This window comes from Hesperophylax consimilis, chromosome 16 (genome assembly GCF_061612785.1).
Source record: "Hesperophylax consimilis isolate HC1 chromosome 16, BYU_Hcon_1.0, whole genome shotgun sequence".
Lineage (NCBI taxonomy): Eukaryota > Metazoa > Arthropoda > Insecta > Trichoptera > Limnephilidae > Hesperophylax > Hesperophylax consimilis.
In genome coordinates this window covers 20,249,020-20,321,108 of record NC_142851.1, presented here as the reverse complement: position 1 = coordinate 20,321,108, position 72,089 = coordinate 20,249,020, and the positions used below count along the sequence as shown (strand labels likewise).

The 72,089-nt window shown below is 34.9% G+C and overlaps 4 protein-coding genes across 7 annotated transcripts in view; 3 read left to right on the top strand and 1 right to left on the bottom strand.

Moving 5' to 3' along the window:
- The first annotated feature begins 26,123 nt into the window (after positions 1–26,123).
- Positions 26,124–27,036, top strand: LOC149416857 (uncharacterized). Its single transcript, XM_089640660.1, has 2 exons — positions 26,124–26,442; positions 26,811–27,036. Exons 1-2 carry the CDS (start codon positions 26,226–26,228, stop codon positions 26,945–26,947), a joined length of 354 nt encoding a protein of 117 aa, XP_089496786.1. The 5' UTR covers positions 26,124–26,225; the 3' UTR covers positions 26,948–27,036.
- A 2,826-nt stretch (positions 27,037–29,862) lies between these two features.
- On the bottom strand, positions 29,863–53,600 carry sav (scaffold protein salvador). The gene is made up of 9 exons (XM_089641021.1): positions 53,356–53,600; positions 48,408–48,624; positions 47,931–48,012; positions 47,130–47,550; positions 38,070–38,198; positions 36,968–37,142; positions 36,432–36,568; positions 34,326–34,458; positions 29,863–32,609 (listed from the first exon to the last, which is right to left on the bottom strand). The coding sequence occupies exons 1-9, from the start codon at positions 53,438–53,440 to the stop codon at positions 32,540–32,542; spliced, it is 1,449 nt and encodes a 482-aa protein (XP_089497147.1). The 5' UTR covers positions 53,441–53,600; the 3' UTR covers positions 29,863–32,539.
- LOC149416856 (uncharacterized) lies at positions 38,991–43,221 on the top strand. Of its 4 annotated transcripts, none has more exons than XM_089641019.1 (4): positions 38,991–39,814; positions 39,893–40,841; positions 40,993–41,127; positions 41,278–43,221. In XM_089641019.1, exons 2-4 carry the CDS (start codon positions 40,763–40,765, stop codon positions 43,173–43,175), a joined length of 2,112 nt encoding a protein of 703 aa, XP_089497145.1. In that variant the 5' UTR covers positions 38,991–39,814; positions 39,893–40,762; the 3' UTR covers positions 43,176–43,221. The 4 variants fall into 4 exon arrangements, with proteins under 4 accessions (XP_089497145.1, XP_089497144.1, XP_089497143.1 ...); XM_089641018.1 differs by having other exon boundaries at positions 38,991–39,982; positions 40,135–40,841; XM_089641017.1 differs by having other exon boundaries at positions 38,991–40,269; positions 40,421–40,841.
- A 4,467-nt stretch (positions 53,601–58,067) lies between the features above and the next one.
- Positions 58,068–72,089, top strand: part of Stt3B (catalytic subunit 3B of the oligosaccharyltransferase complex) — a 42,382-nt gene continuing 28,360 nt past the window's right edge. The window contains exons 1-2 of the mRNA XM_089641016.1: positions 58,068–58,326; positions 64,590–64,808. Of these exons, the coding sequence (XP_089497142.1) occupies positions 58,127–58,326; positions 64,590–64,808 (419 nt within the window). The 5' untranslated portion in view covers positions 58,068–58,126. The remainder of the gene's footprint in view (positions 58,327–64,589; positions 64,809–72,089) is intronic.

The following is a 72,089-nucleotide window of genomic DNA, read 5'->3' as shown; positions in this document are numbered from 1 at the left end:
TGAGATTATTTCTTGAATGAATTCCGCAGTCGTTTTTTGCCACTCTGGAAATATTAGAGTAAAACACGTCAGGTGTTTAACAAATACTGGTTATTCAGACTTTGCCGAACATTTAATTAATACTAACCATACTTTTGATAAAAATACAGGAGTCAAAATTGTACATAAAAATAAAATAGGAATACGCCTTAATAATATAGAAGCATTAGAAATAGTAGGAGATTGAGATCAAACGAAACCGGTCGACGTGTATAGCAAAATAAAGTGGTTTAAAACAACAACAAAAAATATTTTGAATAACATATTTAATTAAAATGTATCTATCGGGTATACTTTTATAAAATTTACAAATATCTTTATGAAATTCAATTTTTATTTAAAAAAGAAAAAAGTGAAGTAAAGCAAAAAATAGAGTATTATAAATTATCCTCAAGGGACAACTCTGTATTACAAAACATATTCAACTATTTCAAGTTGTTTTTATAATTTTATACTTTATATTATTTTTTAGATTGCGTCCATTTAGACATATTTAATGCATTGATAACTGTAAAAACCGAGTAAGTTTGTTTTGTATTGGCCATTAAATGATGATGATGTTTTTGTTACGTAACTCCACACAGGATGCAGGTAATTCTGCGTGATTATACAAGTAAAAAATAAAATGTTAATTTTTCGAAATTCCAACGCTTTAAGGTCGATTTCAGGTAAGTAAGTTAATAAACTAAAGGATAAATAAATATTTTTCTATTGAAAAATATTGTTCTATAGGAAAAAACACAATGGATTGTTAACCCTAAACGAACTCTATGACAAGTAAAAGTGGTGGGCGTCGCCCATCTACAATTCGAAATGCAGAATGCCGCGTCTTAAGAGGAAGCTACAAGCCAAAAATATGTATATTCTTTGTTTGCCTTATTTCGTGACGAATACACAGGTAATAGGCATTGAAATCGCTTGGAAAATGGATTCAAGAAACACTCGATTTCATGCGCAAAAGTGGTTTTTATTTATTTTGTATGATATTTTATAAGTACGCAAAAAATTAATCAAAGGAAACTGTCACAAATAATCTTACCCATAATATGTTATTTTTTAAAAGTTGATTCATTTGTGCATTCATACATTTTTATTGAATAAATACATTTTTTAGTAGGTTACATTTATATTTTATATGAAGTAAATATTTTTTTCATTTGAATTCTCCTCAAGAGAAAAGATAAGAAAAGCATCAATTTTTATAAAGCATTTTATTTGGTACTCATAATGTAAACAAATTCGTTATAAAGATTAATGGAAAATCACTATTTAGCACTAATTGAGCTTCGCCTTAAGTCTGAGTTCTGTTGATTTTATTTCCGAGTAGAGCCGATTTTCCGTCAGCACATATACGTCGTAATGGGGTAAAATATGGTAGATTGTAGTTCATAATGTTATAATGCAAACATATTAGATAACTATTTAAAATTATTGTACTGTTTAAATGAATAAATATATAATTACAAAAAGTCTTCTGTTTTACAAGTCCTTAGGAGGAACCTAGAGTTCAAACCCTGTTGATATAAAAAAGCTTAAAACAATTAAAAGTATTTTTAAAATATGTAATTATTTACTTATGTATATACTTTTATAAAAGTATATAAATATGTAATTATTTACTTATGTATATAATTTTATAAAAGTATATACATAAGTTACATTTTAATTTTATATAAAAAAGAATATCCTTAGTTTGAGAATTGTAGACGTTTTAAGTCCCGCGCGCGTCCAGTTCTAGTAACTTCGCTAGTATTTGTCCACCGAAATAAAAGTTTATTTATCAAGTACCAAATACCTAACGACCGGCGGACTCCTGTCGACCCTTACTACGTGTTGCCGTTAAATGCACGGCGAATTTGGAGAGTATGTCCAACTTTTGGTAAAATTAATTTTAGTTCTTAATAATATCAACAGATGTAGCAAACGCAAGAAGTGAAATATAATAAATTTCTATCTTAGCGACAATCAAAACCCTATGCGCAGTTGTGAAAACTAAAAAAGGAGGGTGTTACCCAAATCGCAATTCCAAACAGCGTATGCTGAGGCTTAATAATACGCCCAACTTCAGTGAAATAATGACAATGTCAACAACGTTGGCCGCTAGAGGCGCTAGTTTAGCATAAACTTTGACATTCCTTTCAATGGCGGTAAATTGAATGTATTTAGTTCTCGGTGGTGGCGGTGTTTTATGTAGGTATAAGTAGGTGAGTGGTTTATTTATGGTTCTGTGTGTGCAGTTTACGGTTGTAATAATTACAAACAACAAAAACACTCGTAGTTTTTCAGGATTCCAAAAACGTTGACAACATTAGTTGGTGAAATATAATATGAGTTCATTAAATTCTATTAAATAAAACCTTATTGATTACGTTAAATGTGGCTATTAAAATATTATTTCGAAAAATTTAATGTTAATTCAGCAAAGCAGTCTTATTTTCATTCTCTATTCTATGGATGTAGCACTTTGTGTTCATGTTAAAGTTATGTTATTTCATGTTAGTGTCATCGTCAATATTATTAAATACGTTTACACGAAATTCTGTCTTTCGAATTGTAAATGAACTCCTCTTTTAGTTTTTTATAGGGTTCGTATAGGGTTACCATGGTCGTTTTAATATAAACGAATTTAAATTAAGATCTTACGTTTGCTACATCTGTTGAAAATAATATAAAACATTGACAAATATTATTATAGACAACAACCAATAAGTCTCCGTGCATTTGACGGCTACATGTAGTAAGAGTAGACTAGCAGCAGCCGTGGTTAGTTATTTGGCACTTGATAAATAAACCTTTTATCTCGGTGCATGAAAATAATTGCACTGTGATTTTTGGCGTGCGGACCATTATTTAAAATTCCGGTAATTCTTAATCTGTGGGAATTATTTTTGTTTTTTTTTAAATATTATATTAAAATGTAACTAACGTATATAGATATAAAAAAATATAAATATATATATTTGAAAGGAATGTCAAAGTTAAAATGCTAAATTAGCGCCTCTAGCGGCCAACGTTGTTGACATTGTCATTATTTTTGGAAACATTTATGCCTTTATACTTTAATGGACTGATCTGCCTCTACAATATGTAAAAAATGTTACATTTTACATATATTTTACAATAAATAATTTTTGATTTGATTTGATTTGATAGGTATTATGTTGGTGCAATACGCAGTTATGTAACAGTTAATTATTTAAAAAAATATACAAATTGCAGAAAAAACGGATGCAGTCCAATTTTATGGACGTTTTCAGAATGATGGAACGCCTGATGAAATTGGTTTTGAATATCTTTGGTCGGATGTCAAAAAAATTCTCTTCTAAAATAAAATAATATTTATCTACGGCAAAGTTATGATTGAAAAGCAACATGCAAATCAATAAAAAAATAATTGTAAATTTTCGTATTTAATGTTTGATAAATCAAATCAGCAAAAGGAAACAAACCAATTCTACGAAATCCCAATTTTGGGCTTGGGCAATGGGATTTGGACAAATACATTAATCAAAAAAATATATCTAACACGTAATAAGGTTGAAGGTTGGGAAGTGCTTGGCAATTTAACTGATCACTGAAAACTACTGGTAACGCTATTTCAAGCAACTTTTCCATTTTTAATTGTGGTCTTTCACTTGAGCGATCCTCAGAGTATATACCACTCCAAAAAGTAACGATAAATACATATAACTATAAAATAATAAAAACAACTTGAAAAGTTGAATATATTTTTTAATACAGAGTTCTTCTTTAGGGATAATTTATAATACTCATGTTTGTTTGTTGATTTTTTAGTTTTGACTTTTTTATTTAAGTAAAAATTGAATTTCATAAAGATATATGTAAATTTTATTAAAGTATACGTGATAGACACATTTTAATTAAATATATCATTAATATAAAAAATAACTGCAGAAATAATCTCACAGTTTTAGAACAATCAGCTATCCAATTCCTTGTTGCAAAAAAAAACGATAGCCCGTTTTATACGATTTCAGAAATTTGGTTTTAAAGTAAATATTTCTGTAAAAGTTAATTCCTACGATTAAAAAACTGAAAGTGGTATTTAGGAATCGGTATTGCTACAGCGACAGTTAATATTTATCGAAACTTCACAAAAAACTGTTTTTGTTGGAAAAAATATCAATAATGACCTAAAATATGCTAATGCAGGCAATTCCATCTCATTTTAAGAACATGACCACTACTATTACCGTTTTTAAGTCTGTTATAGTAAATGGCACTTGATATTGACACAAATGCGCTATATAAATGCCATATTATTATTATTATTCCATATCATGGTAATGAGAATCGAACACCAAAAGTTTGCAAGTAAAACTTTCGTGTTTTTTTTTTTTAATATTTGAAAAAAAAAATTTTTTACATAGATAAGTATAGAGGATATAAACAAGATATAAAACAATAGAAATTAAAGTAGCCTTTCCTCACCATAAAGAGACAATGCTTTTGTGTTTGGTGAGGGAATTTAGTTCAATTATATATATGTTAGTATTAAGGTAAATAAATTATTAAGAAACAACACAAGATTTAAACAATATTACTTCTAGATGTAAGTAGTGAACGTATTTTGGACTTATAATAGTTTAAGGTAATTTTTTTTAATTTAAGGTGAAATTCCTGAATATTTTCGATATTTTTAAAATTAAATGGAAGGTTATTAAAATAAATTATGCCTAGATAAAGATAGGTATTTTGAATGAGCTTAGTGTTAAATTTTGGGATTTTAATAGTTTTCTGGTATCTTGCTGATGTATTGAATTGCAAGTTATGAGTATTTGACTGTATTTCTTTGTAAATCTGAAGTATTGAATATTTTTATACATTTTGTCTACTGTAGGTACTTTGAAAATTGAAAAAAGAATTTCAGTAGAAAATTTTTACGGATTTTTCAAAATTACTTTGATTACCAAACTACTTTAAGTGGGTTCAAAATTTTATTATATGTTCCTCCCCAACCAATAATACCATATTGTAATATAGATTGAACAATCGCATAGTACACTCTTTTTAGGTTTTCTAGTCTAAGAATATTTCTAAGTCTTATAAATATATAAATACATTTCCTAATGCTTTTGACGAGTTCACAAATATGTGTTTCCCATTTAAAATTTTGATCTATATATACACCAAGATATTTGATTTTGGATGTTGGACTAAGGATAGGACAAGTTTGATTGCAGTTAGTTCTGCCACATTTGCGTTGGTGTATTATAATGTTTTACTCTGGTTCTGATTTAAATTTATTGATTGAAAATGGGAAAAATTTTGTTTTTTCTGTGTTTAAGGAGAGAAGATTTTTATCGAACCAGTTTTTCAGTATATTAATATCAGCATTTGCGAAGTTATTAACGGTATTCCAATCCGTACCTTCGATTATTATGACAGTGTCATCAGCATACGATATTATTTTACCGTTTAGTTTTTGTATGAATATGTCATTAACATAGATGATAACGGACAGTAACGGACCCAGGACTGTACCTTGCGGTATGCCGAATTGACTCGTTTTTGTCAAACTAAACACATTGTTATTTTTTACGACTTGAGGTCGTTTGGAAAGGTAACTTTTTACCCATTCTAGAGCTGTACCATTTAATCCAATGTTTCTTAATTTACTTATAAGTTTGTCATGTGATATGCTATCAAACGCTTTTTTGAGATCTTTGAAAATTCCAAGGCATTTTAATGATTTATCTAAAGAATTATATACTAGGCTACTCAATTTTGCAATTGCATCCTGTGTGCTTCTCCTTTCCATAAAACCGAACTGGTTTTCATTAATTATACTATTGCATTTTATAAATTGGCTCATTTTTTTAAACTATTTTTTCAAAAAAATTTGCTGTATTTGAGATGACTGATATGGGTCGGTAATTGTTTACTTCTTCTGGATTACCTGATTTAAATAATTTTCCAAACTTATTTGGAGTAAAAAACGTATGGTAACATAATATAAGAAAATAATAAATTATATATAATATATTAATATTAATGTAATAATAAATATACGGGGACTAGGCAAAATGGGCGTGTCCGCCCTCAGTAGCAAAAATCTAACGTCCTGATCGCGGTATGTGTGACTTTGGAGATTTAATTTATGTTTGTTATTTATTTCTCATTTTTGAAAAACAGTATTATTTAACCGATAAATGACACGTAAAACAAGTTATTGAAATATTTGCAAATAAATATTATTTACAATAAATCACGTAATTTTAGATTCCGAAAATACTAGCACAGATCCAATAAGCATGACGTCTGGGCGGCGAATGATGATTGTTTGAAATGGATTTATGTAAATCCGATTGTTACAGAGAGCGCGCTAATAATTAAAGAGGAATGAACAGACGTAAGCGACTGCTGTGAAAATATATAATAAAACACGACTCATTTGAAATAGAGCAAACATCTCTCGACAAATTCTTTAGTTGCATTTAAAGATACACTCTGAATTTTTTCATGCCTATAACATATTTTAAAAAAGGTCAAAACGCATTTAATAATTTTCGGAGCTTACTTTGCAATTTTTTCTATCGAGGGAATTTCAAATAATTAACGTTTCGGCAAAACAAATGTAAAGATATTGTATTCAAAAATAACTTTTTTTTTGGAACTTCATGACTTAATGAGTTAGCGAGACACTATAAATAGGTAGAAATTGGGATTGCCGGGGCTTAACCTCTCAGACATAGAATTTTATTTATTATGTGTTCCTTTGAGAACTGTCAGAACGTGATAATTTTTGTGTTATTTACGAGTTTTACAAAAAGCTCCATAACTCACGTTTTGGGAAACGTAGCTTCATTCTAAAAATGCAAATGTGTGGAAACCTTCTTCAAAAGTTGGGCTTAGCTCTGGTTGTTGAGTTTGTTTTTTGTCTAGGATAATATTACTAGCAAGATTAGCGCCGACATTAACAAAATAATCGATAAAGATATCACCAGAAAGTTTTGGGGTTTTTCTGTGTCAGTATTGATTCCTTGATGAGTAACTTCTTTTGGAAATTTTTGTTTTGTGCTTTTGTTGGTTATAGTTTTGATAATTTTCCAGAACTCTTTGCTGTCTTGACCAGCATTTTTAATTTATCACGAAAATACTTTTCTTTAGTCAGTCTAATTAAAAGCGTAAGTTTTTTTCGGTATTTCTTGTAGAAAGTAGCGATTTTTTCGTCGTAAGGGAATTTTTTAGACTGGTGATAGTATTTTTCCTTATTTCTGATTAAAATCACTAATCCATGGGTTATCAATAGCTTTATTAATCTGTGTTTAGATTTTGCTTTAGAGACAAGTATTTGTGTAGAAAGGTTTATCTGATTTAGGAAAACAGTTTCGAAATTCTTCGCACAAGTATTTTGATTTTCTGATTCAATTATTGATGCCCAGGTTTCCATTTTAAGATTTGTTTCTAAAGTTTTCATATTAAAAAAAAAATCTTGTTTTTTTTGCCAGTTTTGTTGAGGTTGGTACTTTTTTGTCTATTTTGTTAACGAATATACAAGCGTAGTGGTCAGTTATGCTGGTTTTCCATAATATCGACATGTTTTTTTCAGTGTTATTTGAGTTGCACCATATGTGATCGATACAGGAAGGGATTTGTCCACTGATATTTCGTGTTGCATTATTTATATATTTGGCGATGAGGTGTGAGGCACAGAAATTAAAGTCGGTCGTGAAGGTCACTATGTTTATTGGTGAGTCAGAGTAGCCGTGATGAGAGTTGATGTAGGACTGGTGTTGTATTCTCCGGTTGCTGGCTGTGATGGCTGGTCAAGCGCGGGTCAGTGAGTCGACGCCGGGCACTGGTGACCGGGACTCGATGACGGTCAGACACTGGCGAAGAACGTGGGTCTTCAGGCACTCCAGTGCTGACGGGAAGGCCGAAGGTGCGGTGGACCTTGTAGGCGGTTGAGCGGAAGCTGCGTAGACCAGTGAGGATGCTGCGTGTCCTCGTGGTGGTCATGGTGCGTGGATGAAGTGATGAAGTCCATGATGTGTACGGGCGAAGCCGGGAGTATTGTCCTTCGCAGGGGCGCGGGGCGCGCCGGTTATCACTCGCGAGATTTGTCAACTGACGGCAGATTGATGACTGACTGACTGCTCGCTGCGTCGGGCTTATTTATACTGTAAGGCTGGCGGCGACAGTAGGTAGGTGATATTGCAACTAAATCGGAGACACTCGCTTAGTCTGGGTCTTTCGGGAACTTTCGGTGGCGTGGCAATTATGCATAGGCGATAGGCTCGAACCTTCTGGTGAGTTGTCGTAATGTGCCAGACTGACTGCGACGTATTGTCGTAGGTAGGCCGCGTTGTTTACGATTTGAACTGTCAGTAGTAACTTACTTAGTTAAGTAGTTACTAAAACCCATTCAGTACGATCACGGACTGACGCCGTCGAAGACCTGATTGCTGCGCAAGGCCTTTGTATCATTAACGAACAGAGTTCGTTCTTTACCTTTTCAAACACACTAGGAGAGAGCAACATTGATCTAACTCTTTGCTCTGGATCAGTTGCGGCCAGGATATCTAAATGGAGGGTCCATGAATGCGCAATAATTTCGGATCATAGATTAATCACATTTACAATAGGTGTTAAGAAAACTGAAACTCCGAGATCCTCCTGGAATTTCAACACCTCAAGGGCGAATTGGGATAACTTTGGGGAGGCGCTACGAGATACATTAAGGGATTTTCATCACGTAGCAGCTAATGATCCGGACAATTTGGGGAACTTTTTCAATTCAGCCGTTGTATCTGCGGCTAATTCTTCTCTGGGCAGATCAAACCCAAAGACGAAAATTAGAACGCCGTGGTGGTCACCTGAGCTGACTTCGCTAAAGGGGGCCTATAAAGGAGCCTATAGGGCCTTGGGACTGTCCAGGAGGGGATGCTGTACGGAGGAGGAGACATCTACCCTCCAGGCCGCTCTCAGGAGATCCAGGGCAACTTTCAAACATGCGGTTCTCCTTGCGAAACAAGCTGCCTGGCATAATTGGGTTAAAGATGTGGGCAACGCCAACCCGTGGGAAATCCACAGCGCAATTGAAAAATCCGTCAAGGGTTCGGATCGGTTTTTGTCTAGTCTAATTGGGAAGATTGATGGGAGGGACGCTGAGACTGTGGACGTGGCCTCTACTCTCAACACACTTTTGGGCAAGTTAGTCCCTGTAGAGTCAGTAATTGGGGAAAGTGACCACCAAAAACAGATTAGAAATCTGGCACGGCTTCCACCCAGAGACCTCGCCCAAGAGGATAGAATCACTCCTGTCACTAGAGCTGAAATTGGTGCTATAATTAAGGGTTTGGGTCCAAAGAAGGCACCAGGGCATGACAGACTTAATGGCGAGATAGTGAAGCATGTCTGGGTCCACGCTAAAGAGGAGCTCTTTCAAGTGATGGAATCGTGCCTGAGAAGAGGAATTTTCCCTTCTGAATGGAAGAGGGGCGTGCTCAGGATTATACCTAAAGGGAACGGCAAACCACTCACCGACGTAAAGGCTTATCGCCCGATAACCTTGCTCCCAATCCTCGGCAAGATCCTGGAAATACTAATTCGGCAGCGACTTCGCAGTACACTTTCACCGTCCAGTGAACTACAATTTGGTTTCGTCCCGGGTAAATCCACCGTGCACGCCATTTCGTTTGCGCTTAACTGGGTGAAGGTCTGCACAAAGAGGTACGTTGTAGCAATCTTCTTAGATATAACTGGTGCCTTCGACTTCGCGTGGTGGGACATGATACGCACAAAGGTTAAAAGTAGGAATTGTCCAAAACGCCTGTTTAAATCGGTTGACAACTACCTATCGGGACGAACTGTCTCGATATCCCATGGTGATTTTACTATAGAACGCGAAGTAAATATGGGTTGTCCCCAGGGCTCCGTTCTGGGACCTGAATTTTGGAATATTGACTTTGACGACTCCTCTAGGTTACCCTTGCCTGAAGGATGTATCATGATCGACTACGCGGATGATAAGATGTATCTTGTCTCGGGGAACAGCAGAAAGGAAATTGAAGAAAAGGCTGGTGATGGTTTGAACACCCTCCTTAAATGGGGGGAGAGGAATAAGATGACCTTCGCTCCCCACAAGACAAAGGGTCTCCTGATGAAGGGCTCTCTCAGTAGAAAAAGAAACCCTACCATCCGGATGGGAGACACCAACATCAAATTTGCAGACACGGTCAAGTATCTAGGTGTAACACTCGATCGATCGTCCTCATTTCTGGCTCATGTTAAAGATGTTTCAAGCAAGGCTCAGGCGCTGTTCCTAAAGCTGAGGAGACTCTCCACCGCTGAATGGGGACTACGCAATCCGGCACTACGTGCTCTGTACAGGGGCGTATACGTTGCGCAAGTTTCGTATGCTGCCTCTGTTTGGGAGCACCGCCTGGATAACTGCCTTATACTCCTCGCTCTTACTAGGGGCCAGCGAACTTCTTTGCTGGCACTATCTGGCGCATACCGTACTGTTGCTTCGGACGCTTTGCCAGTTTTGGCCGGCATTTTGCCAATCGATCTGGAGATTAGGGAAGTCTTAACCAAGCAGAGACTTTCCAGAGGATCCCCGGCAACCCATCTTGGTGTCGTTCTGACACCAGGTGGACCGGGAACTCTCCCTGGACTGCTTCGGACGATGAAGGACCTTTCGCTCAAAGAGTGGCAGGTCCGTTGGGATAGGTCGAGCATGGGAAGATGGACCTTTTCCTTCTTCCCATCAGTTAAACTCAGAATGGAAGGGGCCTTCCTCAAACTGGACCATCACATGACGCAGCTCCTCTCAGGACATGGGGAATTCAGGGGGAGGCTTCACAGCCTTGCCCTGTCTACCCATCCCAATTGCGCTTGTGGCAATACTTACCAGTCGGCCGAGCACATTCTGTGGCACTGTGAGATCTTGAAGGATGCCAGAGACGAAATGATAGACGGTCTGAATGTCCCCATTAGACCGGTGTGGAACACCGATCTTGTTTCTAACAGAGTTAATTTCGAATGTCTGAGGAAGTTTACTAGGATCTGGGTTGAGAGATGGTCTGTGCTTAGAGTCGCTGACTAGTGTGATAACTGAGAACCCCTGGTGTATTGCTCCTGCTCCATGACTAATTCTTTTACAATTCTCCGATTATTGTTTATGCATTCTGTTCTTCTTATTTTTATTATTTTTCTTTCCTTACTGTACCAGCTGCTTCAGATGATTTTCTTTCGTTTACATTTCTTTTAAACAACTTGTATCCTATTTTCTTCTAATTTTCAGTTTTCTTTTCTTATGTTTTGTGTCTAAGGTAGACACACTGTCCTTTTTACAGACATTGCAGACACTCTTTATATATCTTTGCTTAGCTAATTATCTCTTTTACTTTGTCTTTTATCTTATACTTCACATACTGTCCTCTTTACAGACCATGCAAATGTTATTTTTATGCTTTCTACTTTTGTTTTACTTATTCTACCGATGTTCTTAAGTGGCACTTTTGGATTGTTTATTGTTTTTCTTTTTTTCTTTTCTTTTCTCGTCTTTTTTATATGTATTTTTTTTTTGGTTTTCTTTCTTTTTTTCAGTAACGGCAACGAGTTTACAGGCTAGAACTGAACTCCGTTGTTTGTTTTGTATTGTTTACTTTTCCCCAATAGGGGTTGGACAACGGGCCTCGTCCCCGCATGCACTGCTGGAGCTTCTTTTAATTTCTTGTTTTTACCGGGGGACTCCGCCAATCACCTGCGCCACCCCTGAGGAGCGTTGGTGGTCAGAGGGGTGACTGTGAGGATTGGGGTAACCTCCACCCTGCCTCCGACCTCCTGACGCTTCTTTCCCCTAGGTTCTTTAGGGTTTATCCCTCTTTTTCCCATGCTTATCTTCAGGGCACCACCGGGTGGTCGGCTAAGGGGTGTGGAAGTCCTGACCTGCACCAGTCACCCCAACCACCACCAATCTCTCAACAGGACTGCCAGACGTGGCTCGGCGAAACTCCCCCGTCACTCTATTATTTCACTTTGTTCTTTTTGTGCTTACAGGTACTGGAGTGTGGGTTCCCTCCACCAACTATTTGCCTGAAACTTGTTACTTGATTGTTTGATGCTTATTGTTCTGTGTTGTCTTTGGATTAATACCTGTAAGCGCTCGCATACCGCTTTCTAACACCGTATGCGGGGACATTGAAGGTCTAGCTTCATTTATATACTTTGTAGAGCCGTTTATTCAAAAATTAGATTCATGCGAGAGCTCCGAAGGGGTGACCATAAGTCACCTATACCGGGGTGGGACAGGGCGGGTGTAACCTTCAATGTCAGTAGTAACTCGAAAGTAGGTACTCGTAGAAAGGTAGTTTGTGTTATTTACGTTTTGGTTCTCGGTATTAATTTGCAAGTAGGTAGGCAAGTAGGTCGAGCTGCTTATTATTAATGGGACAATTCTGGATGTTCTCTTGTCGCCACGTATATGATTTATAGTTTAGTGAAGTCATTATATTTATAAAATTATCTTTCGTTTTTCTTTGTGCCCAGTGTCCGATATTAATGTTAATGTCACCAACAATAATATTAAAGGTGCTTTTTAGATTCAGTAATAATTTTTCGGTTTCTATAATGAAATTAGTGGGATTCGATCCGTGCGTCCGGTAGATAGCAATAAGTTATATAGATACTAGTTACTGATAGCAAATAGTACATAATTTCGTTCACTTTTACACTCAGTTTTAAACAGTTTGCTAATTGCATTTTAACTTCTGTGACAGTGACATTGTTATATTTATTTCAAATGAATACCGCGATATCACTGGTTTTATTAATATAGGTAGTTGACGAAAAGTACGTGTAATTCGGAATACTGTACAGTGTGTCAGCGTTATTTATATTTAAGTGCGATTCTGTTAAAACAATGAGGTCCGGTAATGTTTCAAGAAGGTTTAGTGTTACTACATACTCATCTAGGTTTTTTTTTAAACTTCTGATGTTTTAGTGCAGAACAATGAAAGCACTTGGGACTTTTTTTAGTAGATCACTATATTGTTGTGAATCTTCGCAAATCTGTTGTGAAAAATCTGTTAATTTGTCAATTTCTTCGCTTAGAAAATCATCCATCACTTTTTCATAATCGATTCTCTGTTGTGCTATGATAAACATTCGTTTTCGGTTCATTTTTCGCTATTAGCACTATGATCAGTATTGTTTTTTGTTCCGAATAAATTTTTGTTTTTGTCGCAGTTGTAGCATTTGACTATATCTATGGATTTTTCGCATTCACTAAATTTGTGGTTTTTTGCACATTGTATGCATCGGGGCTTATTCATTTTGTTCAGGCATTTTAGTGATGTATGTCAGAATCCAAGGCAGTGGTAGCACTACATCAGGAGATTGCAATCTTCGATGTGTGCTCGTACAAAGCTTATATTAACTCTTTGTTTTTCTAGTAACGTATTTCGGATTGAGCCTGTTGTTTCTATTATCACATTACAGAGTTGATGACTTTTTCTGTTTTTCAATATTTTTGTTACTTTTATGGATTCATTTGTTACATCATTTAGTTCACTATTTTGGAGAAAAAGGTCATTTAAAAAAATTTCTTTGTTATACTCCCCTCCGACACCTTTGATAATCATGCATGGTCTCTTCTTTTTTAATTCTTCTGCAGATATTACATTTTTATTTTTATTTATTTCTGTTTTCATATTTTCAGCATCTACTTTATTCGAACAGGTCATAATAATTTTATTGTTCGTTGCCTTTTTTATTCCGTTAATTCCAAGGTTAAGGTTAGGCGCTTTTATTGTTTTTGTGATAATACTCTTTATGTCTTTGGATGTTTATTTGCCTTCAGCGGTGATTAAGACTGCAAATTTGGGTTCTTGGATTTAAACAGTTCTTTCTTTCAAAATCATTGCATAGGATTTTTGTTAATTATTTTTTTCAAGCTTGATGATAACTTTTTGCTGAAGTTCAATAATTTGTTGTTGGAAATTGTTTTTTCTCGTTTCCATGCTTCTTTTAGAAATTGAATCGTTTGTTCAAGGTTATTTCTAATTTTTTGTCCTTTACGGTCGAAATGTTTTTCACTTTTAATGTTTTCTATTAGTGTAAGCACATCCATTTTTTATTAAACTTGAGTTTCCGTGCAGAGGCACGTCACTCCGGGTCGAACTGTGTGACAATAATGAAATAATAAACTAATATTTATCGAAACATGTCCTAAAATATGCAAGGGTGGCACTTGCGAGAAACTTGTTATAAATAGGTAGAAATTGGGATTGCCGGGGCTTTAACATATATTTAACATACTAAGAAATTTAATTTTAAGTATTTTATTATCTTTCTTAACCATCAAAGCAGAGTTAAGAGCCGCTTTAAAAAAATATTTATGAGCAATAAAAGTAGTTGGGTCGTATGTGGGTAATCTATTTTTTACAATTTCTGTAATTTATTAACGTAAAAAAATATATTTCACACAAAATCCATGTTTGAAAGAAAACCAAGGCACATAACTCACGCCTGCTCACGTTTCAATTGCTTTCCGACCTGTAGAAGTTAAGTCAATCATCACTTTATGGTTCATAGTAGTGATGCGCAGGATCGAAACATTTACATGGGGGGGGTCTTTATTATTAAAAACCTTGGGAAGGTTAATATTATTAATAACTCTCCCAACTTAATATAAGTCAGAGTGCCATTATTTACACTCTAAATGTACTGGCGTCGTAAATAGTAACCTAAAAACGAATAAATTTTGCACATACTCATTGCTTCTTCAGTTGTTAGATGATATCGTAACTAAACAGCTAACATCAAAGCTAACCTAACCTTACCTAACCTAACATTCCAACATTTGACAATTAGCTAAAAGTAATTGCGTAATCCCAAATGCATATCAAATCATATTAGGTAGTATGATTTGATATGCGTTTATTTTGAAAATCTTGGGAACTTCTCAATTTTTACGGTGTAGATAAAGTGTAAAATAACCGCAATGATTTTTAAGTTAAATGTATAAAAATAAAATAATTTTAGTGTCGCTGATTCGAGATTAATTCAAGTTTTAATACAAAATTTCAAATATTTTATGTTCATATCTGCCACGTTGTTCAAGAAGTGCACAATAACTCTGCAGCATCGGTAATCGGCCGGAGGAATTGGCCACATGTGTAGTGTGAAAGACAATCGAGCAACCGTGTCAAGTGTCAATGCGTCTAGTGATTTATAATGGGTATTCTTTGAACTATGGTGACTGTAAACAATATCCGATACGACAGGGCAACACTACTACATCTCAAAAGTGAAAGTGTTTTTATGGACCCTAAATTAGCTGCAAAAATATCATTATATGACCTTGGACGCGATAATAATACCACTCATAAAATTAGATTTCGTGGTTGCCGTGCTGGACGCTATCATAAAACACGTACACTGTGCATCAGAAAGGAACAATATGACACAATACTTTGTGATGCAGCACAGGCCGAAAACGCTCCTGCTGTAAGTGATCGGGCTACACTCCTAAGTTTTAAAAGTGATAGTGTGTTGAACCCTTCAGTGACTGCAAAAGCAACCATATACAATCCAGTCCGTGATCCGAATGTGAAATTTAGATACAGAGGGTGTCGCGGTGGACAAAAAACAAAATATTTATGCAGGGAGGAACAATACATTCCAATAATTATTAATAATAACAATAGTAATGAAAATAATAATAAGTCTCCATCAGTACAGGGTGTTCAAGTAGTCGGACCAATCGACAAACAGAATTACCTACCGTCTATAGCCCTCCGCGATTCTGATAAATTCCACAACAACTTAAATGAAATTAGATTAGAACGACATGCCAACTATAGGAGCAGACAGCTTGCGATTGGTTCCTGGAATGCGCGATCCCTTAACAACCAACTAGAGGTGGTGGACGATATTTTCAGAGACCAAAAACTCCATATCCTTACGGTCACAGAAACTTGTCACGAGAACAGTGATTCGTACTCAATTAACAGACTCCGAGCTTTAGGGTTTGTGGTTCTTGAAGAAGCCCGGCCTAGTGGGGACCTACCATCAAACAATATCTCACACGTGAATCACGGGGGTGTCGCGATAATAGCCCGACCAGGATTACGGCTAAACAAAGTAGCTCTCTGTACATTTAACACGTTTGAGTATATTGGATGCAGAGTTTCTTCTTCAGGAACGTCGTTCCGGTTGTGCACCCTTTATAGGCCCGGATCGAAACCAATCTCTGTCGAATTTTATAATGAGTTTTCACAGTTTTTGGAACTTTCAGTCAGACTCTCCGACGCACTCATTATTACAGGTGACATTAGTATTCGTCTTGAGCGCGTGACATCACCAAACACTGTTTAATTCTTAGATCTATTAGCCAGCTTTGGATGCCACCAATGGGTCGACGTCCCAACTCATGATGCTGGTGGTACATTAGATGTACTAATTTCAAAGAACAGTGATCCACCGCTTTCAGCGGATATTCGTGATATAGGACTGTCAGACCATCGGCTCGTTTGCACTGATATTGATTTTAACCCGCCTAAAGTACCATATAGAACAATTGTATCAAGGGAATGGCGTAAATTTTGCTTTAGTGATTTTCTGGAAGAGTTACAGACCTCTCTCTTATGTACACCCAATGTTTGGGAAACAAAGACCCCTACCGAACTTGTTAAGACATATAATAAAACACTTTCATGTCATCAAAAACACGGAAAGTTCGAAAGTCTGACGGCTGGTTTGACGATGAATGTCGAAACCAGAAGAGACTTATGCGGAAATTAGAGAGGACCTATAGGAAAAACTCTTCTGTAACTACAAGAGACGAGTGGATCCTTGCTCAAAAACAGTATACGTGTAAAATTAATTCCAAAAGATCAGACTATTGGAAAGAAAAAAAATTAACTCTGAGCGAACCAACCCGCGACGTCTCTGGAACTCAATAAAGACTGTAATTTCCGAAGTCACTGTTCCAACGAAAATAGATATTACCCTGGAAGCGTTCTCAATTTTTTTCGGGAAAAAATTTAATCCATTCGTGCTTTTGCATCTCACGCCCCTCCGCCAATATTCACTTTAAATTCTAACGGAATTTTGTCTTCCTTCAAACCCACAACGCTGGAAGAAGTAGTAAAAATTATTTCAAGCTCGCCTTATAAACAGTGCAGTCTTGACCCTATACCGACATGGTTATTAAAACAATGTTCTACTGTTTTAGCTCCATTCCTAGTTCACGTTTTTAATATATCACTGAGCACGGGTGACTTTCCTGAACCACTCAAGTCAGCTGTAGTTACACCAATACTGAAAAATTCACAACTAGACGCCGATAACTTATGTAATTATCGATCCGTTTCAAACTTACCATTTATTTCAAAAATCCTGGAGAAAATTGCTGCCGCACAAATAACCAGTCACTTGAATTCAAATAAATTAATCGCAAAACGTCTATCTGCGTACAGAAAGTTCCACTCAACTGAAACCGGACTACTTCGTATGCTCTCAGACATAACTCTTGCCGTAGAGTCAGGTAAGTTATCACTTATCTCACTTCTAGATATGAGTGCAGCGTTTGACACGATTGATCATGAATTCCTCATTAGGAGATTAGAGGAAACATTTGGTTTGAATTCCGACACGAAAAAATTGGCTGGTATCCTATTTATCCAATCGCTTGCAAGCCGTGAGGGTTGGAAATAAATTGTCCAACTTCGCAACACTTTCTTCAGGGGTACCCCAGGGATCCGTTTTGGGTCCACTTCTCTTCATCCTTTTTACAAATGATGTCGCCAAAATAATCGAGTCATTTGATCTCTTGTCTCATTGCTACGCTGACCATCAGCAAGTTTATTTTTACTGCTCTCCAAATGAAATCAATAGTCTCAAGATCCGTATAACTGAATGTCTAGAAGCAATAACTCGTTGGATGTCTTCAAACAAGCTGAAGCTCAATCCATCTAAGACTGAATTTCTCTGGGCAGCCACAAACAAACGTCAACATTTCATAGACGATTCACCTATTACTATTTCCGGCAACGACATCATCCCAAAAACAACAATCAAACTTCTGGGTGTCAATTTAAATTCAGACTTTTCGTTTAAAAGTCAAATAAATAGGACTGTAAGCACCGGTTTTTTTCACCTAAGACAACTCACGTCTGTCCGAAAAAACCTTTCTACAGAAGCAATAAAACTACTTATCAACTCTTACGTAGTCTGACGTCTCGATTACTGCAACGGCATTTATGACAGCCTTCCAAAATATCAAATTGACAAACTTCAATCAGTGTTTAATGCAGCATCACGGCTCATAACCGGGGTTTCAAAATATTCGCACATTTCAGAACACCTTCGTAACCTTCACTGGCTCAAGTGCCCTGAAAGAATCCAGTACAAACTGTGCTGGATGGTGTTTAAATCCATCAATGAAATGGCCCCACCCTACATCTCTGAACTATGCGTCCCGGAAAACACTGGTCTGAGGCAGTCAACTCTTAGATCAGCAACATCATCAGCTGTGAGCAGACTGATAGAACCTAAGCGCAAGCCAAATACTAAGTTTGGTGATCGCGCTTTCGGAGTATCTGGGCCGAAGGCTTGGAATAAACTCCCTCCGGAACTAAGATCCATAACAAGTTTAACAGAATTCAGGTCTAAACTAAAAATTACCTTTTTAAGCTGTCGTACCCTTAAATTAAATATACCATTCGTAAGAGAAAGTCCAGTTATATTCAATTTTCCAATTAAGTCCTAAATCCTGTATCTAAATTTCGCCAATAAACAATTAGATTATGTTAATTAAGTGTTAATCTCAAGTGACCTACCAGGTAAGTATTTTACTGTATATTATCTCCATAATTAGTTAAGTAATAACATAGATCACTGTATAAATGTATTATAAGTTTGTACAGCGCCCTTGAGGTTATTTTGCACAAAAACGGCGCTATTAATTATTTTATTGTCCAGGTTAAATCTTCCCCATAGGAAAAAATAAACCCTTCCACTCACTTTTCCACAAATGATCATCTAGTCAATCAACACTATGTAAGTGCATTATATAAGCAAAATAAATACAAAACAATACAAGAACAACACGTCAACTCACCAGAGATCAAATGGGAAAATAATTCACCGACTCCAGATATATTATTTTCATATCAGAGGGTTCGTCTCGGTAGAACTTCTAACAGGGCCTATAAATCCTACTGATCCCTCAACATAAATATTTAAAAAATCTTTCGTTAACCTACATGTATTCAAAATGACCGACTTTTGCATCTTTATATATAAATTTTTGATAGATCTAATACGCCTAAATTTTTAATGAGAGAGCTAGGTATAATGCCAGTAGCCGAAATAACGAATGGTAATATTTTTATAGTCTGAGAACGCCAAATTCTTTTTATTTCATTTCCTAAATCTGTGTATTTGATTATTTTTTCATTAATAGAATTTTGGATATTACAGGAATTTGGAATAGCGACATCAATGATATAAGTTTTTTTTTTAATTTTGTCATGTTAAACTATATCAGGTCTATTATGACTAATCGTTCGGTCTGTTAGTATAGTTTTATCATAATATATTTTATAAAAATGAATTTGGTTCGTATTCATAATATGGTATTATACACGGTGTCCGGAAACTCGTAGTACAAGCGGGAAACTGGAGAATCTACACCACATGGGGAACCCAAATAAACATAAAGTTTTTTGATTTGAGCATTTTCACAAAAAAAAAAAAAAAAAAACAAAAAAAAATATTTTTCGGCTATTTTAGGGTTAAAGTTTTTTCTGGTGTTTAGGGTTGAACAACAGATGTTTTAACAATGCAGAGCAGAAATATTTTATGATTACACCGGATTAAATGAAGGGTGATTTCAAAATAATGCTTCAAATCCGAGTTTCTTCATTTGTTTTACTTTCAAATAGTTTTAATTAGTTGGGTACTCTGATCTTCAGTAATAATTTATAAGAATTTGATTAAAAAAAAAAAAATCAACTTCTAACTCGATTTACTCGATAACGAAAGCTCAAATAAAAAAAACATACTACAAAATCGACTCCAAATGTGATGTAGATTCACCAGTTTCCCGCTTGTACTACGAGTTTCCGGACACCCTGTATTACGGCAGTCAATCAAGTTATGTTTAATTACCAAATTTTGGTGAATTATTTTTAAAACTTGATTGTGCCTAAATGTATACTCGGACGGTGCTAGTATAGAACATCCCGATATAATATGTTCTATAGTTTCTGGAAAAGCCAAACATTTTCTACACAAATCATCAATTTGATTGGTTTCTTTGATTATATGCTTCCTATAATTTGTAATATTAATTACTCTATCCTGAATGGCAAGCATAAATCCTTCTATTTCTGCGCTCAACTCTCCAATACTCAACCATTTGTTTGACGAAAATTTGTCAACATATGTTTGGTTGAGATAATTGAAGTGTTTTGCGTGTAAAATTTTATTTGACCAGGAATCTAATAATTCCTGGTTGGGATTTATAAAAATGTTGGCAATCTCACCGTATAAATTTAAAGGTGTAATATTTCTATCTGCCTTGCAAATTATTTTGTGCATTTCTGAGCTATGAGCTGTCCTATGGAAAAAAAGTTCTTAACATTTCTACCTGATTATGTTTCAAAGAAGTTATTTTGACTATACGTCTACCTCCTAAATTTCTAATTAAATTTATTCGTTCTATGGCTGAATTTGGATGATGGCAATCAAACTTTGTTAACGTAGTTCTAATTTATCTTTCAAAGTTATCTAAATCTGTATTAGACCAATTAATTATGCCAAATGAGTACGTTAATAGAGGTATTGCCCAAGTATTTATTGCTTTTACTAATTTTTTAGCAGATAGATTGCATTTTTAAATTTTCCTGATCCTAGTTTGAAATTTAATCCTAATATCATTTTTAATACTAGTATGGTCTAATCTATTTGATTGTGGGTATCCTAAATACTTATAAACCTCATCCCTTTTCATACTAGTAATTTGGAAATTTCTAAATATACTCTCGTCCTCATCTACAATTTTGCCTTTCTCTATACGGATCGTTCTACATTTATCTAAACCAAAAGTCATTTTGATATCATCTGAAAAGTTTTTACTACCTCGATCATTTTTTTCCAAATTTTGTTCAGAATTCAAAAATAATTTTATATCATCCATATATATAATTAATGCGAAATTGTACTACTCTCCCTTGTATTACCCTTAACTTTTATTCCAAACTTGCTTTTAATTAACATTTTAGATAAAGGATTCAATGCTAAGCAAAACCAAATTATTAAATTATTCTTTTTTTTTTTTTTAAACTTCCGATTTAGTTGTCCGGGTTAAATCTTTCCCAAAGGAAAAACTTAACCCTTCCACTCACTTTTCCACAAATGATCATCTAGTCAATCAACATTATGTAAGTGCATTATATAAGCAAAATAAATACAAAACAATACAAGAACAACACGTCAACTCACCAGAGATCAAATGGGAAAATAATTCACCGACTCCAGATATTTTCATATCAGAGGGTTCGGCTCGGTAGAACTTCTAACAAGGCCTATAAATCCTACTGATCCCTCAACATAAATATTTAAAAAATCTTTTGTTATCCTACATGTATTCAAAATGACCGACTTTTGCATCTTTATATATGATTTTTTTGATAGATCTAATACGCCTAAATTTTTAATGAGAGAGCCAGCTATTATTATTAATTTTTTTTTACTTCCGATTTTTTTGTCCGGGTTAAATCTTCCCCATAGGAAAAACTAAACACTTCCACTCACTTTTCCGCAAATGATCATCTAGTCAATCAATACTATGTAAGTGCATTATATAAGCAAAATAAATACAAAACAATACAAGAACAACACGTCAACTCACCAGAGATCAAATGGGAAAATAATTCACCGACTCCAGATATATTATTTTCATATCAGAGGGTTCGGCTCGGTAGTACTTCTAACAGGGCCTATAAATCCTACTGATCCCTCAACATAAATATTTTAAAAAAATTTCGTTATCCTACATGTATTCAAAATGACCGACTTTTGCATCTTTATATATAAATTTTTTGATAGATCTAATACGCCTAAATTTTTAATGAAAGAGCTAGGTATAATGCCAGTAGCCGAAATAACGAATGGTAATATTTTTATAGTCTGAGAATGCCAAATTCTTTTTATTTCGTTTCCTAAATCTGTGTATTTTCTAATTTTTTCATTAACAGATTTTTGAATGTTACAGGAATTTGGAATAGCGACATCAATGATATAAGTTATTTTTTTAATTTTGTCATGTAAAACTATATCGGGTCTATTATGACTAATCGCTCGGTCTGTTAGTATAGTTTTATCATAATATATTTTATAAAATTCGTTTTCTAAAAATGAATTTGGTTCGTATTCATAATATGGTACTACATTACGGCAGTCAATCAAGTTATGTTTAATTACCAAATTTTGGTGAATTATTTTTAAAACTTGATTGTGCCTAAATGTATACTCGGACGGTGCTAATATAGAACATCCCGATATAATATGTTCTATAGTTTCCGGAAAAGCCAAACATTTTCTACACAAATCATCAATTTGATTTGTATCTTTGATTATATGCTTTCTATAATTTTTATTATTAATGACTCTATCCTGAATGGCAAGCATAAATCCTTCTATTTCTGCGCTCAACTCTCCAATACTCAACCATTTGTTTGACGAAATTTTGTCAACATACGTTTGGTTGAGATAATTGAAGTGTTTTGCGTGTAAAATTTTATTTGACCAGGAATCTAATAATTCCTGGTTGGGATTTATAAAAATGTTGGCATTCTCATCGTATAAATTTAAAGGTGTAATATTTCTATCTGCCTTGCAAATTATTTTGTGCATTTCTGAGCTATGAGCTTTCCTATGGAAAAAAGTTCTTAGCATTTCTACCTGATTATGTTTCAAAGAAGTTATTTTGACTATACCTCTACCTTCTAAATTTCTAGGTAAATTAACTCGTTCTATAGCTGAATTTGGATGATGGCAATTAAACTTTGTTAGCGTAGTTCTAATTAATCTTTCTAAGTTATCTAAATCTGTATTAGACCATTTAATTATGCCAAATGAGTACGTTAATAGAGGTATTGCCCAAGTATTTATTGCTTTTACTAAATTTTTAGCAGATAGATTGCATTTTAAAATTTTCCTGATCCTAGTTTGAAATTTAATCCTAATATCATTTTTAATACTACTATGGTCTAATCTATTTGATTGTGGGTCAGGAAAATTTTAAAATGCAATCTATCTGCTAAAAATTTAGTAAAAGCAATAAATACTTGGGCAATACCTCTATTAACGTACTCATTTGGCATAATTAAATGGTCTAATACAGATTTAGATAACTTAGAAAGATTAATTAGAACTACGCTAACAAAGTTTAATTGCCATCATCCAAATTCAGCTATAGAACGAGTTAATTTACCTAGAAATTTAGGAGGTAGAGGTATAGTCAAAATAACTTCTTTGAAACATAATCAGGTAGAAATGCTAAGAACTTTTTTCCATAGGAAAGCTCATAGCTCAGAAATGCACAAAATAATTTGCAAGGCAGATAGAAATATTACACCTTTAAATTTATACGATGAGAATGCCAACATTTTTATAAATCCCAACCAGGAATTATTAGATTCCTGGTCAAATAAAATTTTACACGCAAAACACTTCAATTATCTCAACCAAACGTATGTTGACAAAATTTCGTCAAACAAATGGTTGAGTATTGGAGAGTTGAGCGCAGAAATAGAAGGATTTATGCTTGCCATTCAGGATAGAGTCATTAATACTAAAAATTATAGAAAGCATATAATCAAAGATACAAATCAAATTGATGATTTGTGTAGAAAATGTTTGGCTTTTCCGGAAACTATAGAACATATTATATCGGGATGTTCTATATTAGCACCGTCCGAGTATACATTTAGGCACAATCAAGTTTTAAAAATAATTCACCAAAATTTGGTAATTAAACATAACTTGATTGACTGCCGTAATGTAGTACCATATTATGAATACGAACCAAATTCATTTTTAGAAAACGAATTTTATAAAATATATTATGATAAAACTATACTAACAGACCGAGCGATTAGTCATAATAGACCCGATATAGTTTTACATGACAAAATTAAAAAAAATAACTTATATCATTGATGTCGCTATTCCAAATTCCTGTAATATTCAAAAATCTGTTAGTGAAAAAATAAGAAAATACACAGATTTAGGAAATGAAATAAAAAGAATTTGGCATTCTCAGACTATAAAAATATTACCATTCGTTATTTCGGCTACTGGCATTATACCTAGCTCTCTAATTAAAAATTTAGGCGTATTAGATCTATCAAAAAAATTATATATAAAGATGCAAAAGTCGGTCATTTTGAATACATGTAGAATAACAAAAGATTTTTTAAATATTTATGTTGAGGGATCAGTAGGATTTATAGGCACTGTTAGAAGTTCTACCGAGCCGAACCCTCTGATATGAAAATATCTGGAGACGGTGAATTATTTTCCCATTTGATCTCTGGTGATTTGACGTGTTGTTCTTGTATTATTTTGTATTTATTTTGCTTATATAATGCACTTACATAATGTTGATTGACTAGATGATCATTTGTGGAAAAGTGAGTGGAAGGGTTAAGTTTTTCCTTTGGGGAAGACTTAACCCGGACAACTAAATCGGAAGTTTAAAAAAAAATATTAATTAATTGTAATATTATTATTAATGATTCATCGATTGTGCCCGACGCTAGTCTATGGATGACATGATATATGAAGAAAAAAACCCTAAAACGAAGAATCTAACAAAAAATGTTCTCTTCATATAAAAACAACATCATCAAATAGTAAAATCGTAGTGTAGAATTTAGAAGTCAACGGTAACTATATCGAAATTGAATTGAAAGAATCGAAAATTTCGTTAAAGACATCTTATGGGACTGGGACACGGTCAAGCGGCTTGATCGCAAGCACGTAGTTTTTTTGTCTATTGTTGTCTATTGTTGTCTATTATTGTCTATGCTTAGCGGCTTGACAGCCCGCATCAAGCCTCTCCGTCAAGCATGGCCACGCCTTCCTGTGATTTCGTGGTGGTCTATGTATATGTACTTCTATGCCTTCCTGTCATTTCGTGACTCGCGGCAAAATGGAATCTGTCAAAGACAAAGCGTTCTTGGCTCTTACGTTAGCTTTATGTTTGAATAAAATAATAAAAAGAAACGAATTTGGTGTCAAGAATGGTACAAGTTAAGGTACCGCTTTACCCATGAGCATTTGCAAAGTGTATTACAGGCTACAGCTATTTTTTGTATGAATATCTTGTGCGGTATTCATACAAAAAATATGTTTTCTCCATTAAAAATTCAGAAAATTATTTATTCTACAGTTTGATTATTAATGACCTTGAAAACCGCTGTCATAATTATTAAAAAATACTAAAATACTTCCAGAATTTTTAAATTAGATGGATTTCTACAAATTGAACACAAAAACAATAACTAAGTACCTATTTAATAACAATTTTATTCAATTTATATCATTGTTTATGATACGTGATATTTATTTGTCTATTGTCGTTTGTCTATTCCCACAAAAATATAAATTCGCATCAAGCCTCGCCGCAAGCACGTAGAATTGCGCAATGCTTGCAAGCCAGCTTCGGTACACGGTCAAAATGCTTGACACAAAGTGCCATAGACAATAAACTACGTGCTTGCGATCAAGCCGCTTGACCGTGTCCCAGTCCCATAAATTCGCATCAAGCCTCGCCGCAAGCACGTAGAATTGCGCAATGCTTGCAAGCCAGCTTCGGTACACGGTCAAAATGCTTGACACAAAGTGCCATAGACAATAAACTACGTGCTTGCGATCAAGCCGCTTGACCGTGTCCCAGTCCCATTAGTGATGTCCATCACTACCCGAGGGCAATTTTTATTCAATTCAGTGCTCCTTGTTTATGGTGTTGATTGTTCCATAGTGAGTGGTTTATTTATGGTTCCATAGAAAGAAGTCAGAAATAGTTGTCAAAACTTTATCCATGGTTGTCACTTGTCAGTCGGAATATTATCTAATTTTATACATGGTTTACATGCAAGCCGAAGAATAAAGATTTTTTTTTTGTAAATATCTGCACAATGTTGGGCTGGCGTTGGTTACGTGGAATGCTCAGAAGGAATACAGCTCCTATGACTGTTGAAAAAGCCGCAGCTTTGAAAGAAAAAATCAGTGTAATCTACTGTCTACTCAGCGTGAATGCGTTTATCGGCGTGTTATATGCTTGTAAAACCGGTAAAGCCGACTGGGCCAAATACTTTGGCCTAAAGTCGGAAGCCGAACTTCAGAGATCACCTGGTAATTAATTATATTATGTACAGACCAACTTCAAAGAAATATAATTGTGTGAATGGTGGCATGCATCTGAGAGCCCTAGGTTTTTATATATCAAAATAGAATCTTAAATAAGGTGATGTAATTTCATCTACTCAAAGAAAGCTGCACCTTTGGGTGGGCACTGCATTTAAGCAGTCAACTGTCTCTTGGCTGTAGATGCACATAATTAAATACAACACTAGACTCTTGACATGGCTATACTCGGCCAATCGCACGGAATGGCATGGTAGCGCAAACCCAGCCTTTCCTTGCACAAGGAGTTGCTTCCCCCTAACTTTATGCAGCATTATTTATATTGTTGCTGTCATCATAATGCTTTATTTTTTCAGCGTATCAATGGGCTGATCTTCTGCAAATTGAAAATGCCAAAGTGTACAGAATCAGCACTTCTGGACTTGAAGAAAGATTTGACACTGCCAGTGTAAAGAAGACTAGTAGTGTTCTTGATCCCCCCGAACTGGATTAAATAGCGTAAACACTAAATAAAACAACTCACACCACAATGTAAATATTAACTTAGTCTGCAATAATAATAAAGCATTCTGTAAATTATTATATCATTTTTTTATTGTTTGGGGAAACACTGAATAGCCCAACTAATATGAAATAAATTATGTAAATTTACAAAGTAAACTCAATTTATCAAAATTATCTAAAAGGCAAAAAAATGTTTGATCTCCTTTTATTGTATAAAATTGTTAATTCAAGAGTTGACTGCCTTGACGCTCAGGGTCATCCCTGAACCAAACAGCGCCTGGCTAAAATTTTCGCATCTTTTGTCAAAACCAGTATTGAGACGCCTGGATAGGTAGGACACTAATCACACAAATGAGATGGAATATATTATTTGACAAAAAAAACTTTGTGTTTAATTCTGTCTCTGGAGAGAATACATAGGCTGGGCAATGAGCTCATAGTTGTCACCGATATTTTCACTTTAAGTCTTACTCTATTACTCTTATATAAATTCCTAACAAGTATATTGTATTTTCTTTTTTATTTGTGTTTATTATTTATTTATTATTTTTAAAACATGACATATTACAGTGATCTTTGGCTGTCCAACTAGGAGATTACCTGTTTTAGGACAGTCAGAAATAGACATATTTATTAAAAGCGATTCATGTTTAGTCTAGTGCAGGGGTCTCCAAACTTTTCACCCGGAGGGCCATATTGACTACTCCAGTGAGTTCAGAGGGCCAAAACCGTTTTAATTTCTAGACACCCATATTTTCTGTCCTAGTGAGGGGGGGGGGGAGGGGGGGGGGGTAGACAATAGAATTTTCAGGGATGAAAATATAGCTTTAGATAACGTAGCTTTGAAGATAATTTTTGATACTCGTTTCTCAGACCTTGATATCATTGCGAATCAAATAAAGATTTTTCAAAAAAATCCTCTCGATATATTCGCGCGATACTTGTGGACACAATGTATTGGTGCCAAGTACCTCGCCAACGAGCATATTTATTTATTCGCACGAAAAAATTCGCCGAGTTTTCGCCCCTTCTGAGCAAGGTCTTAGCCGTTAGCTGTCGCGGGTCCTTGATGACACTGGTCATAAGATGTCTCGGGCCGGATGGAAGACACTGGCGGGCCGGATACGGCCCGCGGGCCGTAGTTTGGAGACCCCTGGTCTAGTGTATTGACTTGTACTTAGTTATTGCACTTTATAAATAATATGAAAAGTTTTCTTGGTTGATATAAGAAGTTGCTAACTTGTTATACTGTTGTTTTCAATTTAATTTATAATCACCCAATAGGGCGTTAATAAATAAATAAATATGGGCCTATCAGTGAGCCCAAAACCCAAAAGTTGCAGAATTGCGCTATACACTTAATATGCAATTTTAAAAAAATAACACTTGTTTTCAACATAATTACCGTTAGAAAAAATATTTACATCGGGGGAGATGAAATAACATGCACAAAAGTATTAGGTTCTTAATTTGGGTTATTTCTATATATTTGGGCTAACCTCAAACTTAACCTACGACAAATTTAAAATTGGTCAAAACTGTCAATATGTGTGAAATTTTCAACTGAAAACAAAAAAAAAGAAACTTTATCTTTTACCGTTTACCCCGACATAAAGTCGTCTCTCATAAAGTCTCGTTAAATTCTCCAATTTAGCCCAAATTATTTCTTTACCAGTTAGCTCATGAGTTGGGTTCCCATTTGGGAGACGCGGATTCAATTCCTCTGCTACAGCTAAATCCTCCATCATTGCACAAGCTACAGTTTCTGCTTATAATGATGATAAGAGTTTTTTTAACAATATTGAAAGGGTATTTGTTGTCCGGGAATGTTTCTTTAAATAATTATTTCTTGATCAGATAATAAATTTAATTTGCTTTTCTAGGGCCTAGACGCTGAAAGGTGTGTGTAAATTGGTGACATCAGTGTTCTTTCAAATCAGTTCAGATCAAACTTCTTGGGATTGTCAGTTCAGTGGAGTAAATGCTGGATTGCACAGCATAGAGAAGTTGGAGTTAATACTGCAGCGCTTTCAAGTCTTGATGGGCGAGAGATATTTCTGTACCCGCTTAAATATTCTGCAGCTTTATTCTTTACCTTCCTCTTGTTTTGAAGGTCAAGTGTGCAAAATTTCATCATCTCTAAATAGTATAAAATAAAGTCGCTATCCCCGTCTGTCTGTTTGTGCGCTTAGTTCTTAAAAACTAAGCAATGGATTTTGATAGGGTTTTCACTATCATTTAGAGATTTTCTTCCAAAAGGTTTTTATATATATATATATAATACATGCATAAATATACTTATAGAAAGTAGAGAAAAGTCGATGTTTTGTAATCAAGACGTAAAAAAAATATTTTCGAGCACTTAAATTGCTAATGCTGTCTAAACCTTATGAAATACATCAAAATAATGTACTATGGAATTGTATATCTTAAAAAGGCCTACAAAAAAAGTCAGTGATGGTACATATATGTCTACATATCTCCTTAGGATAACCCCCAGTAACGCCGGGTACACGTCAGCTAGTTTGTAATAAAACTTTAGATTTGTATGAAAACAACCTAGAGATTTCTTTATATTATTATTTCGGCATCGACACCCTACAACCAAGAGAGCTGGGGCTCTTGTGAGTTGTCACAGATAATAAAATTATATTTATAGTATGTAGTTATTATGTACACATGTATTTGTATTTTGCATCTTATTTCAGGGTGATACAGACTCTCAGTAGTGTCCTGGTGAGAGACTGCCAATCAGTATCGAAACGTCACCTGAAATGTCTCGAGTTATGTGTAGTGGCCAAATCAGAAATCCTGGTATTTCCCAACCTTCCTCTTCCCATCCCCCATTCACAACATCTCCGAAAAGGGGAAACTCTTGTTACACTAAAAATGGGACAAATAAATAGTATTTTTCAAAGAAAATTCATAGTAATAGATCAGTTTTATTTTTAAATATCACATATAAAAAAATAAAGAGTATAATTATTAAATATATTTGACGGACGTAGGAACATTCCAATATTCTTAAACTAAAATATATATTTAATGTGGAAGCGTTGAGTCACAAGGTACAAAGGCACTTATTAGCCGTAACAAACTAAATAATGTCCCCCATATATAGCTAAACTCATAACAATATGAAGACACACTTTTCCTCTTATAATTTACTGTTTTAAAATAACAATCAATGTACCTAACCAATATTTAGCTCCATTAAAATAATCAATTTATTGCAGTACAGTTTAATAAAAAACTGAGATTTTCAAATATTCATCTTGTGGGACGGTTGGTTTCGCAAATTATATTTTTTATAAAATATGAAAACCAATATTACGCTTTTCATTGTATGTACATTTTTTTACTAGAGCTATTATCACAGACATAAAACAAAGTTTGAGTTAAATGATTTTGAATAAAATTGAAAAGTCACAAATGTTAAATGGTGTTAAATAAATGATTGGATGAATCGTAAAAATTCGTAAAACGGAAAGAAAACTGACGCGTCAATTTAATTTAAATTATTTTTGATTGACTGAACTAAGGTCGTTCTTCCACAGGGTTATGCAAGTATCCGATACCCATGTTGCGTACTCACGTCGCAAACAACTTGCTGCGCACAGTCCGTACACATCGCTGCTGAAATCACGAGACCCGCATCGCCACCAATCATTGATGAATTCTAGAAATGTCAAAACTAGAATGCATTCATAACCTCACTAACTACCAAACACTATCATTTTTATATCACGTCATTCTTTGTTGACTGTATTGTTCCTAGCATTGAACTAAAGCACACGCATTGTTACATAATGTCAAACACAAGTGATGCTATGTTTGACGCTAAGTCTCAAAGATATGAGTGGAAACAACCTCTCCCAGCTGGTCGCTGGAGACTGGCGCCGCCGACAAGTTTACAAAATATCGGGAACATGTACTGTTTAAGAACCTCCGCGCAGCTGTATGGTTAGATACTTGCATTTCCCTGTGGAATAGGGCCTAAATGTTCTAGTCATCATTTTGGTGATCCCACATATTTGTGCCTGTAATTTAATTCTAATATATATTATTACTCCCTGTCGAGATTACTTCCTACGACATTTGACAGTCCATTCAAGGCACGAACTTGGAATAGTCAGTTCCCATCACCATAAAACAGTCGCTGCTCCCTGCTTCATCCCAATCCAGAAATAATGTCAGATTTGCAAAGTCCAAAACACTATTTAACAATGCAAAATCCTTTAACAAAAGTACACTGGTGATCAAAGCAGATATTACCAGCAAGGAGCACCTAACATCACACATCATCTTTCCACTATGGCAATCTGAAGTTTATTATGTACATAGTACGTAGTACCCTATCAGTTCTTATTCATTCATAAAAAAGGTCAAAATTCCTGTTTGTTTATACATACATATCGACTGTGTTTTATTAAAACCCTTTACTGTCTCTTTTCAGTGGCTTGATATAAAATAGTTTTCAAAATACAACATAGGAAAGCAATACGGCAATTAAGGCGTTTTTAATACTAAAAACTAAAATTTGATTTTTTAGGTTCTTTCGAGAAAATCATACATGGAATTACTCAGAATTAAACAGAATTGTAATATTTTAAAACAACATTTTTATCAAGTTCTAATTTTTTGACTTGAAGGGTTTTACTGAACCACAGTCGATGTGTTAATTTGTAATACAATACATGTTGAGGTTGAAAGACAAAAAACCATGCTGTAACAATATTCTCACTAATCCGCAGCCCCGAAAACCGAACAAGTCTCCAATTAGTGAAAGCGGCGAATTATAGTGAATACATTCAAAATATGCTAAAAATGAAAACAGGTATTTCATAAAAACAAGTGTTCTTTTATAAAATTTCCATTTTTGGTTTATCCTCTTATTTAATATACTACATTTTGTAAACTTATTCAAACAGAATAGATGGCAAAACGAAATGAACAGAAACACATGCGACAAGAATGCATAGAGGACTAACCGAAATGTAAAACAACAATAATAAAAAATTATTTACCCTGGTGACTGGTAAAATGGTCAGTTATAGTAAGCTAGACTTAGGTATAGTAACTAACCCCCATACTTAAAAACGCGGTGTAAAAATAATGCGGCGCGGCGAAGGTTAGAGAACAGTGAAAAACTTTACTTATTACCACGGCGTTTGTATGGTGAAAACAGCCTTAAACTGGGCTTAAGGCTTCCTTTACCATACCAACATTGAACCGGCGTATAAGAATCTAATTAGTAAGAGTGACATAAGCCAGCCCATCGCGTAGTTGTACGCAGCTTGGCGCATTTGACCTACAAATACTGGAGAAAGTAAAAGTAACTGGATTATAGTAGTTGTCAGATAATGGAGAGGCGGATTATTGAGAATTCATAAATGCTCATACATATATAAAATACACAAAGTATTTTGCCATCTTTCAAATTGATAGTTTTATGTATTGTGTAAAGATTGTAAGGTCACTTAGGTAAAAACTATAAAGTCAAGTAGGTACTTGAAGTACAGTTATGAATAGTTGACATAAAATAGAATACCCCTATTGAAAAAAGATTCAAAGACAATATTTAGCAATTGGAGTGCGGATGGTAACCTACACCACGTCTTCTTTTTTCCATTTCTTGAAGTAATGCAGATCTAGAACAAAATATTAAGTGTTAATTTACAGGTATTCCTCGGGCATCCCTAATATATATTTCTTCCATCCATTTGCGCATGATATAATGTTCTCTTAACACATCTGTTAAGATTTGTTTGGGCTTGATGAAGTCTTCAATAACAGACGCATGTTTTTTTTTGTTTTTACTGCACAAAACTGCATTTCACTTTATTTAATGTTACAAAGAGTTAAATTATTCCCGACCCGGACAAAACACTTTTACTAATGGTCTGTAGACCATAATGACTGCTTGTTACTATTTTATAGGAGAGAAGAAGGAGGAATCCAGTCGGCGAGGCCTTTTATAATCTAACCAAGTAAAACACATTGACAAGCTAATTGTAAACAAACACTGTCAAAGAAAGCCAATTGATAAGGCAAAACATCTGTTTTATCTGTTAGCCCTAGTTTTACCTCTGACCGCTAGGTGCTAGGCAGGAGCCTGTAAAGTAACTGGTGGTGAACTTTGCTAATGGTTCGTACATTTTTAACAACATCTTTACTCATCCATTCGCTTTGAATGTCCAAATCATCAAAGTGTCCCTTTTTTCATCTTGTTCATTACGCTTACATCAACCTTGTATTGTATAGGTACACAAGTGATGTGTATAATACTATACAGACTATTCTATCTCTCAGCCTGCAGGACTAACTTGCCAATGGTCATGCCTGTGGGGAGAGCAATCTTGCTGTTGAACAGAATCAATTCGGATATCGACATTTTTAACATCAATGAAGCTGCCTTTAAAAAGCAAACTCTATTATGTCAGCAGGCGCATTTTGTACGGTCCACTTGGCTAAATAAAAAGATACAAAGTCATATAACGATTGTCATTGTGTTAGTTATCATGGAACCATTTCTCTGAAGTGAACTAACTGTCAAAATGTAGGTTGTGCGGGAAATATTTTCAGATTAATTTTGATTCCAGATAAATTTGCTGTTTTTAGATGTATTTCAAATAAATAATAAAATACAGTTCTTGAAATTGAAAGCCTAATGTTCAATGAAAGACTCTTTCAAATTTTAGTATTACAAATCGACATGCAGTTAAAAATATAAAAATTTTGAACGCAAACATAGATAAAGTTTTTAAGTCCCTTACCAATGGTTTTTATCGTGTAAACTGTAATTACCACTGTACACAAAACTCAAAAGCATATGTATGTAATTAGACAAAGGTATTATAAAAGTTACTGTCACTTTACTTATTTTCGATTAATATAAAAATATTTATCAAAAAATTTGCAAATCTTGACAAATATTGTTTTGAAGAAATATCTTCCACCAAGACTACGGGTGTTTGACCTATGAGAGAAATATTTCCCAAAAATATTATGGCTGTTTGACCTATGAGAGAAATATCTCCCAAAAAGACTCTATAGGTGTTTAACCTCTGGGAGAAATATCTCCCAATATTGCTCTATGGGTTGATTTTTTGTTAATTCATACCCCCATGTCCTAAATTAATGGCGAAATCTAGTGTTGGTAGTGCTTATTTTCAGATTTCTCATCAAACGTATGGATAAATAGATGGTTCCAAGGAGTATTTTTACCAGAATTTGGAAACTTTATTCAACCCAGGAAATAAAAGAATTTACAGAAAATCAAAAATAAATTGGCCTTTCTGATAAAAAGGTGGTGCATCCCTGGTACACCAAATTGCAGACATCTAATAGACGTATTGTATAGTTACCTGTACTGTTCATATTTCATGACGATGAGTTGCAACTCCTGCTTGTAGAGGCGGTTGAGCATGGCATTGTAGCAGTCCAGCTCACTCAGTCGGAACATGCCCCAACGTAACTTGTGGTCCAGCTCCTGGGAGGCTGCAAGATCAATAGACAATTCGTTTCATTTTCAGTAAGAAAACCTAAATATTTTACCCGTTCACCACTAATAAACATTGCCCCCATAGCTACGCGCATACATATCAGACGCAGTCCCTTCGTACATGTTCCTTGTGTTCTTTAGTGTTGCCAACTCGATTCACCCGAAAGGGAGCTAAAACCTTGTACAGCCTGAGTTGGGACCGAAAATTCACTATCTTGGGGTGGGGATAGGTGTCTAGAGAAATCTGTGGAGAAACAACCGGGGGGGGGGGGGGGGTACGGCAGAGAAATTATTTTCGTAAATTGCCATGTTTCGTTGAAATTTGTATTAAAAGAATATCTGAAAACCGAGCTAAAGAGCTAAAACACTTTTTTGGAGCTGATGGCCTCAATTTAGAGTTAAACCTAGCTCCGAAGGGGCTGAGTTGGCAACACTGGTGTTCTTAAGTCAAAGATATTAATAATTATTTAACTATTTTCTAGCCCTCAACACAGAACACAAAACACCAAAAACACTAAGCACTACTGAAATCTGCAACCGTCTGGTCTCCACATACAATACAACAACACATACAACCAAACGACGCGATGCATGGAGCGAGTCAAAATCTGTATATGTACTTTCTCAATTCTCAAATATCGTAAACACACAGATACTACTAGCAGCATGTATTCTATCTTAATTCCGAATCTGCAATGTACCAAAATATTTGACTTCCACGCATGCATATTTGGTCCCACCTGCCAAAGTCTTAAAATGCTGTAAGTGCATTTATCAGCAGCATCCAACTTACAAAAAACGACTTTAATGCTTATGGGTATAATGCACAGAATAGTATACCTACATATTACGAATCGAGAGGTTTGTAATACGATTATTAATTGTTCGCTTGATGCGTTTAGTATTGCAAAATTCAAAATTCTTCGATTATTTACCTATTTAACTTTTGATCTGTAATTTATATTGCAGAGCATAAAGGATTTACAAAGCTATGGACATACTATTTTTGTCAGTGTGTAATTGCATCTTGTTCGTGGGTTAATCTGTATATACTCTTTGTACATTATTTGGTAGTAAGTATATACTTATTGTCCAGAATTCTCCTACAAAAAGTCACCTCATACATATACTAAACTAATGTAACTCACAAAATGACAATTTTGAGTTTTTAATGTATTATATTAATATTTATATTAATATTTCTGTGGTCTAGAAGTGGGAACTTTAGATCACATATTTTTTGGCTGCCCCTCTCTAAACAAATATCCTCAATTCTATCAAGCCTTATCTAAAATTGCCTCCCCTCCATTCAACATCTGATCTCTTCTAAGTCTGAACTCGACTCCAATTTTCATTATAATTTTGAAATTTGCCTATTTAAATAAAATTAATATTTAAATTCACCTTTCATTTCTCAATAATTTTAAATGATGGCCAAGAACACCCTTGAAGGGTGAAAGCCAGAAATAATGGAAAAAAAAAAAGAAAAAAAAAAAAAAAAAAAAGTATATAGTTTGGATGCTAGTTTTATGTGGGAATTAACAAAGAAATATACATATAACAAGTTTTTTACACTCTCATTTATCGTAACTTCTTTGTGCTGAATAGACAACAAAAACTTTTAACTGCTCTCCTCAACAATCAGGATTTTGAAGATACAATATTTTACACGTAGGACGGGTCGATATGTGTGTTTTACTTTTGTATAAAATGTATGAATGTCGCAAAAAGTATGTGAATACCAGCTATTCTATAAACATCAGGAACACAGTAAAAAGGTTAAGAAGAATGCTTTTTTGGCAATGTTTTGTCCCTAATATGCTTTGTCGCTTGCTTCTTTAGGGGCAATTTCCTTTACATTAGTACAATTTAATATAAAATGAAAGCATAATGTCACACTGGCGAAAAATTGCTTTCTAAGGGAGGATTATGTACATATTTATTTATGTGATTTGAATTGTTCACCAACCTTTGGAGTAGACAATGAGCCAGTGCGGTATCTCCTCCAGCAGGTAGGGGGGCACCAGGGCCCCCGACAGCGGCCCAAACACGTAGCAGCCCCCCACCAGGCAGGGGTGGGCGTAGGATGCCTGGCGGGTCATTTCACTAAACACATATAATATTCAAACATTAATATGGATAGATAGTAGGAACACAGAGATCTACACATATCAAAAATAGCTGAAGCCTGTATACAGTCTCGCAGCAATCAAGTTGTGGGGAATCCGAGCATGAACAGAAGAAATTTTGTTGTATATAGCCATTAATAGTAGCCGCACCACGTAGAGAAATCTAAAAAAAAAATTCTGAACCTCATGAGGATTCCAAATAGCCGAGTCACTCTCCAGCCTACTGCGGACAAGGAGAAGTACGGGTATCCCGAAAGACTCTTGACTGTTGGTATCACAAATCCAGACTGGCATATGAAATGCAAGTTTACTTTCATACAAAATTCCTTAGCAGAAACATGTTTGTCGGCGAAATGCGTAGTGAGTTGATAATTACTTGAAGTAGTAAATCCCCTGCTGGGGGCTGTGCACCCTCTGCCAGCCTGATGGGACGGACTCTAGGGGGTGGGTCCAGTGCGTGGTCTGTGTGTTGTGGTCCATATAGTACTTTCTTCCACGCAGCGTGAAGTCAACGGACCAGCCCGGCGGCAGGGGCAACTCACCTTCCTCACCTGGGATAGACACATTATATGTGAAATCCATGCCCAAAGTTCAATCAGTATCTTGTATTGGAAGACAATAGAGCAGGGGTCAGGAAACCAGGTAAATTACCCTAATTGGGTTCAAAATTTAAAATTACCAACCCTCTAACAGTGATCAGAAAGACTACTTATGATTGCCAGTAATTATATAAAATAGAAGCAGGGAATATATTAATGCTTAGTCAGATTATCAAAGCAATGAAAATGATTATGACAACGGAGTGAATAATGTTTGAGATACAAAATTATTATTGCAAGCTTTTGAGAAGGATATCAACTAGAAAATATTGAAATCTAATTGCAAATACACAAAACATCCTCACAAACTAGTAACAGAAGAAAACAGAAAGGAAAATGGCATATCATGTGCAAGCCAATAAGGAATTCCAGTAATTTTTTTTTTATTGTGGATATCAGTTCACCTTCCAGTTAAATACCAGTATTTTTAATTTTTTTTACAAATGTCGATTTCATAGTTAGTTTGCATTTTCAAAGCCTGACAAAACGATCGAAAATCTGATGGGGTACACGTGATGTCATACGTATCTCAGTTTTGTCGGTTGACAGCGAGGTCAATCCCACTCGGTTCGGTGTGAAACAAAAAAAACCTGATTTAAATTAGATTCCAAAAGATATGAATTATTTTGAAATAATTTGTTAACAGCAGTAGTTTCCCTTGTACGAGTATATGCAGCACAACTTAGCACAAAATTGTCTGCATTTTTAATGCACGCAGCCGGCCAATCAGTGAGACAGCGGTTTAAGTGCTGTCAGAACCCGCCGACCAATCACAGGGCGTTTAAGGGTCTCATGGTAAAATTTGATTTTAGGTGACGATTTATTAATTCCATGTGTAATTATCCAGAATCAGCTTTCTTTAAAATGATTGTACTGTACCTTGGTTGCTTCCAATGATTCCTGGACTGTGGGTAGCATTATGTATCAGCTGTTCTCCGTAGGTCATGCCCGAGGGGCCACTCACCACATTGGAGTATATGGGGGCAGCTGAAGGATTATTGCTATAAGCTGAAATAATAATACACAATAAATTATTTGGCATACTGGCCTTACCTACTTACCCAGGGTGGCCACAAAAAACGGTTTTCAAAATTCCCTGATAATTCCAGGTTTTCCAGGGCAGTTTCTATATTTTTCCCTGATATGTTTTATTTGGTATAAGGACATATCGTTCAAAATTTTATTTTTGAAACACGATTTTCATCTACGCCAGAAAATTAGAACAGATACATAAATAAAGGGAATTCCGTCATCTAAAGCATTTATTATTTCCTTGCACCACAATGATCTATTCAAAACAAAATACACTTATTACAAATTTATGATATTTCGCCTGAAGACAATTTGTGTACAAATGAAAAGACCAGACAAAAATAGACAAATAAACAAAAGTAAGTACAGTAGAACCCCGATAATTCGAAAAAAACGCGTAATTCAAAATTTTCACCAAAAAAATTTCCGCTGAAAAATTTTTTCATACAAAAATTTTTTTAATTCGAAATTCGTTAATTCGTAATTCGAAATTTATTTTTGTCCGCGCACGAAAATTTGTTCGTGAAATTCGAAAAAATTTGATTTTTGCGAAAATAAATCATAATATTTCGTAAATCTGAATCTAAAAGTCAGCCGTGGCGGTAAAACGCCGAAAAATGTATTTTTACGTGGTTATACATCGTCCTAATTAGTATTATTATTTTGTAAATCTGAATCGATTTACACTGGAATGTTGTATATTTTCAAATTTATTTCGAATATCCGAGTTTGAAGGGCCGAGAAAATACGTTTTACGCGGATATATCGTCGCCGTAGATGTCAAGAGAGTCAAGCCACAAATTTGGCGAAAATGAGTTAAGTATGCAGAAGTGTTTGAAAACCTTCAAAGTTGCCGTGGTCAAAAGATTTAAGCCATAAAACACTCCGTTATTGAGTATTTTGAAATTTGCCAATAGATCTAACACACATCGATGAAAACAATCAAAGCAGTCAAAAACTACAAGCCGCATAGACTTTTGACTTTCGAATAATTTTACACAAGTTAAAGCAGTCTATGACGACAAGCCACATAGATCTTTTGACTTCCCAATAATTTAATTTTATGCGTGGCTTGACGCCATTGGCAACACAAACTTCTCTCGAAAGCGTGCGCACCTCTACTCACATTCGACAATGATTTATAGTGTTGTCTTCCTCTAACTCAGCAAAATGCCTATCGTGTCGGTTTGTTCACGCTTGCACATACGTCTGCGCCCACGACAGTATCGCGAATCGCGAACTGTCAGTTCAGTGTTCAGTGCGTCGGTCAGTGTTATTTTAATACAACATCAGTTCGGTTCGTTCAGCGATTCTGTGCTTTATTTCGTTTTGTGCCTACAAACGTTTGTACTTTCAACTTTATTTAGTGAAACAGTGATAAGAAATGAATCATTCACGCGGAAAACAAATGGTTGCAGCAGCCAGAGCTGCTTTAAATCCACCGGTTCGACATAACATATTGGAATCTTCACGTGGCAAACAAATGATTGCATCAACTAAAGCTGCTAATCCACAGAACCTAATGAGTTCTTCACGTGCTAAACAAATGGATGCAGCAGTTTTAAATCCACAGGATCAACATAACCTCAAAGGTAAGAATCTAGTTAAAAATGTTGATTCCGATTGTTTGAAAACAATGCGACAATCTGACAGTTTTACTTGTTTTGTAGATTCTGAGGGGAATGCTGTACAAGCTGGACGTGCAGAACACGACCTGAACATGCAAAATCTGGACGTCTCTCGAAGCATGTATGTGGGAGGTTAGTATTTTTATTTGTTATCAATACAATATGCATACTAGTTATTATGTTGGCTGTGTAAAACCTGTGACTATCAGAGAAGCATTTGCTTGTAAAATTCAATGTTTATCTCGGTGTTTCAAAGAAGTAAACTACTTTGTTTTGTTTTACAGGCTCTCCTCTAAATGGTGTGCAAGCTGGATGTGCAGAACACAGCCAGAACGGTGGCATGCAAGTTCCGGATGAAATTGCTGTCCCAGCATTATACGCAGAGCTCCGAAGCTTCGCTTCAAGCACGCATGCGGGAGGTCAGTATTTTTATTTGTTATTAATACTAATGCATACTAGTTATTATGTTGGCTGTGTAAAACCTGTGACTATCAGAGAAGCATTTGCTTGTAAAATTCAATGTTTATCTCGGTGTTTCAAAGAAGTAAACTACTTTGTTTTGTTTTACAGGCTCTCCTCTAAATGGTGTGCAAGCTGGATGTGCAGAACACAGCCAGAACGGTGGCATGCAAGTTCCGGATGAGATTGCTGTCCCAGCATTATACGCAGAGCTCCGAAGCTTCGCTTCAAGCACGCATGCGGGAGGTCAGTATTTTTATTTGTTATTAATACTAATGCATACTAGTTATTATGTTGGCTGTGTAAAACCTGTGACTATCAGAGAAGCATTTGCTTGTAAAATTCAATGTTTATCTCGGTGTTTCAAAGAAGTAAACTACTTTGTTTTGTTTTACAGGCTCTCCTCTAAATGGTGTGCAAGCTGGATGTGCAGAACACAGCCAGAACGGTGGCATGCAAGTTCCGGATGAGATTGCTGTCCCAGCATTATACGCAGAGCTCCGAAGCTTCGCTTCAAGCACGCATGCGGGAGGTCAGTATTTTTATTTGTTATTAATACTAATGCATACTAGTTATTATGTTGGCTGTGTAAAACCTGTGACTATCAGAGAAGCATTTGCTTGTAAAATTCAATGTTTATCTCGGTGTTTCAAAGAAGTAAACTACTTTGTTTTGTTTTACAGGCTCTCCTCTAAATGGTGTGCAAGCTGGATGTGCAGAACACAGCCAGAACGGTGGCATGCAAGTTCCGGATGAGATTGCTGTCCCAGCATTATACGCAGAGCTCCGAAGCTTCGCTCCAAGCACGCATGTGGGAGGTCAGTATTTTTATTTGTTAACAATACTACTGCATACTAGTTGTTATGTTGGCTTGTAAAACCTGTGATTATCAGCGAATCATTTGCTTGTAAAATTCAATAATTATTTCAGTGTTTCAAAGAAATAAACCACTTTGTTCGGTTTTACAGACTTGAACGTGAACCTTTCCGAAAATGAAGACAATAACAGGCAAGAACATTCAAATCAACACCACGTTAATGCCTCAGGAACATCCATTTCTGAAATATTGGAAAGCAACCAACAGACAGATGATTTAAGTAGGAAACGCAAGAGAACCCCAAACCAATGGAAACGGAATTCCCAAAAGATATTGAGAATGGCAGGTAAAGAATACCAAAGCAGATCCGGAAAGACAGTTCAAGCAAGGACAATTAGAGATGTTAGCTGTAAATGCCATTATAATTGCGCATCCAAAATAGGAAAATCTCAACAGGAGCAAATGTTGGCTGACTATCTGAGTCTGGATTCCGACAGAGCGAGATGGGCCTTCATTGGTGGCAATGTAAATTGTATTCCAGTAAAACGACGATACCGTAGTGGAGACACCATCAAACGACAACATACATTCGAATATACGGTAATGTTAAATGGAGAGAGAGTCCAAGTGTGCAAAAAATTTTTTTTGGCCACCTTTGTCATCTCGGGAACAAAAGTTGAAAGTGCAATGAAAAAGTTGACTCCTTCAGGTGTCACTGAAATAGATCAGAGAGGTCGCAAGGAACCGCCAAACAAAAAATCCGAGGAAGTTAGGAATATAATCAGGGACCACATCAAGTCATTGCCCGTAGTTGCCTCGCATTACTGTCGGAGCAGCAGTAAAAGAAAATACTTGCCATCTGGTTTGAGCGAGACAAGAATTTACTTAGACTATGTTGAGTATTGTAAAGAACGTAACGTGGTACCAGAAAAGCTCGGCTTCTACAAACAAATATTTGTGACAGAATTCAATTATGGATTTCACACACCAAAAAAGGATCAGTGTGATTTTTGTACGCAGTACAAAAATAAGTCTGACGAAGAGAAGTCAAGAGACGAAGATCAATTTAATCTTCATTTAACAAGAAAAACAGAAGCAAGGGAACACAAACAAATTGACAAAGCCCAAGCTATGAATGATCCTAGCATCAGTTGCTTCACTATGGATCTGGAAAAAATATTATTGACTCCGAGCTTACAAGTGGGACAGTTATATTATACAAAAAAATTAAAAACGTATAACTTCACGGTGTATGAGCTGGCTTCCAGACAAGCAACGAATTACATGTGGCACGAAGGTGTGGGCACAAAGGGTGCTTCGGAGATCGCTACGTGTCTGTGGAACCTCTTGGTGTCATTAGGCCCCAAAAAAGTAGTGACGCTGTACTCGGACACGGCTTCTGGTCAAAATCGGAACTCAGTAGTATCCGCTATGTTCCTACGTGCAGTGGAACAGCTGCCGATTGACGTCATCAATCAAAAATTTATGGAATCAGGGCACTCAGAGATGGAGTGCGATTCTGTGCACTCCACAATAGAGGCCCGAGGAAGAAAAATAGACGTGTTCACACCAGATGGATGGTACGTTGTTGCCCGTACTGCAAAAACTTCTAAACCATACCACAAGGTTGTGGAAATGGATTATGCTGACTTCCTTAACTATAAAAAATACAGCAATAAAGTTATGACAAACAAAAATATATCAGAAAATGGAGACAAATTAAAGTGGCTCAAAGTAAAGTGGTTTCAATACCGAAAAGGTGAACCCACTACTGTTTTTTATAAGTATCAATTGAGCCGAAATGACTTTGATACCCTTAACATTCAGCGAAGACGGCTTCGAACGTTATCCTGTGCAAGCGTAGAAGTAGAAAGACTGTATTTTTCAAAGCCAAAAATAGGCCAAGACAAATTAAAGGACCTACTCAAATTGTGTGATAAAGGCAGCATTCCGTCCACCTATCATGATTTTTATAAAAATTTGCAGCCTGAGGACGGTCCATCTCGGGAGAATGATGGCTCGGAGAGTGACGGAGAAGATGGAATTTAAAAATTATTATAACATTTTTGTAATAAATATTTTCTTCAGAATCTAACTTTGTATTAATTTTTTTTATGTACCTCAGCCAACTTTATTTCAACAGGTATAAACATAGTAACCATACGATAGATTGCTTGACTATGGACCAAATTTTAAGGGATGATACAGTAGTACATTCACAGACTTAAAATGCAAAAAATGGAATGCTGATACCAATCTTAATGTGTATGGCAATGAGGCATAGAACTGGCAGAGGAAGTATACTATGAGCGTAGAATGATAGATTAGCCTGATTTATTTTGGGTTTTATGCCGTATTGCGCTACCTTCTTCTAATAATGGACACTAACGCTGTTCGACACATTGAAGAAGGTCGTAGCACAACACGGCATAATACCCCAAAAATCAATCGCTAATACTTTTGGTCGTGAAAATCTCAAATCTTGTCTGAATGAATTTTGGACAAATAAGATCTCTGAGGTGTATGTGTGGTAAAACCATGTTTTTATTGTGTGAAAAATGTGGTAATTTGCAAATAATGTAAGCGTGATGAGAAAAATTAAGAAAAGGATGGTTTGAGCGTGTGATCGGAATAACGAAGCATGTAGAGTGGATGAACAATGACATGTAGGAGGACTCCTGAGAAAAACTTGGCGCGATTAAGTGAACCAGATACTATTGTCGGGCCGTGCCATGAGTCAGAATAACTGAAGGGTTATGTATGAATGTGAATGAAGCAAGCAGTGCCAAGCTCTGTTTGGCGGTCCATCCTCTCTGCTCAACCCTTAGAGAAACAGCGCGGTGGTTAGATAGTTAATAGACTTTCCTTTAGAGTTTAGAGTATAGTCCAAAAAAAGTTAGTAATTTGTCCGCAAATTCTCAGTAGTCAACAGGCGTAAGAGGCTTAACTCTTTTGACTACCACACAAATGTACCATCTGTTTATTTCAATATTCAGTGGTCAAGAGATATAACCCAAATAACTTTTATAATACTGTTTTTTACATTTATTCAATCTAACTAATAAAAAGATAACATCACAAAATATCTATGTCTAAAATTACACTCTTCTATCTTTAAAAACAAAAAAGTTATGACAAAAAAATGTGATTTTTTTGTAGCCAAAAATCTTTGAGGGCCGTTTTCTCAGCTTTCTGGTTTTGTGGCTTGACTCTCTTGGCATCTACGGCGACGATATGTCGTAGTTCTACGAGTTTACACCAAATATTTGAATTTAAATGGCCCGCTGCGACGGAAATCGGCCGCGAAATCTCTATTTACGCGTAAATATATCGTATTTTTACGAATATCTGAATTTTAAAGGGCCCGCCGCGACGGAAATCGGATGCGAAATTTCAATTTACGCAGAAATATATCGTATTTTTACTAACTTTAATTCGAATATCCGAGTTAAAAAATACGGCGCGATTCACCCCGAAATATGACATATTTTTACGAATTTACTTCAAATATCTGAACTTAAAAGGCCGGCCGCGACGAAAAACTGCCGATAAAATTCGATTTACGCGAAAATATTTCATATTTTTACGAATTTACATCAAATATCTTAATTTAAAGGGTCGGCCGCGACGGAAATCGGCCGCGCATTCTCGATTTCCACGGAAATATATCGTATTTTTGCGAATTTTTTTCGAATCTGAATTTTAGAGTCGGCCGCGACGGAATACGGCCGCGAATTCTCGTTTAACGCGGAAATATATCGTATTTTTACGAATTTAAATTCAGATATTTGAAATAATGGGCCGGCTGCGACGGAAAATTACCGCGAAATCTCGATTTACGCGGAAATATATCGTATTTTTACGAATATCTCAATTTAAAGGGTAGGCCGCGACCGAAATCGGCAGCGAAATCTCGATTTACGCGTAAAAATATAGCATTTTTACGAATTTATTGCGAATATCTGAATTTAAAGGGCCCGCCGCTACGGTAATCGGCCGCGAAAATAAAGAAATAATTGGTATTAATACGAATTTACAACTAAAATACCACCCGGATTTGAAGAGGCGGCCGAGAAAATCGATTTTCTGCGTTTTTTTTTTTTTTTCATAAAAATTCGAATTACGTGGGAATTCGAATTTGATTTTTGATGACCGTGGATTTCGAATTAACGAGGTTCTACTGTATTGACACTTTGTAAAAATGTTGATAATGATGATCTTTAAATTTTATTACGACCGTACTGGGTGTCCGACCCTTTTGACACTTTGTTGTAACTTTGCTAGCTTTTTCTTTACAGATTTCGCACCTACATAGTATAGGGTAAAAACCAAGGCGGGGGTTTTACGACATGATTGTGTTGCAAGGGCTATTTAAGAAAATAATAATAAAAAAATACCTACTTATCTAGTTTGTCTTTGTCGGCATATCTTTTGTTACACACGCCGCAAGTAAAAGTAATAAAACACAACTTTGGGACTTCACAAATCGTAAATAACGAATTTCGTTTTATTTTTGGAATTCCCTGATATTTTAAGAATATTTTAAAATTCCCTGACATTTCCCTGATAATTCCCGGTTCGGTAAAATTCCCTGATAATTCCCGGTTTTCCCGGTTTTCCAGGTCTGTGGCCACCCTGAATACCCCAACTACAGTAAAAGTTAATTTCTTTCTTCAAACAGAATTTCAATTGTACAATACTGCTTCCACACAGAGGCCAACTTACAACTCCAAACATAGTTCAGAGTTGGAAAGTTGGCCAAATGTGTAGCTACCATCACACTTCGGCCAAACCTCTAACTTCCAACGCAGAACTCCTAACGTTCAGTATCGTGGAAGACGTCACAGGTATGTCTGCGGCCACATTGTATCTTATTATGTAAAAGTATACAAACAAAATGAATATTTTGATACATATGAAAAGTATCCATTATAAAAAAAAACATATTTAAAAAAAAACTTAAGTATAAAAAAAAACCCTACTCTTTTTTTTGTTTACTTACATATTTTTATATACTATTGCAATATGAATAGTATTTAAAAATCTAGGTAATATTAAAAAATTTGAGTAAACCAAAAATCCTACAAAGGCAAAGCCTGTACGAGGGTATTATAATAATTGATAATCATGTAATGACACTTTATTTTTGTGCCGGCGCACAGTGGGCTGAAAATCGCCTTTCATAGACATAGAGACTTGAATTTTTATGGGTATTTTTTTTGGCTAGAAATGGATTCTGCTGATCATTACTATGCTATAAAATTTTTCGTACAAAGCAATTGCGTGTACAAATGAAGGAGTTATCATTTTTTAAAGAAAAATTTGTATGGCACTGACATTAAAAATGAGGCTATCTCTGGAATCATAAGGTTGGCCATTCTATCCTTACACACAGATATACTACTATTTATTTGTATTTTTTTGACATACTTCGTATTGTGGCGCAACTTGCGATTTTTTTTTTTAAATCCTCAAAGTTGAAAAAAAAACTTTTTAATGTTGATGATTCATTTTAATGCTTAAATTTTACAAGTTTAAACAAAAGTTTACAAAATTATGTACTGTATAGCCCGAAAAAATATCAAAAATGACGAATTTCACCATTTTTTGGAAAAATATTCATATTTCCGACTCTGTAACTCGTTACATATTAGATTTACAAAAATAAAAATTGTTCCTAAAAATATTAGGAATTTTATTTGCTTCAAGTTGGTCATTCATAATTTTGTCATGGGATCACGAGGAATTATTTTGAAAAAAATTATTTTCAGGATCTACAATCCAAGATGGCGGCTCGCGCTCCCGACAGACTAGCGTCAGATATAAAAAGTTGTATAAAATTTATTCTATATATACTATTATATATTTTATTATATAAACGCCCCATTGTGAAATAATTACAGACCTTAGAACATTCACAGAACTTGATTTTTTTACTTTGAAATTTGATGAATTGATCAAATTCTGTGAAACAACCCGTCCTTAGACGGAATATAAACCTACCTTGTATCTGAGTGTGGCTGACATTATGATGCGAGGCCCCTGCCGAAGGTCCTGGTAAATGCAACTGAGAAGTGCTGGGAGTAGATCCTCGATGACTCGAAGACTCATTACTATTCTCCCGGGAGACTATCTGATGCTGTTTCACCGTTTGTTTCTGTTGGCTCAAATGGTGCTGGCTCAACTGATGTTGGCTCAACTGGTGTTGCTGATTCTGACTCAGCAACTGTTGTTGGTTGTTACTCAGCAGCTGTTGCTGACTCTGGTTTAGGAGTTGCTGTTGTTGGTTCTGGTTCATCAGTTGCTGCTGGTTTTGATAGATGGGGTCGTGTTCCCGGTGAAGTGGCGGCGGTAATCGCTGTCGACTGTTTTGCCGGCTCAGGTTTCCTACATCAATGTCAGCATAGCTCACTGAATGTGACATCTGAAAATAAAATTCATAATTATTATAATTTTACAATTACAATTTTGCATAAATACAGAGAATCAGAAAACAATGCCTATGATTTCGGAAGTTTGAAAGTTTTACTGTATCATTTCAACTGGAAGTTTTCAATTCCCATATGAATGCCCCATACATATTGCATTGAATCCATGCTTTTACATTTGCTTTAGTCTCATTATTCATACCATGTTGAAAGAAACAAAGCACTGCAGATAATGAGTAAATACTGTAATAGAATTGAAATTTAATGAATACATAATTTGATTTCATCATCTTTATTATATCTCTTTGTTTAGACTTATGAATGTTTCATCTAACTTATATTGTTTAATTATAATACTATTATTTGGTGAACTCACCAATGCAGTGTTGACATCAGAACTGTAGTGCGATGTGGAGGGGTTGGCAAATGTATCCCCGCTTGCAGATAAACTTGCAAACCTAAAAAAAAATAAACATCTTGTATCTGTGTGATGTGTTGTGATTTATTTAAATAGTGACAGGAAAAATAATGCCTAGGTGTGTCTTGTATACAGGAGTGAGACCGTGAAATTGATACTTACTACACCACAATAGGAATTCAAATAAAATTCAGATCTTTTATATTTATGGGTAATGTTTCATGTTAACCTTTTCAAAGTAATCTATTCCATCACATAGCATGTTTTGACACAATGTATGTGTTTTCGCAAAGCTTCAGGTATCGCAATCATACATTATGCGACATCCGCGTACAATGATAATCTTCGATGGATCACATATTCAACAGCCGCATAGATTAAAGTCAAAAAAGTTCAGTGAGGTAATGATTTGTTATTAAAATGTTGTTATTTTACCTGTGAGCTAAATTAGGAACAGATTCACTGGGTGTATATTTGCCAGCATGTCCCCCAAGGCCCTGTCCCTTGCCAAATCGGTTCTCTGGGGGCACGTTTTGTGGGGGCCCATGCCCCAGGGGGGGCAGCGAGGGAGAGGGGCAGGGCCCCCCTCCCCCCTCTCCGGGCTGGACACTGCGTGAGCGTGTTGTGCGCTCCGTAGTCCATACGTTTATTACTGAAATACATTTTTTTGTTTATTTGGGAACTTAATTGATGTTCATCAACTAAGGCCACATTATGGAAAAAAATGAAATTATGCTTAACGTTTGATCAGAAATCAATGACAATCAACAATCAATAACAACCTGCAACACTATGGCGAAATAACAAGAACAAAAAATGTATATTGGCATAAACCAGCTCAACTGTATTTACACAAGCTTTTAAAAACTATAAATATCCAGTCTTTACTACAAAACAGTGGAGTATTGTCAGTGGAGTTTTAAAACCAATACAGTGGAACCTGTCATAATGAGCACCTCCTATAACGAGTAATTTGCATTACGATCAAAACAGATGATGAAAAAAATGCTCCCTTAACTAGCGAAATTTCGCATAACGAATGACGCAGAAAGGGAAAGTCCCACCTTCACGTCACTTACTTGTGAGCCGGGACTTCCACGCCAGTGCGTCAGTCTCTGGTTAGCACTCGTTCTACTGGCACTTTAATGTCCCATGTGATCACACATTTTTCCAAACTTGTGTTCAGACATTATTTGCATTTTTTGTGCAATGTTTAATAACCCTTGCAAAAATGTCCTTGAAGAAAAGACCAAAAAAGACAGCCATAAGAGAATAAAATTAACCGTAGAAATAAAATGTAAAATCATTGAAAAGCGAGATCGAAGTGTGAGCGTGGCTGATCAAGCGAACACATTCAATCGGTCTACATCAATGATTTGCACTATCCTCAAGAACGTGGATAAAATTATGCAGATAGATGCAACACCACTTGGTTATTCCAGCCTATGGACCAGCAGGTTATTTCTAACTTTAAGAAACTATCCACTAAAACACTATTCAAGCTTAGTTTTGAGGTGACTGAAGAAAGTTTTGGAAAGATCACTTTCACATCGTTACTTGCCTCAAGATGATTGACAAGGCGTGTGAAGGGGTTACCAAGAGGACCCTCACTTCGGCTTGGAAGAAGCTTTGGCCAAAGAGCATTGTCGAATGTGATTTTGAGGGGTTTAAAACAGTACCTGTGGAGTCTACAGTCAAAGAGATTGTGTCTTTGGCCAATACCATGGGACTGGATGTAGATAACAACGATATTGACGAGCTTGTGGAAGAGTACAGCCAAGAGCTGACCACCAAAGAGCTTATGGAGTTGCATTGTGTTTCACAGCAAGAAGTTATGGAGGAGGAGGAAGTAGCAGAGCAACATTCTTCTGATGCAATAAGAGAAATGCTGAAAGCATGGGAAACTGTTGAATCGTACATTGAGAAGCATCACACTAATAAGGAGGTGGCTATGCCTTCTACAAATTTATTCAATGATAATGCTGTGTTACATTTTCACTAAATTTTGAAGCATCGGCAAAAACAAATGTCTCTAGACAGTTTTCTAGTAAAAAATAATGAATTATTTGTCACAAATTCGTAAATAATAACGAGTTATATCGGTTTTTTATTGTTTTTTTGTAAATCGAAATCGCATTCCAGGTTGTTACGCTCCTTACCCTTTCCGAGAGTAAGTTATGTAATGCTGGCCGTGCTCTGGGGAGTGAGTTTTTTTTACAAAAATAAAAAAATATATTTTTTGATTAAATTTTATGATAGTATGCAAAATAAATAACAGCCAATATCTCTGTCGATAATGATGTAAAATGTTTAAAATTGGTATAAAGTAACAGTAATATGCCCAATGATAGCAATACAATGCATATTTACAGAATATGCATCGAATATGAATATGCAACCCCTGTCGTCCATAGTCGTCCATACTCCTTTGGCGAAAGTGTGTACCGTCGTCCATTAGCGTCCATACTCCCGGAAAGGTTAACAATTTATAATTATGTAATTTTATTTGAATAAACGTCAAAAATAAACATAAATCGAGTAATTTTTGGCACGGAACGCATTGCAGTAGTTTACATTGATTTATGTGGAAAAAATAGTGAAATATAAAAATAGCTTTGCGAGTGTTTCACATAAAAACTAAGATTCTGGAACAAATTGATCTCATTATGAGAGGTTCAACCAGTGGCGGTTCTTCCCTTAGGTCAATTGGTGTTTGACCCCCCAAAATTATAAGACAACAATAATAAATATAATAATCAATTATGTGCATCAAAACATTTCAAATGTAACGCGAAACAGCGGCGGCGGCGAGTGGCTAGCAGTGACATCTGTTGTCTCTAATAGAAGCTTTCATTCACAAGTCCACACGATTCGCTGGGTCAATTTAAAGAATGTCCAATTTGGCATCTTCTGTCCCTACGCGCGCCATAGAATAAACGAGATGGCACTATATTTTTCGTCGAAGTAAAAATTAGCTTCCGAAGAAAGTTTAGGGACGCTTAGGTCATGACCGTGGGGGAGACAACACGGTGAATATTATATGTTTTACAGAGATGGTGACATAAACAAATGTCGTTTTTTCATTTTACACGCTTGTAGTGTGTGGAACAATGGTTGTTTTTCAATTGCATAGTTCGGGAAAGGATTAGAATAATTATTTATGTTGTTATCGATTTAGAATGAAACAAAACAAAAAACGTCAAAAATCATTGTCAAATAGAATCAAACACTGATTTTATTTATTTTAATGTTGTGGACAACTACATTAAAACTTAATATCTTAAAAATAATTTGCCGTAAGTACATGGATTGTGTATTTATTTCCAATTTATTATATTAACATAATATTTATTTAGAGTCCGCGACTCTAAAACTCTATAACAAATTGATATAGTTAATAATATATGGGCATTTTTCACAATATCAAATAAAGATTAGTCACACATTTTTTTCAAATGACCTACCACGACTGAATCCCTAGAGCCGCCTCTGGGTTCAACTATACATCCTAAAATGTTCTGGATAATATATTAATTTATTTATACCTAAATTGAGCTTTACACATTTTTATAAGTACAGAAAGTAACTAACTAACTAAATAACTATCATCACGCCGTTTCTGCGCAGGGATAGGCAGAGACGTCCTCTCTTACACAACTTGGTCTTGGTACACACTCCTTGCCTCATTCACATTCATACATCGTCTCATGCATACTCTTCTATTATTCTAACTATTGACATGGCCTGACTCAAGTATATGATTCACTTGATCGTGCCATGTCATCCTCGGGCGTCCCCGACTTCTGCTACCATTCACACTTGCATCATATATTCTCCTTACACTCCTTTCTTCGCTCATTCGCACTACATGCCCAAACCATATAAGCGTCCCTTTCTTGATCTTACTCATTTAGCTTACATCAGCCTTGAACTCTTTGCGGATCTCCACATTTCTCACACGATCATACATGGTTTTACCACACATACGCCTCAGGGATCTCATTTCTATAGCATTCAGTTTACTTTAATCCTTTCTCTGCCAGTTCCATGCCTCACTTCCGTACATCAAGGTAGGTACCAGCCCTCCATTGTGGACTGCTAGCTTTGCTTCTTTGGACAATTTTTAGTTAGCGCCAACTGCGTTCAGTCCTCCATTAAGGAGTTACCTGCATTTACCCTTCTTTCAATATCTCTGTCAGCCTTCCCATCTCTCGTAAAAATACTCCCTAAATACACAAACTCATCCACCTGCTCCAAGTATTCCTCGTTCACAACTATATTGCACACTGTTTTCGTACTCTATCTTTCAAACACTATGACTTTAGACTTACTTACATTCATCATTAACTCATACTTCGTTCATCCTAGACACGAGAGACTGTAGATCTTTGTTTAATACAGTAATGCAGCAATATGAATATCCAAATAAAAATATTACAAAGTAAAGTGATTTTAAAAAATGTGAACAATGGCATAGATAAAGTATAGAATAATCAGAAGCAAAGAAGTCCCATAGAACACCATATATTATGGTAATGTTTGAATGATAAATTTAATGATCTCCATTAAATCAACAGAATAATTGCCAGACCTACAATGATAGATGCAAATCTAATAACCTTGTCGAGTAATGGACATTTCCAGGTGTTCGATTTTCGAGATTGTTCGAAATATGAAAACCGAAACGTATGAACTAATTGCTGTGATTTATGCCACCTGAATTTAACCGTTTATTTACTTTAAGGTCTTATAAAAGACATTTTAATTAATAAAAATCTCCTACCAAATTTGGGTAGCCATGGCTCAAGTGGTTAAGAATAGTTATAATTAGTGCAGAAATTATAAATATTTGGCAGGGTTACCAATCTACAGATCCAGAAACGTATGTGCAGGCAGACACTAGATGAACAATGAATAAAACAAATTAACAATAGTTAGAAATATTATCTTTGCACTAGCGTAAGTAAGCACCTACTAATGGATGAAATATATTAAGGCTCATCAATGGAAACACTAAACTACATTGTCTCTGCAGTGAAGTGAAGAACCAAAATTGTTTACACAACCAACAAAGTTTTATTGCTGGCAAATAAACAATGCAAACATAGATGGAGATTAGAAATTATCTGCAGTAACCTATGTTCACATAACTTCGCTAGAACTTTATGACGAAAGAAAATCTTTTTTCGGGTTCATTTTTATTGTAAAAATGTACAAATATATTTGGATCCGTCTTCAAAATAACACTGAATAGATTGACAATAATAAATAACTGTTGAAAACATAGGTTGGAATGACATGCAGAATATAGATCACGATAGAAGCTGTTGACAAAAAGTCGAGAGTCGAGGGTTTTTTTTCTTGAGAATATAAACAAACTTACTTGGCATTTCAGGAGGAGTATCTTTCTTTACATATTTCCCGACTACTCCTCCTTTGATGGTTTTCTGACCTTTGCGGGAAATCATAGTTGGTTTCTTACAGTGACAATTATAAATGAAAACAACGGATTAATGATGTGAACACTATCATGCTATTAACACATTATAAATTTGTATTTTAACATAAATTAAACAAAGTTGAACAAAAATTGCCGTAAACTGACAGCTGAAATATAAGAGACATGAAGAATTTTTGAAATGTTTTTTTATCTGTTCGAAAGTGTTGCCAGTCCCTTTTCAAGGATTACTTATTTTTACCCGTAAAACGGTACTCTAAAATAATGAATAAAAGCGAAGAAAATCATAATAATGCTGGAATATTCCAATAATAATCGTCGTTTATAAAATCAACAAATCTTTAAAACGATGTAAATTTAAGAACCAATTATTCACAATTCTTTAAGCAGCTTTCCATTATGAAAGTAGCTTGCGCGCAGGTTGCAAGTCGCTAGCAACTTGTACAATGTAAACCTTTACCCTGCGATGCACAACATGCATACAACCTGCACGTTGTAACTATGCATACATTGTATACCAGTCTAATAGTTCTAATTTTTTGTGAGTTGTTTATCATGTTGGCCTAATGAAAATCCTAGTTTTCGACCTCGAGCGCCGAACGCAACATTGTCAAAAAATCTCAACAATTCCATTCTTCAGTTTTTGGCGATTGTAACCCTAAATGACTAGTTTTCGTCTATTACTATTTTACATGTTTTCAAAGAAAACTAAATTTTCTACAATTTGAGTCCAGAATCGTCTCTATAAATCCAAAGCCCAAAACCAAAACCCAGCTTTCAAAACATAGCTATAAAAATATTTCAATTTTTTTCAACTAGGAAATTCAGCAATATTTTGTTGTTCCGTGGGAATTTGACAATCTGGCATCAATTAATTAATCAATCTGGGATCTTTATTGTTCCGTTTTAGACAGCTGTAGATTAAGTGACCGGACCCCCACCCCATATCTCTACACCCAGTAAATCACTGCTCATTACGGCTCAAATGTAGCAGTAGTTTTAGATGGATTCCCAACAGACGCTGCACAAAAAGGCACGAAGAGCTATGAGCGTTTTCTCAGAGCCAAGTCACACTCATATCCGGAAATAATCGTTAGTAAAAAAAACATGGCTCATCAAAACTTTTCGATTTCCTTATAGTAACAGCGATTTCCAGTGCCCTGCGTGTAGGTGTAAAGTCACATTATTTGCACGCAAGTTACTTGCCTAATACAAACGCTGATTTAGTAACAAACCGAGCATCATTATATGCAATACATAATACAAAGTTACCCACATCTGGTAAATATGCACATTTTTTTAAACGCTTCCTATTAGTTTAATTACGATAAAGAACAATCATTTCAGTCCACGAAGAAGCAAAATAATGCATTTTCATAATTTTTTTGTGTTCACCTTGAGCAGAGGCGGATTTGCCCTTAGGCCTATGTAGGCCCGGGCCTAGGGCGGCCAGATATTAGGGGCGGCCAATCGTGACAAAAAAGTCACAGATGATAACAAGAAATTACTTCCTAAGTACCCAAATATTCTACGTACGAAATAGCGATATGCAAGAGCGTGTTCACACACAGCACACAGCGCGCCCCCACGCCCCGCAGCCGCTCTCGCCACACCTATCATGCTCCGTCGCTCGCCCGCTCGCGTATTTCCAATCCCTACCGTGATTCAATTGCGCTAGTGACTGAACCGCGTTAGGTATTGTTATGCATAATAGCGTGTTCACACACAGAGCTATAATAAATAAATAAATCAGAGATTATAAAATAATACAATAATAAGATGTTATTTATGCCAATTATGAACTTTCCACTGATGATGATGAGTGAATAATAAAGTGTGACATTATAAAGGTATTTTCTTTAAAAAATAAAAATATATATATATTTTTAGTTAAAATCTATGAAAAAGGGGGGGGGGGGTGGAGGAACGTAGGAATAGGATTAAGAGGCAAAGGATTTTTATTTCTTTTTAGCATTGTTCTAAAGTAGCCTACGGAGTTCGGATTTGTGACATCATAATAATTTCGATGATTTCGAAAACCAAGCCAAAAAACTGTCCTTTTTACAGGAATATGAAAGAGATTTTCGACGCAATCGAAAGCCTAAGCTACTTCCTGGCGAGAATAATACAGGTGAAGAGATGCAACAAAAAAACGGCCGCGAAAATTTCAGAATCCCTACTTTTTTAGTAATAATCGATTCCTTATCAGCAGAACTAAAAAAACGACTGGGTGCTTACAAATCACTTTATAATAAATTTAATTTTATTACTCAATTGACAAAACTAAGCCCGTCTGAAGTCGAAGAAAAGGCAAAATCATTGCAAATGATTTATTCTAGTGATTTAGAAGCCCATTTTTCAGAAGAATGTCTCCATTTTCGTGCTCACTGCAGTGTGAAAAATAAGGATCGAAACAATGCTGTCAGTTTGTTAAAATGGTTACGAACTGAAGATCCTCAAACCATTTATCCAAACGTGGATATTGCTCTTCGAATGTGTGTGTGTACTCCCGCCAGTAACTGTTCTGGAAAACGATCATTTTCTTGTTTACGACGTGTAAAAAATTATTTACGCACAACAATGGCGGAGCAAAGGCTGAACAATCTTGCTTTGCTTAACATAGAAGCAGATTTTTTAAGAAATTGGATTGCGAAGATCTTATTAATGATTTTGCTGCACTTAAGTGCAGACGAGAATTGTAACTGCCAGATTTTTGTTTTGAGTTCAGTTTTTTTATGTTAGATAATACTTTACGTAAATTTTTTTACCAACGTTTTAATTTGTCTTTTAAGTTTAGTTATTATATTCGAATATGTACCTTAAGTTGATTTTTATTTAAAAGAGGTGCTGATTTCTTTTATTTGTTTGGAGACTTAATAATAACTTTTTATCCAGCCCGTATCTGGCAACCCTAATTGTAACTGTGAAAGACTTATATATTATTGTATGAGAATAAACCTGAAACTAGTAAAATAAATAAAACCTAAAACTGTTTTAAATGTTTTGTTCAAATCCTTGAAACCTTAGAAAGTATTACAAACTAGCAGCTATTATAGTTAACTAAATTTCTGAATCGATTTCGATAAAAGTTGTCAATAAAGTTAATTCATTATGTAGTCTATAGTCTATATCAGGGGTCTCCAAACAACGGCCCGCCAATGTCATCAATCCGGTCGAAGACAATCGACAATTATACAGTAATTGAACTAGCGAATTTAGCAAGCGTATTTTTTTACATTAATTCCACACAGGAAAATATTTTCCCTCACGACCTATGTCATCTTAGGTGATGCTGTGTGGAGGGTCTTTTTAAGGAAGGGAAGGATAGGAAGTTCTGAAAAGGAAAATGTATGAGGGGTGGGTAGGAATCCGGGGATTAGTGTGTCCAGGAGTGACATACGTATGAATACATCCATCCAACTGCGGTGCAAGGCGATGGGTCAAGAGTGGAGAGGTCAAAAGGCCTCCCTCACCCAGTCTCTCTCGATCCGGCCCGCCACGCAGCAGGTGGGCAGACGTATCCGCCGCCAAGACCTGGACAAATCTCACCCCATGAACCATGAATGATAATGGCAGGAAAATTAAAACGGTTTTGACCCTAGGAACTTACTGAAAAGTTTGGATACTCCTGGTCAATATGATGGGTACTGAGAAAGGGGCGGCTACATGGTCTGGGGCCTAGGGCGGCCAAGACTGCAAATCCGCCTCTGACCTTGAGGCATTTTTCTTACGATTTGACGTATAATGAAAGAAAAGTTTTTAGGTTATATTTTTCGTTTTTTTAAAACCCAAACTAAGAATCTCAGAACCTATTTTGTTCAGCAGGTTCTTAGTTTGGGTTTAATAAAAAAAACTGGCTTAAGAACATATCTTAGTGTTTTTTATTATGACTCACGTTTTTACGTATTTACACAATTTTTTCTAAATATTCAAAGAAAAATATCTACTTATCAAATGAACCCACATATAATAAGAAAGGGCCTTAGATTAAATTAACTTGAACAATTAGAAATCAATAAAAGAACCAATCACCCCAATATTACATTAGTTAATAAAGTAAGGAAAATTATTTATTCCCCGCTTCTAAGTATGTTCACAAAACCATACAATAGATTTAAATAAATTAATAGCAGCCACATCTACACATTATTAAACGATAGAAAAAATAACATTAATGTGGGGAAAACAGACTTCAAAATATCCCCACAGAATATGAAATCTATTGTCTCAATTATTTTATTAATAAATCGATTTAACCGGTAATAAATCATTTAAAATTGAGAGGGGCTAAAATAGAATCATATAAATAATTCGTCTAAACGTGGTTAAAACCGCAGTTTGAAAATGGCCCAGAAAGCCGAAACAGCTGTAACATAAAAAAAAAAAAAAAAAATACTTGGAGAACTTAATAATATTATTAAATTTGATTGAAATTAAACTTAAAAAAATCTACTTATCGTTCTGTAAATAATGATAAAAACAATGTCATAAGAATATCACAATTAATTAACATTTTCATGAACGCTTCGTGGTAAAAAATTTTTTTTTTTCTGTTTGTGTGAGGCGACTTACAATTTTTAAATATTTCGCCTAATCTCAGACAAACTGGGAAAATTATTTAGCAGTATCGCCACATTATTGTCGCGACGTGTCATCTTTATTTTCTGTGACAAGTGCTGTCGTCGAATGCCAGCGCATGAATAGTTTGGGAAAAATGCCGGCTACGGAAAATGCAGTTAAAAACAAGAGAAAGAATTATGAAAAACTATCACAAGCCGCTGGTTATAGTACTCTTCTAACTTTTATCATATTAGCCCTAGCATGGATTTCTGGATTTGCTTCCCGGCTATTCGCCGTCATACGTTTTGAAAGTATCATTCACGAATTTGATCCATGGTATGTTTCTTTTGATTTTATGTGAATACTTTAACTAAATTGTGTGTACCAATATCCACGAATGCGTACGAAAGAGCCGATATATTTTATTTAAAAAAAAAAGATTTTGTGCAAAATGAAATTCGATTTTTTTATGTTACGTGGAAAGTTGTGTTTTTGAATAAGGAACGCGTTACCATCAGTTTATTCGTGATTCAATAATGCGAAAGCATATTTTAAAATATTACCCATATAGGAAACTCGATGTAGTCTAATTTTATCACCCAGGGAATGTTTTCCATCAAGTTATAACCTCTTTATTAGAAAGGTAATCTGAATTCATGCACTTCACACATTCCCATTATTTCTGTTATCTGTAGAGATAACCTTCCCTGGTTATTTAGTATTCATAACATGAAACAATTTTGCAATTGAGCAACTTTGTTAAGGTTTTACAAGCATCTGTTTTATTTAACTACTGATAACTTTTCACAATCCTAATTCCAAATTGCCAACAAATCTTCATGTAACTACTAATTTTATTATCTTTCGAATTTATTATTTTTCCTTGAGTTGAAAGTCTATTATTTTAGGCCGTTGATTTATCAAGGAAATTTTTTATCCATCTCTGATTAAAATTCATATTCAGCTTCCGTAAGATTTAACAACAATATAGATTATGCTGGAATAGATATGGTGGGAACTTCTATTCTATGGTTGTTCATAGAACGCAAGTCGATTCAACTATAGGTTTCTATTTCTATTTCATAGATTCTATGAATTAGGTCACAGAATAGAACAGGTGGCATTTCAGCTTTAATAGAAACTTTGGTAAACTGAGATAAGATTAATATTTTGCATCAGAAAATTAATTTCAAATACCCTAAGTAAAGTACACACTTTTTCTGTGGAATTTGTAACTTAACTTCTCAAGCCCCAAAAGTAACCATTAAACACCAGCGTATACAATAAGGAATTCTAGTCAGTTTAAATTATTTATTTAAAGAATTTTTACAGAAATGTTTTTACAAAGATTTCCAAAAAACATGAATTCTATTGAAATAATTTGTATATCGCAGTGGTGACCCAGTGTGCGAGTCTATGCCCAAACTTATCCACTTTCTTTATGAACACTGCCGACTGTACCATGGTGTGAGTTCTGTCAGAACCCGCCGAACAATCGCAGTTTAAATCAGTGTTTAAATCCCTTACAGTTTTAATCATCTTGAAATGATGATTTATTCATTCTATGTATAATTATGAATAATATATGTTCAGAATCAGCGTTTGTTGATCTATATGAATATATGTTTTTTAAGCCATAATATTCTTTACTCAAGTTCCTTATTGGTAATCTGAAAACCATACTTTTTGTCTATGGGATTTTTACCGTTGGCACACTACAGAGGTCACCGTAGTTCGGCACTTTGAAGGCATAGAGAAGTTTTCCACCATAAACTTTCCTAAAAAACTGATTTTTTTAAATAATTGGTACTTACTACTTACAAATTTATAATATTATTACCTACTACTTAGTTTGCTTCGGTAAAATATGCATGCCTTGTACACAACTTTGAGTAATTTAAAAAATGAAGAAAAAACATTCACGGGTTACGAATAACCTGACAATATTTGAAAATCTCTTACTACCACCACAGTAAGCCGAAAATGTTGCTTGTGTTGTGATGGAGTACTTAGCTAGTCGAGGAATTGAACACACTATGTCTGGGTCATAATGCATTGCATTATATGATTAACTTTATTTAGAAAAGTGTCCTAAGTGGCGAGGGACGCAAGAGGTATAGGGGTGTGACAGAGGGTTGAGGATATGGAAGGAATTTATCTATCAATTCATTCCGTTACCTCAAATTACTTTTGACTTACAATTAGCACAAAATTCTATGATTAAATTACTAGTTTCAAACAGATATTTTCACAGAGGCGAAACATATCATTATTGTATCGTAACTTGACTGTCTTACCGGTACAGGCCTTATTATGGCACAAATTATTGATTCAGCATATATCTGACTCTGAATATAAGAGGAAAGTCGAACATGAACATAATACTAGGTTCACAAAAAATGAAGGAATGCTTGTACCAAAACATAACAATAAATACGGACAGCGAACCCTGGAATACAACGTGCCCAAAATATTCAACATGTTACCAAGCCATATAAAAAAATGCGAATTACCTCAGAGATTCAGATATATGCTGAAAACATGGCCACTAAGCAGAGATATTCTGTATTAGGAATACTTTTGATTATGGCAGTGGTTGGTGATAAATATGATGTATAAGTTGTATTGTAATAAGTAATAATATTATGAAAATATGTTATATTGTAATTGAACATGAACATCCTGTTGACAAACTGCTTAATTGCAGTTTAATGGGATTGTACTTTGAAGAATAATAAATAAATAAATAAAAAACTTAAAAAATCAAAAATAAATTGTACTAATGCCACGATGTCCAATTAACATGATAAGATAATCTATGAATCTTGATTCCTGATATTATGATACATTGTCTATGCCTATTTTGATTTGAAATTTTTATTCACATAAATAGAGTTTTGGTGGATTCACATGAAGGAAGAACAAAGTCAGCGAAAGTAACAAAATGCACGGAAATTACTGACTGAATGCATCTTAGAATTTTCTTCTTTTTTTCCTTCTTCTATTTTGTTTGTTTTTATCACTTTCTTAATATTCTTTTTATGCAGCGCCCTTGAGGTGAGTTTTCACAAATATGGCGCTATACAAATTTTCCAACTATTATTTATACTGTCCGTTTTATTAAAAATAAAAATGTAAATCAATAAAATCATAAATCTCCAAAAGTTCTTCACCGATCACATTGAAATTTAGACACAACTTTGTATTCAAATACCTGTGTGTTTGTATATGTCTATATTATAATATAGATGTCACTTGTGAGAGGTAAAAACATGCTTTTTTGTCACCTGTGACAGGTAAAAACCACGCTTTTTTGTTTTTGTTTTTTTTTGGTAAAAACATGTTTTTTTTTTAAACAGTGACATCTGTTGGATGTAAAAGCAACAAGCACTATTGTTTCTCTATCTTCACAGACAGAATAAGCCACAGCAATGTGTGGCAGGGTACAGCTTGTATTTAAAAAAAAAATTATTAGCAGAAACTTGTTAAACTGGTTAATGCAACCATTTATCGTCATACTCATAATAGTTAATACTGGGGGATAAGAATGGGTTAGTAGAAGACGTTACTCATAATCAGGCGCATGCGTACTGCGTATACCGGCCGTAATACGACAATATTAGAAGTTGACAGAATTTTAACCCTTCAGTACTTTTAACACTCAGTTTGCAATCTTTTCTGGGTATTTCAAATGCTCTATATAATCTTATCCTTTAATTTTCCGTAAAAACAAATAATTTTTTAGAAACCATATAAAATTATCTTTCCGGTGTATGCATTTAACATTACTATATCTAAATAATAAAATTTTAATTTCAAACATGATAATGTTATAAAAAACGCTAACCACATTTTTACTTAATTTTTTACTCCAATTATCGAAAAATTGAGAGAATTCGGTATTTCGAAAACACTTTTGTTTTGTTTGGGGAATTTGTACGAAAATTGTAACTTCACTTTTATCTCGTTCATATAAAAAAATATATGAAATAATTTTGAAAGTTAAACTGATTGTTACTATAGCGGCGCGAAATATGAATTATTCATTTAGTCTATTTTTAGGATTTTATTAATGGTATTACAGTACAAATATTTGAGGCAAATTGGAAAGAATTATTATTCCCCCTTTTAAGCGCTTGTTATATGATAGCGAAATTTCGCAAACTGTCAAAATGTCTTCATTTTTATGTCACTAGAGGGCGGTAGTTGTACATTAATGAACTTGTTAAAATATAACGTCACACGTGCGTTTGTCGCAAAGCAATGAACGTATAATATGAATGTGAAATATTAAGTAAAACAAACAACTTAGTAAAAAAGTATGACTTATTTGCAGAACCTACTATTTTGGTAAAGCATTTAATTTGACATTTTTTATAAATGTTTCATCATTCACTTGCTGTTGTCATTAGTGTTGAGGAACATTTCCGATACATATAGTTTGTTTTACACGGTGTTCGGAAACTCGTGGTATAAACGGTAAAACCCTTTATAGGTCATAAGCTAAAAACGGATAGTTTTGAAACCTGCAACATTAAGGTTTATATTTCTTTATGTTTACAAGTTATAAGCCCTTGGGTTGTAATCATTCTGAGGTAACGCACAGAGGTCTTGAATCGAACCAACCGCCCAAAGTTCTCACATGTTGAGTAAATTTACGAAAATCGCGTCCTGGTCAGTTTCTCTATAAAATTATCAAAGCAGTTATTCATTTATTGTCAATTTTGGGTTATGACTTTTTTTATTTGAGCTTTCGTTTTCGAGAAAATCGAAGGTGGATTTATTTGGTAAATTTCTTAATTTTATATTTGATAGAATATCTATACATATTAATACCATCATTAATAAATTGACCTCGAGAAAAGAAAGAAATTTTATTTTTTTATTTATATATTTGTTAAATTATTCTGTGTTATTTAGTACAACTAAACAATAATCTTTTTTCATTTATTCGTTACTTGAAGCATACCTTGTTTGGAGTATTTTTTCCGGCTGCCATGGATAAATCATAATATTGATCTACAAAGAGAAAAATAATATTGGTAATTTTTGGTTCAATTACCAAACGTGCCCTATGATAAAACGTTCACTCTCCCACTTGGTCAGAGCGCGTAAAGACAATGAATTCTCTCACACACACTTGCATAAAGATGCCGCCAGTAAACAACATGACGTTAGTGCTAACCGTTAGGAAAAGGAACGCATATTAAATGTTGAGTTTTAAAATATGACACTTGAAAAAATACAATACGTCAAATTTACATGAAAAAAGAGAATTTGTGAGTAATTACTGTTTTTGTAGCTTCATTAGATTATTGCAATGCTTCAAGTGAGTCGGTATTCTACTTTTAGACCCATTAATGAAACATTTTGATGGCATTTTCGAAATATATACGCCGTGAAACAGGGAGCGATAGCTTCAGTACCGTTCACGGGGGCTTCTCACCCGTAATAAGTAAAATACTGTGAAATGTCTTGAAAATTTGGTGCAAGATGAAGTATTTATTTAATTGTTAATATCCACAGATATCATAACGATAATAAGAGGCCGTACTTCTACAGATGTGTGTATTATATACATATTTTAAATTAAAAATATTGTGTAAAAGCGTTTTTAATGCGATAATCATGGATCGAAGTTTTAAAAGTGGGTTGTATGGTGTATCAATGTTTTTATTTTTTATAGTCGAATGCCTACAACAACTACAAAAAAAAATAGGCAGACTGAAAAATAATAGTCCATTAATTGGTATAAAAAAATATGAAGTCTGAGAATGACATACGAAAGGTAGTATTAAGCCGTTTTAGGGAGCTGTTTTCCAGCAAATCACCATTATGCCCTATAACCCACTCTTAACTTAAAAAAATATGTATTTCCGCATGATAGAAAAAAGTTAAAAATACTTTTACAAAATATGGACGCCCGGTCATATATGCCCTAAAACCCTGGAGGGGTTAAACCGCTCGATCCCAAGGTATCGAAACGTATTACGTCGGAGAGCGCGGAAATTGTTAACAATCTGATACCCATTTGCAATTCTATCAGAGAAATATTTCAAATCGATATATCGATTTACCAAAGCAAATACGGAACGCATAATTGGCAATTCAAAACAGACCGGGTCAATGGCATTGCAAATGTCATCTGAAGAAAATTAAACGTGAAATGTGGAATATAACCGTGTTTTTGAGGATTGGAACAAAGTGATGCCAGTCTAACAAAGTCTTGTACGAATATTATTATGAGTAAAGATTTTAACCCAAGCAGTAAACGGCCCTCTCCAACGTATATCTATACCAACCCTGCAGCAGCATATTAGGGAATTTTTATAAGTAAGACTGTTTGAATTGAACAACATTTGAAAGGGCTACTGGCTATCAGATCTGAATAGGTACTTTCCTATTCTCTGCCTCATTTCCCTTCTCACTTTCTTCAGTTTCTCAACGTTCCCAAATTGTAGAGTCAACAAAAACGAGTATTCTTAAGTGTCCTTGGCAAGGATTGTATCAGTAATTAGCATTGTATAATGTTTATATAATATAAAAGACTAAAAGATAATAAAAATCAGTCATATTTTAATTTAATGAGTTTGTTCCAGGTTCAACTATCGTGCAACGGCCTACATGGTCCAGCATGGCTTCTACAACTTTCTGAACTGGTTCGACGAGCGTGCATGGTACCCGCTGGGCCGCATCGTGGGGGGCACCGTGTACCCTGGCCTCATGATCACCTCGGGAGCCATCCACTGGCTGTTGCACCTGCTGCACATCCCCATCCACATAAGGGACATTTGCGTCTTTCTGGCGCCCATCTTCAGGTATGTACAACAAATTGGAATACAATTCTATTTATTATTAGTTATTAGACTTCATCCGATGTTTTAAGAGTTTAAATGGTTCTTATTGAACAATTGAAATACATCTTGACAAACTTAGCTTGTGGTATTTCAAACCTCATTACATTAGATGACTATTATCCCCTTCAGACAGGCAATTCAAATCTTTTAATTTTCAAAAAAAAAGTAATTGTAATTCAAACAGTCAAAGTAAAGTATTGGTTATTCAAAGTTTTCAAAAAAATAAATTATTTCTCACCGTTAGATGGAAGCGTAATCTACACAAATAGAAGTTACAAGTCGTGAACCTAATTAATAAATAGGTGTTTGCACTGTGAAAACATTGTCAGAAAGGGTTAAATCGATTTTTGTTCCGGTTAAGATGAGACAATTCCTTAAAATATAGCCAGAATCTTAATGACGCAAGTGAAGCAGTCCTGCACAAAAATATGCGACATGCGGTCCTGGTGTATTGGAAAAACCTGCAGTTGAATTTGCCCTATCAAATCTCTAAAATAAAGTGGGAATATTAACAACATACGAGATTAGTTTGTGTAAAAACAATATTCGGCGCCTAGCCCGGCGTAATGGACTGTCGACGTTGCCCTAGCAGGACTGGAAAATCGGGATTTCCGTATGGTTCGTTTTAATTATTTCTGACGAACGTATTACGAAAATCTCAAATGTTTCTAGAGGAATCACTCGGGAAATTACTAATTCATCGTCTAGAAAAATAAAATCTGGTGCTTACTGCTAAATTTACAATTAAAAATTTTTTATAAAATTTTCAAAACGTTTTACGTTAAATATCATAATATCGTTAATATAATGGTAAGGTCCTGTTTTATTAATCTTAAATACAAATAACTTACATCCTTAGGGATCCCTCTAGAAACATTTGGGATTTTAGTAATATGTTCATTAGAAATAATTTTATTTTAATTTTTTTATTTTGTACAATATTTTACATTTCTTTGGGTGGCTTACCCGTGCTGAGGCCTCCACTTTATAAAACAAAAAAAAAATAATGTTGGTGAAGAAACAAAAACATAAGATTAAGATAAATTTGGGTAAGATAAATTTTTAAGTATTTGTCAAATTAAAATTATACTACCAATCATGTAAAAGCCCTCTGGGCGTTAAATAAATAAAAAAAAAAAAACTAAAAATATAGAACACTTAACAAAATAAAATTTAAATAAATGAAATAAAAAGTAAAAAATCGGTATATTTATATTATATGTTTTGTTTTATATTGATTTTGTGTGTTACGTTTAGGTTTAATTATTTAATGTTATGAAATTTTGGTAATATTGTTAAAATTAAAATGTGAGCGTCGAGCAAACCCCCGTTATTAGAGTCTTATGTCGCCTTAAGCACTGATTCTCGGCCCGTTTACGCTTTTGATCAAATTGTGATCAACTGATAAGCATGACTGTCAAGTTGCTATGCAAGTCTGCTAATTACAATTTGATCAAAAGCAGAAAAGTACCAAGTATCGGTGTTTAACGGGGACCATTAAAATTCTATGTAATTGGTGCTGCTTACATAATTTACATTCCCTGCCATTTTGGTGCAACTTAAAATAAATTAATTTGAAAATAATTCACTGTAGAATACTGTTCAGTAGTAATTAGCTCAAAAATACATTTTATCCGTAAAGATGGCCGCCTAGTTCTCGCATAACAGTATTTTGACAGCTGGCTATCTGGCATTGTATTCATTTAAAATTTATGTGCAGAAATAAATTCGATATGAATATCGAAGATGGTTGTGAAAAGTTATTTTAGAGGAAAGTGCTATTTTTGATAGTGCCTATGTATGAAATGGTTTTTGCCTATACCTATCAGCTAATGAGATGCCTAATGCAGATAAAAATAAGTTATTATCATTATATATTGTGTTTTATTGAGTTTGTCATCATGGTGCTGTAATTTAATCCACCTGATTTTTTATTATTTGACAGTAACACTTTTTATCATAAATATGTAACAAACCCTGATTTTTTATTAGCTTGGAAATATTCATGTGAATAGAATTACTAATTTGGGTTTATTTTAACCTCTCAGACAATAGCCCAGTCAATGAAGGTTTTGTGTCGGAACTAATTCCCCGGAAGCTGAATTTTTCACAGATGTTAGAAGACCTTTAGACATGTATTTTTACAAAAGTCCCCGACTTTTCCCCTTGTGCTTCCTTCCCCACCCCCTCTTGAATATATTTTTCAAAGCCTTTCGGAATACGCTAATATCTCCTCAATGGTTTTATAAAATCAGATTTTTTTTTTTTTTTTTTAGTTTCTAATTAGTTATTCTAAAAAATTGTATTCTTTCATTTTTGCGAGAAATGCTATACAATCTCTACAATTTATTAGTAAAGGAAAAATATCAGTTTTTAAAATAGTATTTCAGAATATATTTGCACATAACTTTTTTCTGAGCCTGTTAACGAAAATAAATAAATCAACAAAACTTGTAGACAATATTTTTAGCTATAAAATAATGTATATAATGATGGGTTTTAATTTATAATAAGGCACGTAGGCTGTTAATAAGGAGCACGGCGCGCGGGGGCTCGAATGCGCAGCGGTTCGCGGGGCAGTGAGAAATTACAAAAACCTAAGGAAAGTAATGATTAATTCATGTGTTTTTTTTATAGCAAATTCGTCTAACGTTGAAGAGTTTTATTGTTATTTACCAGGTTTAGTTCGGAGGGGAGGTGGGTAATATAAATATTTTCCCCTGCCCAATGAAACGCTTTCATTATCGACCAACCGCCGTGCCCCGGTCTGGCTAAACAGTCATATTATGTTGTATTATTGTTTGTTACTTATTATTTAAATAAAGGTATGTGAGAAATTTATGGGAATCAGTTTACGCGTCCCCAACAGTAACCCACATGCTCCATGGACATGAATATTCTCGGGCAAACAGAGCCTACACTTTAACAGCAGCGTCTTTTGTCCACGTAATGAGAGAAGAATATCGAGATATTGATGGGAAATTAAGACAAATAGAAAATATGTATCAAGATTTAGTTACGTGGAAAAAAGATATGGAGGAGGTTAATAATGATGACAATCTAAAAGAGAAGATTCCATATACTGAAGCAAGTGAAGACAGGATTAAGGAATCATCTAGTAGGACTGCCAAGTTGTGGCTTTACCTTCTACATTGCATCGACCTCATGCTTAGATTTATATTTGCAGAGAAGTCCGGGAATCGGAAAATGCACCTAAATACTATTGTTGATATGCTTCCATTTTTCCACCCGGCAGGACATTTACCATACGCAAAATCAGTACATATGTACGTTCAAAGTATGTTGCAACTCGAATCAAGAATAACTAAAGAAGAATGTAAAGTATTCACTGAAAATGGGTACTTTACAATAAGAAAAAGCGACAGATATTGGTCCGGTACGTGGATGGATATGATCATCGAGCTCATGCGACCAATGAAGTCAGTAGCAGGTTTGACACTTGGGCGCGGAATCACTGACAGCGCTTTGTCAATGTGGAAACTTGGAACCACTTACTACGTGAAAGTGCAAGAGAGCATTGAAGAATTCATCGGTATAGAATTTAATTTTACTGAACAGCATGTTGAGCTGCGCGAATCACGGAAGAAAAGGGATAAGCTAGATATAGGAAAATATACATCATGGCTAAGACAGCACAGCCCGTTCACCAAGCGCTCGGGGGAGCTGTTGTCTTTATCTTCAGGGTTTATTTCAGATAATAGTGTCAATTGTGATAAAGTTTATGAGGTGGGCCTGAAAGCTATGCAAAAAATGAAAGGATTTAATTTTGGAGATATACGACTAAAAAGGAAAGACATGGTGATTACCCAGCAAGATTCAAATACGCAACTGTAAGGACGAGACAAGTTGCAGTAAACCCCCAGCAGCTATTTAACAGAATACTGTGCATTAGTGATAGTCCTAGCAAGCTTTAGACCTACTTAGGATATGAATTTGCTTCAAGACCCCTTCTATTTTTGATGAAGTCTCCCTTCGTAAAGGAACAAAATCATGTATGGCGAAAGTATTTAGCGAAAGTATTCATGACGAAGTTGATTTGGAAAATGCTGCAATAGTCATCGATGGGGGATACCTCCTACACTCTGTTGTTTGGCAAACTTAAACTACTTACGGAGACATCACTAAATCATACTCACGTTTCGTCCATACTAAATTTGGCAAATATTCTATTGTCGTTTTTGATGGATACCCTGAAGAACCAACTGTAAAATATGAAGAGCAAAGACGAAGGTCGGCTAGCAACTCATCGTGCGATATTGAATTAAACTTCACTACACGTTGTTTGACTAAGAATGAAGCTTTCTTATCTAATAAGAAAAACTACAAAAATAATGATTGAAGCACTGTGTCATGAATTTAGTGAATCTGGTTTGAAAACAGTCACGGCCGCAGGTGATGCCGATATTTACATTGTACTAACCGGCATCGAACAACTAACATCTTCTTAAAAGTGATTGTTGTTGGCACGGATAGTGATCTTTTTGTATTACTTGTAAGTCTTGCTCCTGAAGGAAAATCTATTTTTTCTGTAAAGATGTTGCTGGAAAGGCCCCTTCAAGAACTTTCTACATCATAGAGAAACCTATAATGGTACATAAAGATATTCGAAAACACATGCTATTTACCCATGCCATTACAGGCTGTGATACGACCCCATCTTTATATGGGTTAGGAAAGATAAAAGCCGTTGACACGATGAAAAACAATCCCGAAGCAAAACGCGCAGCTCAGGCATTTCTGCAAAAAGATGCAACTGAAGTTGTTGCATCTTTTTGTGCAATTATTCATTTATTGCAATTATTCAATTATTTCAATCAATTCATCATGCAATTCAACTTGTTGCAAAATGGAGAAAAATTCGCTCTCGCCATGTATGGTCTTAGTAGCTACTCTAATTGAAACAAAGCTCGATACTATAAGTTTACCAGACTAACGACAAAATCAGCTTTTAAATCTAAATTTGACTTGGCAAAACTACCACTGACTTCAGAATCGTGTCATCAACATTTGTTGAGAGTTTATTTGCAAGTGCAGTTTTGGTTAGGAAACAAACTAAACCCTATAAACTGGGGATGGAGGTATGAAAATGTAAATGAAAATGGTGGAAAGAAGAAATTATTGAAACCATTTGCTCATGATGACCTTCTTTCTCTGGTGTCCCGTTCCTGCAAGTCTGGATGTGAAAATTACTGTGGCTGCAGAAAATCTGGATTTACCTGCTCTGCCATGTGCTACAACCGTAACGGATTATCATGTCTGAACACACCCCAGTATGACGAATAAATGGAAGACTCTCTTGACTAGAAAATTATTTTAATATTTGCCTAATTTTGTCATAGATAATATTGATAAGTATATAATATAATTTACAAACCGTTTTATGTCATTATAATATTTTTGAGGTATATTTTAAGAAGCTTGTTTGAAAGTAAACCATTTTAGATCTATGCACTCTTTTAAGTGATTTGTTGTTTCGGTATTTTATTGTTGATAGGTGCACAATAAAGCAAGTGAGAATTTCCACAAAAGATTTTTTAGAACTTCGCCATAACATAAGGTCTGCAATATTTTAATGTTGTGAAAGGATAGTCCCATGTTGCTGTAGGTATTTTAGGCTTATTTCACATAACTTTATTTAAGTAATATGTTACAAACAATCATACAACATAATATGACTGTTTAACCAGACCGGGGCACGGCGGTTGGTGGTTAATGAAAGCGCTTCATTGGGCAGGGGAAAATATTTATACTACCCCCCTCCCCTCCGAACTAAACCTGGTAAATAACAATAAAACTCTTCAACGTTAGACGAATTTGCTATAAAAAAAAAACACATGAATTAATCATTACTTTCCTTAGGTTTTTGTAATTTCTCACTGCGCCGCGAACCGCTGCGCATTCGAGCCCCCGCGCGCCGTGCTCCTTATTAACAGCCTACGTGCCTTATTATAAATTAAAACCCATCATTATATACATTATTTTATAGCTAAAAATATTGTCTACAAGTTTTGTTGATTTATTTATTTTCGTTAACAGGCTCAGAAAAAAGTTATGTGCAAATATATTCTGAAATACTATTTTAAAAACTGATATTTTTCCTTTACTAATAAATTGTAGAGATTGTATAGCTTTTCTCGCAAAAATGAAAGAATACAATTTTTAAGAATAACTAATTAGAAACTAAACAAAAAATAAATAATCTATTTTATAAAACTATTAAGGAGATATTAGCGTATTCCGAAAGGCTTTGAAAAATATATTCAAGAGGGGGTGGGGAAGGAAGCACAAGGGGGAAAGTCGGGGACTTTTGTAAAAATACATGTTTAAAGATCTTCTAACATCTGTGAAAAATTCAGCTTCCGGGGAATTAGTTCCGACATTGGGTCTTTTTTTCCCTTCATTGACTGGGCTACAAAGGCATTTGTATGCTATGTGTTCCTTTGAGAACTGTCAAAACGCGGAAATTTTTGTGTTATTCACGACTTTTGCTAAAAGCATCATAACTCACGTCTTGGGAAACGTAGCTTCATTCTAAAAAATGTTTTGGAAAGATTATGAAATTCACTATCGCATTGTTTTGTTATACGTAAATATTTGCGTTTCTAAATATACATTTTCTGAAAACGTCAAAAATATGTAAAAATCGCTGACCATTATTTCAAAGCTGTGAAAAATGTACTTTTTTCTGAGTATCATAAAGAAATAACACTTTATATATTGAAGAAATATAATTAAAAACTATTGGTCACCTCAAAATATTAACCGTCCAAACTAAAATATTTTTAATAAATTATTTAAAAACGCAATAAATTACGAACGAACAAGCTGACAGATTCAATCGACTCAGATAATGCACCTCAAGATTCCATAGATATTTTTGAATGCAGACGCGTAGCGTTATTCATTATCGATACTCTGTTTTTTAAATCATGGCAATCCGTATACTAGTGATGGAAATAAATCGATTTTTGTAAAATCTCGCGCGCTTACGTGAAAAGACGTACTAATGTCTTGACCGCTATTATCATATTTACGTCTTTTGACGTTCTAATGTTCCGAGTGGTTAAACTCCATCACATTTGATGAACAGTGCCATTTTAAATTTTTTTACATTTTAACGATCCCCGTTAAACACTGATTCTCCGCCCATTTCAGCTTTTGATGGGATTTCACAATGTGATAATGATCCCATAATGTTCATGATATTATGCTTGTCAGCTA

Excerpts from the sequence above, each read along its gene's own strand:
- LOC149416857 (XM_089640660.1), top strand. The coding sequence starts at position 26,226 with ATGTTGGGCTGGCGTTGGTTACGTGGAATGCTCAGAAGGAATACAGCT. Across the intron at positions 26,443-26,810 it reads CGAACTTCAGAGATCACCTG|CGTATCAATGGGCTGATCTT; the intron begins GTAATTAATTAT and ends TTATTTTTTCAG.
- LOC149416856 (XM_089641019.1), top strand. The coding sequence starts at position 40,763 with ATGCAAGTTCCGGATGAGATTGCTGTCCCAGCATTATACGCAGAGCTC. Across the intron at positions 40,842-40,992 it reads TTCAAGCACGCATGCGGGAG|GCTCTCCTCTAAATGGTGTG; the intron begins GTCAGTATTTTT and ends TTTGTTTTACAG. Across the intron at positions 41,128-41,277 it reads TCCAAGCACGCATGTGGGAG|ACTTGAACGTGAACCTTTCC; the intron begins GTCAGTATTTTT and ends TCGGTTTTACAG.
- sav (XM_089641021.1), bottom strand. The coding sequence starts at position 53,440 with ATGATTTCCCGCAAAGGTCAGAAAACCATCAAAGGAGGAGTAGTCGGG. Across the intron at positions 38,199-47,129 it reads CAGCCACACTCAGATACAAG|CTTATAGCAATAATCCTTCA; the intron begins GTAGGTTTATAT and ends TTATTATTTCAG. Across the intron at positions 36,569-36,967 it reads CAGGGGATTTACTACTTCAA|TGAAATGACCCGCCAGGCAT; the intron begins GTAATTATCAAC and ends ATATGTGTTTAG.